Below are 72,089 nucleotides of genomic sequence, written 5' to 3'. Positions count from 1 at the left end.
CAACTTCGCTCCAATGGAGCTTTTGCTGCGGGAGGGAAAGAGAGAAATAGAAAGAAAGAAGAGGGGGAGGGGTGGAGAAGCAGATGGGCGCTTCTCCTGTGTACCCTGGCCTGAAATCAAACCCGGGGCTTCCATACTCTGGCTGACGCTCTGCCACTGAGCCAGCCGGCCAGTAAACTTAAAATAATTTGTATATTTGGTTCACAGTCAGGATCAACATGATTCTCATCTTTGTTGGATGGTGAGTAAGATCTAAGAGGACTTTAATGTAGAGATAAATTTAAATTTTGCAGCTGGATCAAACACAGTATAAAATTGGTCAGGGATATTTTAGCAGCAGGGTAAGGGGAAAAGATGATCCTGCCTTTAACTCTATCTCTGTCTAAACCAACTGGGTGATTTACTTGCTGAAGGAAGACTAACATGATTGTGTTCATGTTATCTAATTGCTCCAAACGTGAGAGCTGATTGTGTCCTCTATTCTGTGTGGTTTGACCTGCATGGAGCACCGTATTTTATTGGAAGCACCAAATGGAGAAAATAAAATATTAATAGAAGGGTAGAAGACTTGGGCAGGTGTAGAAACCAAGATTGATAGAAAAGTGTTGAGGACTGCAGGCAATGGTCAAATTAAAGATTGAGATATAGTGTGTTACTGATCCTGGAAGAGTTATTAGACTCTTGAAGAGGTTTAAGCACGAGGTGAAAGTTCTAGGTAGACAATTTCACTGGCCATTTCATCTTTCTCTTTAATTTCCCCAAAGCCAAGGCCATAATGCTTCTGAGGAGGCCTTGATAAAGTCAAATAATAAATTTCAATTTAGAAAACAGAAGGAAAAGTGTCTAATACAAGTCTAACGTTAGACTCTGATATTCCTAGAATCAGAAAATTTTTTAAAAAGTAAAGTATGAGTAGATTTCTGAGCATTTGTATATCAATCCACATATTCTAAGTGGGTATGAATTTTCAGAGATCAAAGACAATAGTTTTAGTTACAATAAATGGATAAAACATTTAAGTTTAGAGAGGTCAGCTGACTTAACCAAGGTCACCGTTATAATGGGTGACATAAGAATCTATAGAAAATACAGAGATGAGAGAATTTAGCCTCTTTCCCAAATTTCTTCCCTGTACTGTTTCCATAAAGATGATCATTAAACTCAACACTTTCTATTCTTTAAGGGGCTTCCCACTAATGCCCACTGGCTGTAACTTCAACACCAGAGACAGGGAACCAGAAATACATTATCTTGTGTTCATATTGGAATGGATTTTAAGTCTTTTTGAACTGAGAGGAATTGTAAAGACAAACATTTTGCAGTGTGAAAAAGGAAAGAGCAGACCATTTTAACAAATGTTTCAAAGCCTACCTCTGCCTGTCACTAGCATTGTGAACATGGATTGTGCTTCAACCTCCCTCTTATATAAAATGAAATAATACTTAGCTTGCAGTCTCTTTAAAAAGAGATAGGTAAGGCAGAAATGCTAATATTTATTGTGCACTTATTTAGGTGTTCAAGAAGATTCTTCTAAATGATATGGATGGGTTAACTAACGTAATCCTCACAAAATTTTATAAGGTTGGTATTATTATTCTTGTTTCACAGGTGAAGTAAAGTAACTTTCCTGGAGTGACAGGAGGTAGATGCCAGAGCAATTGGATAACGTGCATTTAGTCTTAGGTTATAATCATAAGACACAAAGAAAATGACCTAGAAAATGAGTGTCTACTCATTTCTTCTTCTGCTTGCCTCACTTCCTCTCTCCTGTGTCATTTCACCATGTATATGGCCACCTGAGGAACTCAGGTAAAGTCCACTAAAGAGAGAGTTTACTCTGGAGCCACCATGCTCCGTTGGTCAGCCGAGAGGACCTTGAGCAAGCTGTTCCTCTTTTCCAGGCTTCCATTTTGTTCATCTATGTACTGATAGAGTCTATGGAGTCTTAAATACTGTAGCTGTGGGTCTGATCTTTTGCACCGGTCTATATTTTACTTTGTATTCCCAGCTGCAGTAGGTAACTAACTCCTATTATTCCTAACACTGTTTCAGTTTCTAGTGTATTTCTGCTGGGTCCCAGTTTGGAAAATATATTTCCAAAATCTGCTGAGATTCTTCTGCTCTTCTAGTGGAAACCACAACCAGTCAATGGCCAATGAAAACTGCACAGGGGTCATCGAGTTCATTTTCACAGGTTTGGATTACAACCCTCAACTGCAGGTCTTTCTCTTCCTGCTCTTTCTGAGCTTCTATGTCATCAACCTAACAGGAAACCTGAGTATGATTATTCTGATACGGGTCGATTCCCGCCTTCACACACCTATGTATTTTTTCCTCAGCCACTTGTCCTTTGTGGACATCTGCTTCTCCTCAGTCATGGGTCCCAAGATGCTCACTGACTTCTTTGTGAAGAGGAAAGTCATCTCGTTCTGGGGCTGTGCTTTACAGCTGTGGTTCTTTGGGTTCTTTGTGGCATCAGAGTGTTCCCTCTTGGCATCCATGGCCTACGACCGCTATGTAGCCATCTGCAACCCATTACTGTACTCAGCTGCCATGTCTCAGAGACTCTGTATCCAGCTGGCGGTTGTTCCCTATATCATCGGCTTCATGAACACCACGACTCATACAGCAAATGCATTTCGCCTCCCTTTCTGTGGCCCCAATGTCATCAATGATTTCTTTTGTGATATATTCCCCCTGCTTGCCCTTGTATGTGCGGACACCAGACTCAATAAATTGGTTATTTTCATGATGGCTGGAGTTGTGGGAGTCTTCAGTGGTCTGATTATTCTGGTCTCTTATTTTTATATCCTCCTTGCCATCCTGAAGATCCACTCTGTGGAAGGGAGGCGCAAAGCCTTTTCTACCTGTTCTTCTCACCTGACGGTCATCTCCATCCTATATGGTACTCTCTTCTTCATTTATGTGCGACCTGAGACAAGTTTCTCCCTGGACATCAATAAAGTGGTGTCTGTGTTTTACACAGCTGTGATTCCCATGTTGAACCCACTTATCTACAGCTTGAGGAACAAGGAAGTCAAAGATGCCATCCACAGGACTATTGCTAGGAGTAAGTTTTGTCAGGCCTAAAGTCTTATCTAGAAAGGAAATTGTGAGAGGAATCAAAATGGACAAATTCATTGTGTGAATTCCTAATATTCTAGGCCAATTGCAAGTGTTTGGGGGCTGATTAATGTTTCTTTCTCCATTTATCTATCCTATGATGTATTCATGTAGTCAGTTAGTGTAGATTCATTAGCCCTGTATGTGATATTTTCTCTGCAATATACCCATATTGAAACTCACAATTCATTTAATTTTGCCTCTCTCAGATACCTCTTTATCTAATTGCTTAAAAAACCTTTATTTAACTTGTTATTAATTTTGTTATCATTCTGATAATATGTTTGCTCTTCCTGCTGACTTCTTTATATTGCAAATTTAAAAGAGAGTACTTAAAGTTTTGTACTCACATATAGCCCCCATCAATAGGAATCTGTATAAAAATGTAAGGTGGGAGCTCATGTTTAACCTTATCTATGGAATAAAATTTTTGGCTATAAACACCTTTTCTGGAGATGCCCTTAACACAAAGAACTACATACATCTCAGGGACTGAAGATGGAGCTGTGTTCCACTCTGACAGATAGGCTGGTCTATAGGGTTTGTTTTCAGTAATAAGGAGACTTGTGCTCATTTAATGCATTTCACTCCTGAAAGAGCTTCTGATAAAATGGGTAAAGCTTATATTTTCTTAGGATTCAACATTTCTGATAGATGCTTAGAGGGTTACCTAAACTTCTCTAGGTGGGAACTTGGTTGTGCATGATAGTGCCTTCCAAGCCTTGTTAATAATGAAGGTCATTACTCAGTCAGTGCAGAGAAATGTGAGCATATGTAGGCTCTTCATCCAGATCTACCTGTTCCTAGGAAGGTCAGTAGATTTGTAGCATCACACAGGAGTACATACATGCAGCTCAACTTGATGTCTATGACTCCTGGGCATGGCAAGCGCCGGGCAGCTCTGGTCTGAGCTCCTCTAGGAAACCCAGGAATGCTTCCTAATTCCATATTACCTTCCTTGACCTATCCTTATTTCTTGATGTTGGAATGAAGACATGAAGAGAAGTTTTCGCTGATGAAGGGATTATCTTTCTTAGATGACACTATCATGCCATGGCTAAATTGTTATTCTAATGTCCTCAGAGCTTTAGGAACTCTCCTAAAGGCAGAATAGGTGGGAAAATAGGTCCACCTATTCTGCTCAAATGAATTTTGCAAATTTGATGAAGAAGTTTTCTTTGAAAGTCACAGTCTGTCTACTGGTTAGACAGAGAAATAAATTTTCTAAACTTTTGAGTGGTTTTCTACATAATGAGCTGTTCTCTATTTTTATATAATGCACAATCTCTGAAAATAGACAATTGGTCAGTGAGTACTTGCACTATCATAGCATGCTTTGTACCTGTAAGGGCCTTAGAAACCACTTCATCCTAACAAGATGACTGGCTAATTATGGAGGGAGAATGTCTTTTATTATCTCATGCACAATAAAGCTCCAAATATGACTTCCCATCAAATATGTTTACAGCAGAGTCATTTAAACTTCAGGAGCCTTGTTTTAGCGGGGGTTTCCTAGATGGGATAAAATTTCTCCCTGGATATTTATTGGAAATGGTAGAAAAGCAAAATGATATAACAAAAAGAAACAAAATGTATTGTAGAATTGGAAGACCTCATGCATTCATATATTAAACAGATAATTATTAAACTTCTTTTGTGTGCCAGGCACTGAGTCTGGTGTTGCAAACAACGGTGATGAAAATGAACATTATTCTTGCATCCCCAGAGTTGAGAAGATCTAAAATGCACTTCTATTCATTACTCTTTTGGTGTAGCAGTCAAGTCCCTAATGAGACAAATGGGAGTAATGATAGTCTCCACCATATCATAGGATTATCATAAAGATTATACTAGAGATGCACGTGGAATCACTTTGTATATTATGAACGTATTTTGTTGCTTCCTAGTAAAAACTATATATTGAAAACAACACCACTTTGGAGGTAGAATGTTATCCTTAGTATACCAGACTCCCCTTGGCAGGATCTTAGATGCAATAATGGGAGAGAGTGTGGAGACAGCATGGTACAGGGGACAGCCACCTGAATTCTAATCCTAGATCCATCCCTAGAGTTTTGTGATTTTAGGGTTCTTCTTTAACCCCACCTATAAACCAGTAATAACAATGTCTAATTTACTGAAGATTTGTCACCTGTTTTTGAAGGAGATCAAGATCACAGGGTAACATAGGGGACATTTTCATTATTTTTTGTCACTGCTCCTTCAAGATGCTGACGTATCATCTCAAACTTCCTGACCAGTCACTAACATTGACAGATCGAAATAGTTTTTCCTTTCACTTGGAAGTAAGGAACAAGTTATTTTTATTTCCAACTGTTAAAAAGTCAAGTCCATTGTAATGTTGAACTACATACCTCTTTCCAAATTAAAATGTCCTAACCTCCCCCATCTCAGGCTCTGGAGCCTGTAGTGAGGAAAGAGGCAGATATGATTCTTTATGATCGCCTCCCCTCTTTTCTCACTCTTCAGCTGCTTGGCTGGAAAGAAGAGGGGACAGAGAGCAGAAAGAAGTTGACTAGGATAGTTGGAATCTGATGTCAACATCTTTTAATGACAGATGCATAATTACTGGCTCTTCCTCTTGAAAGACTGCCCTCAGGTAATAATCTGAAATGGAAGGTTGGGTGGTGGTGGTTCCATTTATTCTAAGATGTCTTTGTCATGGTGTATAAATATAACCCAAGTATCCCCTGGTTTCATTAGCTAGGAGGTAAAAATGGCATTCTTTTTTCTTTAATGCCAAATTATGATGGGTTCAATTTCCCATTCTTACTGATGCAAGAAATGCAGAGTTCTAGGAATGTCTCTTCTCCATGTTGTTCAGAGCATCCCCAGGGGAGAGAATTCATTCTGTTGCTCTCCTGACTTCCCAGCTGCCTCTGGCTGTCTCTGCTCTGCCCAAAGATTCTTATTCCCATCGATCCAAATCTTCTCTCTGCTTCCCGGTTATGACTACTCTTTGAAGATTGTGCTATTTTCTCCAAAACTTGCCAATAGACCCACTTTATTCTAACTCACCCACAGCATAGCTGAGGACAGGCTGACACTTTTAATGAGACTTTATTACAGGTTGGAATAATGAGAGAGATGTGCAATTCAGAGAATAACTTGGAGCTGCCACAGAGCTTTCCCTGTGTTCATGAGTAGCTTACTTTGTGGACTCCAGCAGGATGGTCCCATCAGGACCAAGTGTCCATCCATAGACCATTTTCCTATGGTTTGGACTTATCATGGAACCACACTATAGGAAAGTCCTCACACTTGATTCCTGGTTGAATTCAGCCAAAGTGAGTTCAGTTCTTTGTATAGTTTTGTCTTCATCTAAAGGTACTTCTTGTAGAGTCTCAACCCACAATTCCTTATGAGAATCTAATTAAGGAGAACATATTGAATCAGTCACAATTCAGAGGGATTTCAGAACCTAAATTCATGCTTAGAAAAGAATCCTATGTTTCAAACATATCCTACAGGGAAAAAGTATATTTTACAGAGAGATAATCAGTAGAGACACACAGGGGCATCACTGGAAAGAAAAGTCCCACAAAAATATACCTAGTTTGACTGCCTGCAATATATGTTGATTACTATATTATAAGGATTGGCAGACTACTTCCTGTGTGCTAAACCCAGCCTGGCACCTGTTTGGACAGTTTGCAAACTAAGAATGATTATTACATTTTTAAATGGTTAAAAAACAACTAAAGAGCAGAATAATATTGCAGCACCCATGAAAATTATTTGGAGTTCGAATGTCAGTGTCTGTAAATAAAGTTTTATTGGCATACAGCCATTGTTACTTCAGAGCTCCTCAACAGCAGCATTATGGACAGTGTGGACGGGATAACATTGTTGTGGGCACTGTCCTTTGTGTGTAGTATGCTTAGTCACATCCTAGCCTCTACTCATTAGATGCTTATAGCATCCCCACCCCAGTCATTACAGCAAAGTGTGTCCAGGTCGCTGTGGGACAGACATGTGTAAACCAGAGCACTGCTTCATGGCTTGTCCATAGCTGCTCTTGGGCTACAAGAGCAGGGTTGAGTAGTTGTCACAAAGCCAGTATGCCTGCAAATCCTAAAATATTTACTATATACCCCTTTATAGATAAAGTTTGATGACTCCTGCTTTATTCTATTGTTTATTTACACAATGCTGGTCATGACCTATTTACTGAACTGATTTAATTTCCCACTAATAAGACTCAAACTGCAGTTAGAGAAACCCTATCTCTGTAGCTCCAGAGAGGCAGTATATTGAATACTGGATAAAAACATATAACTTAGATCCAAACATGGTTTCATATTCTGACTCTATTATTTAATAGTTGTATAAGCCTGAGCAAGTTACATAACCTCTCTGAGCTTTTATAATCACATATAATACATAGAGTGGAGGTGATAACAATAGCAGTTAACGCAGTTGTTTGCTACTGTTATTGGTGTTTGTATTAGTCAGGGTCCTCAGAGAAACAAAACCAAGAGGATGTGTGTGTGCCCCATCTTGGTCTCCGTATCTCCTGGCACACCAATACTTTTCATACTGATTAAAAAAGCTCTTCTTATTCACTACTGTTCTAACAAAATGCCTGCTACAGAGTAGATGCTTAGGAACATTTTTTGATTATAAACTGGTCAATAATATATATAATCACATACATCTTTATCTCAGCAGAAAATCTTTGCTTTGTGCTTGCATCCCTAAAAAGTTGACTGACACTCATAGCAGCACTAGTACCACAGCCAAAAGGTGAAAACAACCTACATGACCATTGGCAGATAAGTGGATAATCAAATGTGGAATAGCCATGCAATAGGATATTGTTCAACCCTGCATGGTGGGCTCAGCAGGCCCAGTGTGAACTATATTCGATTTCTGGTCAGAGAACATAGGAGAAGTGACCTATGTCTGCCTCCCCCCCTTTTTCTCTTCCTCCTTTTCAGCCATGGCTCGAATGGTTTGAGCAAGTTGGCCCCGGGCCCTGAGGATGGCTCCATGGTCTCACCTCAGTGCTAAAATAGCTCAGTTGCTGAGCAATGGAGTAGCAGCCCTAGTTGGATAGAGCATTGCCTGGTAAGGGGCTTGCAAGGTAGATCCTGATTGGAGTACTTGCCAGAGTCTGTCTCTCTGCCTCTCCACTTCTCACTTAATAAGAATATTGTTCAACCTTGAAAAGGAATAAAATTGTGATACATGCTACAACATGGATAAACCTTAATGAGATTAAGTGAAGTAATCTAAACAGGAAAGGACAAATATTGTATGATTCCCCTTATATGAGGTATTAAGAATAGTCAAATTCATAGAGACAGAAAGTAGAATCGTGGCTACCAGGGGTTGGGGAAGGAGTTAATAGAGTTCTTGTTTGATGGGTACAGAGTTTCAGTTTTGGACGATGAAACAGTAATTCTGGAGATGCTTTGTGGTGATGGTTGGGCAACAATGTGAACGTATTTAATGCTGTTGAAATGTGAACTTGGAAATTATTAAAACGGTAAACTTTAACATGTAGGGCTACCCAAATAAAAGGATGCCTTTGTGTACGTGGTCAGGAGTGAAGAGTGACTGGAGGTGAGGGGACCTGGCAGGGGCTGGTGCAATGAGAGTGACAATGGTCATGATGGCAAAACAATAGTGACAGTATGTGTTGAGCTCTTATGTTTCAGGCACAGTGTGTGCACTGTACAATTAAATTCTCCATTGCAGCTACTATCACTTAACCTGCTGTTATAATTGAAGAAACTGAAACTTAGGAAATTTAAATAACTTGCTCAAGATCAAGAACTGGCATTCAAAACAAGAGGTGTCTTCCCACAAGGCTCTGCTCTTCAACATGATGAAGACTTGGATTATATCCTTTCCTACATATTCACAAATTAATTTAATCTCCTGGGGTTGCCAGTTTTTTCTGAACTGGAATGCATTTTTGTTTTGTTTTGTTTTGTTTCATATGGCAAGGAATCAAACCCCAAGAAGACAGGTTAGCGATCAATGAACCCACAGTGCTGGAAAGTGGTCCTCCTGCCTTAAATCAATTGACAGATATTGCCCATCCCCAGGGTCAGGCCTTCTTTGCTGCCTAACCCATGTCAGGCCCCAGGAACTACCTCTCAGAACTGCACAGCAATTATAACCCAGGAAATTTTCCTATTTAAAATTGCCTTGATTAATTAGTTCCCCTGACGCTTGTTTAGGAATGAGGCAAATAATTTCTTTCAAGTTCAGTAATTCCTGGAATCTGAGCGTGCAATCAATCTTAATGATGCCTAAGGCATCTTGTTAGAAAGAGTATCTATCAGTAATGATGTTGGGCCTTGCAGCCTCTGCCTCACACTGGCGAATGCAGTTTGTTAGCATTTGGCAGTAATAGTTTTTCTTAAGAGTTAACTGCTGATTCCCCAGGCTTCAAACTCATATATATATGAGTACTTGCCAGAGTCTGTCTCTCTGCCTCTCCAATATATATATATATAAAAAATATATATATATATTTTTAATTTTTTTATTTTTTGTCACAGAAATGTTAAAAGCAAAAACTACCTCAGGGATGATCTGGGTTGAACCTTTTCTTTGCCAAGTGAGGGAACAAAGATGTGGAGTGGAGAATTGACCTGCTAAAGGTTATGAAGTGAGAGGCACAACCCTGGCAAGAACCTGGCCCTCTGGATATTTAGTACAGTTGAGCCTGGCAGGGACACCTGCTCATAAACAAAAGGAAAGAAATTAAGGAAGGAAAAAAAAAGCTCAAATAGCTATCACATTGAAGGGGAATATTAAACATCTTATGATTAACTGATGGCTATTCCCAAAGGATCGTCCATTAAAAAGAAAAGGACAATTATGTTCTTCTGGAATTTTAGAAATTTGTAATAGAGCAGTGAGGAGAAATTTTTGCAGAGGGAGTCAGTGCTTCCTGGTGCTCCCTGGTGACGTCAGTAAAGGGAAGGCGATAGTTTTGAGCACTCAGGGAAATGAGACACTTGCTCTCTCTCTACTTTGTTCTTTTTTTCTTCCTCAATTTTAAACACTGGATTTTATTTTTGGGAAAATATCTGACTTACATAACCTTCTGAATGCATATAGTTATATATGTTTGTATGTATTTTCTTTTGCATATTAGCTGTGTGTACACACATATAACAGCAAGTAGATGACAGAAAACTTTGCACTGGCTTGGGGAGAGATTCTAAAGTGAAATGGTAAGTTTAAGAGTTACATATCCACGTGCTAAGGATTAAGATAAAAATAAGGGGGTTGTAATGAAAATGCATGTAAAATTATACAAAGGAGTGATAGGACCTCTTGGGGAAAAAAACTGAAACAAGACTTCCTGTGTACATTTTCAGGGGGGATCTCTAAGCCCTGGAAATCCACCTATGTTCTTTCTAGTGCACAGTAGACTTAGCAGAGGGAGAGCTGCTCGTTCAGGTGAAAAGCGGGTTAGAGAGCTCAGTGCCAGAACACCTGAGACTAAACAAGTACATTTTTGAAGAGTTCTGATTATACTAACTTTGTCATTAACTCTCTTCGTGATCTTGGGTGAGTCATGTTAACCTCTCACAATCACACTAAGCCAGGGGTGGGGAACCTTTTTGGCTGAGAGAGCCATGAACGCCACATATTTTAAAATGTAATTCTGTGAGAGACACATAATGACCCGTGTACGTTAAGCATTATCCAATAAAAATTTGGTGTTGTCCCGGAGGACAGCTGTGATTGACTCCAGCCACCCGCAACCATGAACATGAGCGGTAGGAAATGAATGGATTGTAATACATGAGAATGTTTTATATTTTTAATGTTATTATTATTTTTTTATTAAAGATTTGTCTGCGAGCCAGATGCAGCCATCAAAAGAGCCACATCTGGCTCGCGAGCCATAGGTTCCTGACCCCTGCACTAGGCAATTGCTTCACTCTGTAGTTGTGACAATCTGAACGATAATCCCCTCAAAGGCAAGGACTCTTTCTACTCTGCTCATGGTTGCACCTGTGGAGATGAGCACATAGTGTGTTCCGGAGTCCAGAAGACCTACATTTGACATTTGTCTGCATCTGCACATCACTAGCTGTATGACCTAGCATGATTTACGCTTCACCACTTCTAGTCTTGTTACCTCATTTGAAAGTATTCCTGTGGCTTTATTACAGCAGCTGTACCCAATGTATTTGTGATAATGTTATGCTTTCTCTTAGCTGAAATTCTTCAGGATTTTATTATTCTGCTTGAAATGAAGAAGCTTGATTTTGTAACAGCATGTCTTGCTGTCATTTCCAGCCTACTGAGGACAGTGCCAGAGATTTTCGATGATCTTGCTAATGCATTTTCTTATGCTTGATTAAAAATGTTCTTTGGGTGTTTTCAAGGTATATGTTCAGAGCAGTGGTTCTCAGGGTTCAGTCTAGGGAACTTTGGGAGTTCTTGAGATACTTTCATGGGGTCCATAATCTCAATATTTTATAACAGTTCAAGATATTACAGGTATTGGTTTTATAATTCACCTTGAACTTAACTTAAAAATACTAGTGTTTTGTTGTATTATCAAAGAAGGGTATCACAATTATCTGAAGACTAACTATATATTGTTTGAGGACAAATTTTTTTCATATATTATACTTCAACCCAAGCAAGATATCTCAGAAATTCAAAATGAATTCAGAAATACATGTAAGAATTCAACTCTTATATAAGTCAGACATTTAAAAAAACTACAAAAATATAAAACTGTCACTATATTTTTTAGAATTAAAACAAATTTATCTGTATTTATTAATCTAGTACTGAGGTTAAAAATGTAACGGGCTTATTATTTTAAATGCAGTAATAAAAATATTTTAAATACCACGGTTTTTATTTCTGAAATGGTAAATATGGATAAGTCTAACCCATATGAAGAAAATCTCTGCACAGTGGCAGGATAGCTCAGTTGGTTAGAGCATCATCTTGATGCTAACTAAACTTGTGGGTTCAATCCCCAATCAGGGCACATAGAAGAATCCACCAATGAACATATAAATAAGTGGAACAACAAATCAATGTTTCTCTCTCTCTCTTTTCCTCTCTAAAAATCAATCAATAAAAAAATGTTAAAAGTCTTTAATATTTTTTTTTTTTCTGTTTAGCCATTTCATATAGGAGGAGGACACAGAAAAATCCTCCCTTTTCAGATCATGGCCGCATTAATCTATCCCCAAAAGTCCTTAATATTTTTAAAGAATACAACAGGTTGCTGAGATCAAAGATTTGAAAACCTTACCTTAGTTGATCACTGAGTCAGTTGTACACTCACACCTCATCCACACCAGCATTTCTACTTCTCTATCTCTTTTGATTCTTTCCTTTGCAGTACGTAAACGATGGTCTTATGTTTCAATTGCACTGTCTATAGGCCTCAGTTGATATTATTTTGTGGTTTATCTATTTCTTAAAACTCTCTTACTATCCTTTCCTGACACTCTCCATAGAGGTTGCTTATGACAATTAGCACAGTCTCACCACTCATTGGGTGTGGACACATGTGACTTCCTAGAGCGGTCCCTGCACTCCTTGTCTAAGTTTCACATGGATGTAACTCTGCCCTTCCTAGAACCTGCAAGATTGTTCTTTTCACCCTCCCAGGAACCTGCCACTTCCAACTTTATCACCACTTTGACTAGTGAAATTTTATTTTTTTCCTTCAATTTATAGGTCTAATATAACCTCTCAGATAAATATTCCAGAATGTCCCACACTATGTCAGGTGTTGCATATGACCGCATGACACCTTGTTATTCTGACTCTACACACCAGTCATAATTTGTAAGCATGAATTTGCGTCGTTATTTGATTACCTCTCCTCTGAGGCTGTAAGTCCCACAAGTGTGGGCATTATGGATTTCTCACTATTTTACTTTTATTTTTGTTCTTGCTTTTTAAAAATTTTATTTTTCATTATTATACATTATCTCATGTAATCTTCATAACAACTCTATGAAGAAGACAAGTTATTTCCATTTTTTAGATAGGAAAACTGAAGCTTCGTGAGTTTAAGTGACTTGCTCTTGGTCACATAACCTGTGAGCTGTAGATTTGGGATTCATTCTTAGGCAGTCTCTGTCCTGGGCTTGCGTCTTAATTATTACAGAGCTCGGCTAATACCTTCTAATACCTTACCTTGCATCCTAGTTGTATCTCCCTCAGCAGCCAACTCAATGATGGGTACCTAAAAATATATATTTTGAAAGAATAATCATGGTCTGATATAGCGACAGAGTTTGCTCTAACCATACGACTTTGATTCTGTCTCTCAATTTCAATATCTCAAATTCTGTCTCTCAACTTTATTGTTTGTAAATGGTCTCATTTTATTGTGATAGTCAATACATTACAGAACAAAAATTTTATGGTCTTTTCATTATTGTTGTTATTGTCATTATTATTACGGACTGCAAATAATCCTTGAGCTTCTATCATATGAAGATTTCTCTGTTGGTTATTCCCTTCTGTGAAATTCTTTTTATCTCAAATGTGTGAATGAAACTCACAAAGCAAAGCAGCTTTGCAGGTTAATTGGATCAATTAGATTAATGATGAATGATCTCTCCCTACTTCATTCCAGAAAGATAACTGAGCTTTATAATTTGTCACTTGGCACCAGAATAGCGAAGGTGCTCTTTGCTTTTTACTGCATGTCCCAAAGGGATGCTCAGGATTATATTTCCTCGCAGAATTGCTAGAAAAGGAGAGGGGATTTCTTTGGGTGAGGAGAAGGCACTTTTTATTCTGAAGTAATATGAGAAATCCTGGACTTGAGTTGAAATTCAAATGAAGTGTCAATGTATGTTCATGAAGTAAGTAATTAACCAGGGGGAAAAGGTTAGTGAATCACAATATATATTAAAAATGAAAATGATTCTTAATATAGTGAAACCATGCTACAATTCAACTTTGTGGAGTAGAATCAAGTTTTATTTTCTATAATTATATTTGATGAAGGAAACAGAAATGTCTTTTCTTTAGGCATTACTTTCTTTTTCAGTGAGTCAGGCAATTAGATGTGTCCTTGATAGCCACTTTTATTCCCATAAATTCTCTGGAGCTGTGCATGACCCACCTTTATCTCTTATGTTATCCCACAAGAAATTTATTGCCCTTATGGTAGGTCAATATATAGAAAAATTAAAATGTTAATATTTTCATTATTTAAAAATGTTTCTTTTCCTCTGTTAGGCAGTGCTACAGGCAGGAGTTCCTTAAGAGAAGTGCAATTATATATATATCATAGAGATAAAGCTGTATCTTTGAGATTGCATTGTACATTTGTAATTAATGTGTAACTTAAGTATCTGATTAATGTCTCAAACTGAATGATAGGGATGGCAGGTGCTTTAAGCCTAGAGATGACTGAAAGATCACTAAGGGATTAGTTCCTTTTGGGGAGACCATGTTAAGGAATCAGAAAGTATGATTGGAAACCCTTGCAAGGTAAAGCAAATTGCAGATCTGAAGGACAGATTACAGACATGAAGAGATCATAGAAAATGCACTACACAGTTTTAACTTTTAGTTTTTAAAGTGCTTTATCACATCTGTGAGTTTTAAAAGTCCCACTGAACTTAGAAAGGTAGATGAGGAAATAGAATTTGAAAGTTACAAGTTTATTTAAAATTGACAAGAGCCAACCAAGACCAGAACCCAGTTCTCTTGATTCTTACTCTGAAACTGATACCAGAAATAGGGTTTAGTGGTAGACAGACACAAAATAGCAAGGGAATCAAACTGTCATTTATTCCAACCCTCTTTGTCTTATTCTGAACAATGAATACTTTGACAATGGCTAACGCATTAGTATTTATTTTTAAAGTGAAAAAGTATAGAACCTTACCATCAAATAGATACAGTTTCAAGTGAGTAATTTTTTATTTTTCTAGTGCAATTTTAAGTACATAGCTGAGTATATGACCAACATTGGTTTTTTTCCCCTGACAGAAGAGATTTTTAAAGCCTTGGATTGAATAGCAGAGACATTACATCTCCTGCCAGTGGAGAGCCCTGAGAAGTCATAACTCAGCCATGTTTGACTGAGGTACGTTGTAGTGTGCACTGGACTGTAACATCGATGAGCAGAGATGGCACTTCTACTGTTGCTGGCAGTAGCCTGGCTACCTGCTTCTACCTCTAAAGACAAGGAGACTAGTAGAGGTCAAGTTCCAGAACTTCTTGTATTAATAGATTTCCACAAATTTGGTGGCTTAAAATGTATACTTTTATAGTGCTGGAGGTCAGAAGTTTATACTTAATGTTTTAAGACAAAAGCAAGATTTTGTATAAGGCTATATGTAGTTGAATTTAGGGCTCACCTTGATAATCTAACCATCTCAAGATTTTTTTTTTGACAGAGACAGAGAGAGAGAATCAGAGAGAGGGATAGGAACAGACAGACAGGAAGAGAGAGAGATGAGAAGCATCAATTTTTTCTTGCGACATTTTAGTTGTTTATTGATTGTATTCTCATATGTGCCTTGACCGGGGGACTACAGCAGACCGGGTGAACCCTTGCTCAAGCCAGCGGCCTTGGGCTCAAGCTGGTGAGCTTTGTTCAAACCAGATGAACTCGTGTTCAAGCTGGCGACCTTGGGGTTTCGAACCTGGGTCCAACGTGTCTCAGTCTGACTCTCAATCCACTACACCACTGCGTGGTCAGGCTCAAGATTCTTAACTTAATAACTCTTTACCCATAGAAAGTAACATTTACAGCTTTCAGAAATTAGAACCTGGATGTCTTTATAGACCATTATTTAGCCTACCATATTTCCTCAAATCATTCAATCTGGCCAACTTAGTTGTTTATTTGCTCATTTTTGTTTTGTTTTCCTTGATTCTATAAAACACCTATTTTCAACCTCTCATCTCATGGCACACATAAACTAAGTACTAAATTCTGTAGCACACCAAAAAATGTTACATTTTTTGCTGATCTGACAAAAAAATAGGTATAAATTTGATTCATTTTCCTAGTTGTCTATTGTTGTGTTGCTTGTTGTCATTTTCTTGATTTAAAAGTAAGAGAAAATAGGTCAGTCCTGGCCGGTTGGCTCAGTGGTAGAGCGTCGGCCTGGCGTATGGGAGTCCCAGGTTCGATTCCCGGCCAGGGCACACAGAAGAAGCGCCCATCTGCTTCTCCACCCCTCCCCCTCTCCTTCCTCTCTGTCTCTCTCTTCCCCTCCCACAGCTGAGGCTCCATTGGAGCAAAGTTGGCCCGGGCGCTGAGGATAGCTCTGTGGCCTCTGCCTCAGGTGCTAGAATGGCTCTGGATGCAACAGAGTAATGGATGGCTCTGGATGTAACAGATGGGCAGAGCATCACCCCTTGGTGAGCATGCTGGGTAGATCCCAGTCGGGCGCATGCGGGAGTCTGTCTGACTGCCTCCCCGTTTCCAACCTCAGAAAAATACAAAAAAAAAAAAAAAAAAAAAAAAGAGAGAGAGAGAGAGAGAAAAGAGGTCAGCGTTTCTGACTAAATAGTCAGGTGTTGCATAATTTAAAAATTCTTACAGCACATCTGTTAAAAATCTTTGCTATAGGGAATACAAATACATTGTGAACACACTTATCAACTGATTAATATTTTCACTTCTTTTCAAAGTATAGTTGAGGGTCAGACAGGTAACTATGCCTCAAATTCTATTATATATGGAAATCTATTCTTTTATCCAAATTACACATTTTCTACTTTATAAAAACCTGTGTTCTTGGTTGTGTGGATAAAAATAATCACATTCAAAGAATTCACAGTGAAATAAACTTCCAAGGATACTACTAAATACATTCAAATAATAAAAGTATTTTTCTTCATGGAATTATCCAGAAAAAAATGACAAAATATTTCAAAGACCTGAAGATAAATTAGCACACCCTTTCTAACTCCCTCTTTTTATGTCTTCCACATGTTCCTACTCACCTTAAGTGCAAACAGAAGACAAGCACCCTCTCCATCAAGCAGAAAAATTAAGTTAAAAAGATAAGGTGGCATATATTATGCTATTTTCATAATAACTTATCTCTCAAGCCAATGAAGAAAGATTGTTTTTCAGTTATTCAACAAGAATGATACCCAGTTCAGTGTAAACATAGCTCACAATGAACATTTATGCATCAGTTGGGTTTTTCCATGATCTCAAATGGGCAATGATGACCTTATATATATCTTAAATCATGCCATATTTATTCATCTTTTCACAGAATGGGACCACAGAAACTGAAAATCAATGGATAAGAAAAATTTCACTGAAGTGAAAGAGTTCATACTCTTAGGGTTCACAGCTGACTCCTGGTTACAGAGCATGCTCTTTTTTATCTTCCTCATCATTTATGTCATCAGTCTCGTAGGGAACATCACCCTGATTTCTCTGATCTGTGTTGATTCTCGACTCCACACACCCATGTATTTCTTCATTGGAAACCTTTCATTCCTGGATCTCTGGTATTCTTCTGTCTATGTTCCCAAAATCCTTATGACCTGCATCTCTGAAGACAAAAGCATCTCCTTTGCTGGTTGCTTGGCTCAGTTCTTCTTCTCCGCTGGACTGGCCTATAGTGAATGTTATCTGTTGGCAGCCATGGCTTATGACCGCTATGTGGCCATCTCCAACCCCCTGCTTTATTCCCAGGTGATATCCTCAACGTTATGTACCAGTCTTGTTGTGGCTTCTTATCTTGGTGGTTTTCTTAACTCAACCATCATAACCAGTGAGACATTCACCCTGAGCTTCTGTGGAAACAATATCATTGATGATTTCTTCTGTGATCTGCCTCCCCTTGTAAAGCTGGCCTGTGATGTGAAGGAGAGCTACCAGGCTGTGCTCTACTTCATACTTTCTTCCAATGTCATTACTCCCATTGCGCTCATTCTTGCCTCCTATCTCTTCATCATCGCCGCCATCTTGAGGATCCATTCTACCCAGCACCGTCTCAAGGCTTTCTCCACCTGTGCCTCTCACATGACAGCTGTCACCTTGTACTATGGTTCAATTCTCTTTATTTACTCCCGACCAAGTACTAGCTATGCCCTGGCAAGGGATAAAGTGGTGTCAGTATTCTATACTGTGGTGATTCCAATGTTGAATCCTTTGATCTATAGCTTTAGAAATAAAGATGTGAAAGATGCTCTGAGGAAAATGGTAGACAGAGCAAAATGATCTTAAGTGAAAATATTTGGTAAACAATGGCTTTTTTCTTTTCTTTTATAGGTTATCTCCATGTCATTATCGGTTATACTCTCAAAAATTAGACAATACAACAAACATAATCATCGTATAATGTAGAAACACCCATCTATATTTTGTCTTTTGAATGTATTTTTAAAATAAGTGAGGCTGTTGCATTTGGAAAAACTGCTAAGCTTGTTGGCATGGAAGAGAGTCCATGAAATTATTGTGATTCTGTGAAGGTTAAAAGAAAAAATTTTTTTAAACTTTCACTTCAGAGTTTATAAATTGCTTGTATGTAAATATTTTAATCTATGCATGGGAATAATAAAATTGGTTATGGAATCATTACCAGGATTAAATGGGGTAAATTACTTGCTTCAAATGAAACAAAACAGGAATGCAAACCCAGACCTTCTGACTTCAGAGATTCTTCTTACTCCATTTTTTTGGCAGAGTTAGGAGTTTGTAAGTAAATTTTCTACTGTGAAATGCTTTTATAAACAAGTTAATTTTTTTCTTTTCTGATTTTCATTTCGTTGCTTGCCATGATACAAAATTTCTTTGCTGATAGATCTAGGAAAGAACAGATATTTTTAAAGTCACTGAACTTCTAATAAAAGAATTTACCTCAACAATGAAAAAAATCAAGGGCTAAAGTATACCACCTGTATGAGATAGCCAGAAATGGAAATGCAGAGAGAAATAGAGAGATGAGTAGAAAGATAGAAACATTTTAAAAAACTTTACGTCTAAGATTCAGAGTGACAATCTCCATTAGTTAAAGCAATGATTGATAACAATGAAGGTTCCCTGTATGTGCGTATTTCTTTGCTTGTTTGGTTTTATGCATAAATTAATAAAAATTAAAATATATTTAATTGTGATGGATTGCATTTCCTAATTTTAGCAGTCATTTTACGTATAAAACATGAAGTTGTGCCAGCATTAGAATTCCTAGTATTGACAACGTTTGCTAGAGATGTCATAACAAAATACCACAAACTGAATGAGAGAAACAAAATTTATTTTTTTTACAGTTCTGAAGGCTAAAAAGCCAATATCAAGGTGCTACAGGAGTTGATTTTTTCTGAGGCCTCTTATCTTTGTTTGCAGATGGCTACATTTTTGCTTTATCCTTATATGGTCTTTTCTCTGTGTACAAACATCCCTAGTATCTCTTGTGTGTCTTAATTTCCATGTCTCCTCTTTAAAAACATGTCAATCAAATTGGATTAGAGTTCACCCTAACTAACTTATTTTAACTTAATCACATCTATGAAGGTTCTAACTCCAAGTACAATCACACTGCAAGATACGGGGAGGGGGGGATTTTCAACATATGAGTGGAGTGTGGTTATGATTCAACCCTTATAATCAGGGATTTATAGGAGTTTCCTGATGAATAAGACCAGGAAGAGTAACCTGGACAGATAGAAAAGCATATGGCAAGAAAAAAATTAATGAACACATGGTAATTTCTAGAACTCATTAGTATAATTTAGGGAGTTTTGTCTGACCAAGTGGTGGAGCAGCGGATAGATTGTTGACCTGGAATGCTGAGGACGTAGGTTCTAAATGCCAAGGTTGCTAGTTTAAACAGTTTGAGTGTGGGGTCTTCAGCTTGAACTTGGGATCATAGACATGACCCCATGGTCAATGGATTGAAACCCAAGGTCATTGGTTTGAGCCTAAGCTCACTGACTGATCAAAGGGTCACTGGCTAACTGAAGCCCCCCTGTCAAGGCACATATAAGAAAGCAATCAATGAACAACTAAAGTGCTACAACAAGTTGATGATTCTTACCTCTTTCCCTTCCAGTCTGTCCACCTGTCTCTCTCTCTCTTGCTTAAAAAATAAAATTAGACAGTTTTTATTATCAGGCACATAAATATTATATTGTGACTTAAAGCCATTAGAAGAGTCAACTTTTAATCAAATACTTCTCATCTCATTATATCTAAATTAGTATGTCATCCTCATATGCCAAATAACTTTGATTGAGTCTTTGGAGACTGAGGTACTTATTTCTTATGTACTGAATAAGAGTCCCATAAAACTGTTGAGGAAATACACAGATCAAGTACAAAAAAGCATGTGAGAAGATCAGAGGAGAGGTGAAAGAGTCCTTTCAAGAGCAGCCTCCTTGTTTGAGGGTAAGCAGCTGGTTTCAGAGGCAGCTAAGTGGTTTGTCCTCTCTGTGACTTCAGCTGTAATTAGGGAACGGAATACAGAGTTTAGCATGACTCTCAATAAATCATTGTTGTGCCATGCAAAAACACGACATAGACACACAATCTCTAAATAGGATTCCACCAGGAATTTGTGTAGCTCTAATCTAGAATTTAAAATTTAGTCTAGCAGTTATGCTGGATTATTGTATATTTTTGTGGGGAGAAAACTGACAATCACCTTAATAAACAGGAATTAAAAGATGACAATAGGTCTTGTGGAAAATAGAGCAGAAGCATAACAGAATAAGAAGGATGAGACTGTTGGTGGGAAGAGGGCATAGAATTTAACATAGAGTGAATCTTAGCAGAAAAAGACTGGTAGGTAATGGTGTACCTTTAGGCCATTGTATGGAATTTGACTCTAACAGAATAAATTGGTTGCATGTTAGGGTTGTTTTAAGTACTGAAGTGTCACAAGTTGCCACTTAAAAAAATCATACTGACTAATATATTAAATATAAACTATAGAAGAATCAGTGTGTAGACATTAGACAGACATTGTGATATCCTTAGTGTATGGCCAGTATCCACGGCCACCATTACAGCCACCTGGCCCGTGCAGGTTTGCATTTGATTCGGATAGATGGCAATAAAACAATGGAGCCAAGAACTGGTGGGCCATTACCTTTAATCCTAGCTTGAACCCAGCAGGTGAGAAATACACACAGTGAGAAAACACTTCTCTTTCCATTCAGGGCTCCCAAAACCACTGACTTATCCGAGTTTCCTAGAATCAAAGGTTTCTACATCACCAGCCTTATTCACCTCTCTTCCCCATCTCCTTCTCTCTGCACAAACTGGCTTTTCCTTCAGCACACCGCCATCTTGGCTGCCTGTCCTCTGCAATACTAATTTCAGAAACCTAGAGCGAGTGAGACCCTGGTCTGCTCCATTTGATAGTGAAGAAATCAAAACCTTTAAGCCAATATACAAATAAGAAAGTCTCTGATACAAATCACTTATCTTAGGCATAAATGGGATTCCTTGTAAGAGTGTACCACCCCACATCATGCAACAGTTAAGGGTGTGGGGAAAAGATCTTAGTATTAAAAGGGAGGAAAAGGCTTAGTCTTAAAACTAAGCCTTAGGCTATAATGATTTTGCTGGCTTACAGCCTGTCTCCCACACCTAATGCAAACTATAAGCAAACAAACATATATATCATATTTACAAACTTATTTGACCAACACTTGGCAAACATGATGGTGGTCTGGACTAAGGTGGTAGCAGTAGAGGTAATAAGAAATGCTAAGATTCAGGGTATGCTTTGAAGGTGACACCAGGATTTTCTAGAAGACTGAGATGAAGTAAGAGAGAGAGTAAGCTAATTCTTAATCTGTGGTTAGAGATGGAGGATGAGTAGAATTTGACACCAGGATTTTCTAAAAGACTGAGATGAAGTAAGAGAGAGAGTAAGCTAATTCCTAATCTGTGGTTAGAGATGGAGGATGAGTAGAATTTATTGAACGATATGAGAAATAAGCAGATAGGTAAACTTGGAGGAGTAAGGATGTAAAGCCAGTATCCACAGCCAGGGCCACTATCACAGCAGCCCGGCTCATGCAGGTTCGCATTGGATTCGGACAGTCGGTAAAGAAACAACGGAGCCAAGAACTGATGGGCTGTCATCTTTAATTCTAGCTTGCACCCGGCGGGCAAGTAAAAATACACACTGGGCTCCAAACCCCACTCACATTCAGTGCTCACAAAGCTACTAACTTATCCGAGTTTCCTAGAATCAAAGGTTTCTAGCTCACCAGACTTATTCACCTCTGTTCCCCAACTCCTTCCTTCTCCCCGCACAAACTCTGTATAAACTGGCTTCTCACTCAACACTCCGCCATCTTGGCCGCTTCTCCTGGCCTCCTCCACGTGGCCTTCCTCTGCTCTTCTACTCTGCTTTCTCCTCTAATGTTAATCTCAGGAACCAAGAGGGCAAGCTCCCGCTCCGTCCCCATTTTATAGTGTAGATTCAAAACCTTTAATCCAATTTACAAAATAGGGAAGTCTCTAATACAGTCACTTCTCTGAGGCATGATGGGATTGTACCACCCCACATCAAAAAGGGTAGGAAAGGCTTAATCCCAAAACCAAGCCCCAGGCTACAATGATCCTGCCTGCCCACAGAGACACACATTAATATCACCTGGGCAATGGCCTCCAAGTTGGCAGCGGTGCCATCTTTAACAAAGTGAGCATAATACATTTTATCTGCCCAACAAAGGATTAGAATACAGCTTTACACATGCAAAGTTTGAACCATTTATTACTCTTACAAGTATTAACTGTTAGCACTGAAAAAAAAAATGGAAACATCATTTAGTATAGAATTTTTAAATTAAGAATTATAACCACAAAACCCATAGGTAGATTTCTGGGGATTTGTGAACCCTCTCAAATTTTGTTTGTTTATCCATATAGACAGTTTTGGAAATTGAGTAAAAGCATCATTGCTTCTGTCAGGTCCTCAAAAAAAAAATACATGATGCAATTACAAAAATGTAAGAGCTGTTAAATTCCTAGATAAGAAAAGTAAAGAACACAGTAGTTAGAGAATGTAAACAAGCTAGCTCACAGGATTGATTTTTAGAAAAACAAGGAAGAGGATGCAAACCTTAAAGCAAAAAGACAAATGCTGTTGTCTTTGGTGAATTCCTTCTCTCACTTCAAACACCATAATGACAATGCCCCATGTATCCAAAGACATGGATATATAACGATTGTTAAGTGGTTCTACTACCCTGTATTGTTGCAGAGGAGGAGGTTATCTAGTCTTATTTTATGATGAATTCTAAAGAACATTAACACATTTGGAATCATAGAGTGGGTGCTTGAAGATAATCTACAAATTTTCCACATGGGTGCATCTGGGTTCCAGAGATGACAGGTAACTTAAAATCACACAGGTGATAGATAACAATAGGTTCTGTCCCTATCACAGGATTCCTTAATCTAAGCCTGCCACTCATTTGTCAAATGGCATTAGACTAGGTGACTGTTGGTCAGATAAGTTTATAAATATGATACATATGTGTTGGTCAAGCATGATATATATGTTTGCTCACTTATAGTTTGTATTGGGTGTGGGGGACAGGCTGTAAGCAGGCCAGGTTTTTATAACCTAAGGCTTAGTTTTAAGACTAAGCTTTTCCCCACACCCTTGACTGATCGCATGATGTGGGGTGGTGCACTCTCATGAGGAATCCCATTATGCCTCAGATAAGTGACTTTGTATCAGAGACTTCCTTGTTTGTATATTGGATTAAAGGTTTTGATTTCTACACTATAAAATGGGGCAGACCGGAAGCTTGCTCTCTCTCGGTTCCTGAGATTACATTACAGAGGAGAGTAGAGAAAGGCCACGTGGAGGATAGAAGAAGCAACCAAGATGGCAGAGTGCTGAAGGAGAAGCCAGTTAGTGTAGAGTTTGTGCAGAGGGAAAGAGATTGGAAACAGGTGAATAAGGCTGGTGAAGTAGAAACCTTTGATTCTAGAAAACTCGGATAAGTCAGTGGCTTTGGGAGTCCTGAATGGAAAAGGAAGTGTTTTCCCACTGTGTGTATTTCTCACCTGCCAGGTGCAAGCTAGGATTAAAGGTGATGGCCCACCAGTTTTTGGCTTCATTGTTTCATTACCGTCTGTCCAAATCCAGTGCAAACCTGCACGGGCCAGGCAGCTGTGATGGTGGCCGTGACTACTGGCTTTACAATATGTTTGCTCGCTTATAGTTTGCATTAGATGTGGGTACAGGCTGTAAGCAGGCAGAGTCATTATAGCCTAAGGCTTAGTTTTAAGACCAAGCCTTTCCTGCCCTTTTAATACTAAGATCTTTTCAAAACTAAGCTTTTCCCCACATCTTTGACTGTTGCATGATGTGGGGTGGTGAACTCTCATGAGGAATCTCATTATGCCTCAGCTAAGTGACTTTGTATCAGAGACTTTCTTGTTTTGTATATTGAATTAAAGGTTATGATTTCTTCACTATAAAACGGGGCAGAAAAGCCCATGCTGAAGGAGAGCAGAGAAAGGCCACGTGGAAGAGAGGAGAAGCAACCAAGATGGTGGAGTGCTGAAGGAGAAACCAGTTTGTTTAGAGTTTGAGCAGTAGATGGAGATGGAGAACAGAGGTTAATAAGGCTGGTGAGGTAGAAACCTTTGCTTCTAGGAAACTTGGATAAGTCAGTAGCTTTGGGAGCCCTGAATGGAAAGGGAAGTGTTTTCCCACTGTGTGTATTTCTTGCCCACTGGATGCAAGCTAGGATTAAAGCTAATGGCCCACTAGTTCTTGGCTTTGTTGTTTCATTACCATCTGTTCGAATCAACTGCAAAACTGCATGGGTCAGGCGGCTGTGATGGTGGCTGTGGCAACTGGCTTTACAGTGACAAAAATATTAACTTTCTGGATTTCAGAAAGGATCTGAAATACTGGAAGGACACCACCATCATGGAGTAAATTGTCTCCTTGTAGAAACTTAGCCATATTTATTTTTTTTCTCAAGCTCAAGTTTTATAAATAAGTCAAGCATTATTATTCTCATTCAGAAAAGAAAAAACTACCATTAGTTAAGTATGTTTCTGTCCACACACTGGGCTATGCATTTTATCTATAGCAGTGGCATTTTTTTCTTACCCTTCATAGGGGAAAAAAATGTGAGGTGGAGGTTGTCAAAGACTTTCTCAAGACTGCCGAGTTATGAAGTGTAGAATCAAAATTTAAATTCATTTCAATTGTACAGTCATGAAAGTCTGCCTACACCAGATGTGTCTGCTCTCAGCTAGTCTGCTCACATGGTTGTGGTTAGCTGTTATCTCATTTGGGTCTGGATACTGAAGACTAGACCCACTGACATGTCAAGGGACAAACTTGCTTTTACCTGTGATCACACAGGGAATGTAGATGTCTCATTATTCAGTACCCTAACCCAGGCTTATTTACATGGTGGTAGAAAGATTTTAGAAGTGAGAAGAGAAGCATGCAAACTCTTTTGTTACCAAGGCTTGGTGTCTGCATGGTGCTCCTTATGCTGCAAACCACTGCATAACAAACCCCAAGGTCATCCCAGTTCACATGGTAAAATAACAGAATCTGCTCTTTATCAGGAAGTCAATAACAAATTATGTGTGTGTGTTTTAATATATCACAACCATCACTGGTCTGTAGTTTAGTTTACACCTTTTTCTTTTACACTTGATCTTAGCCAAAAGGCCAAGAATTGATGCACATCATTTCTTTTACATATTAGAGTTGGAATGAAAATATCACGCAATGATTTTTTTGGCACAGTTATGTTTCACATAGAAGTCAGGAGGATGAGTATAAGAATGGGTCTTCTAGTGTCTAAGCTTTCATAAAATTGTATTTTTCCATTTTTATGAAGATTTTGTCATTTCTTATGTAAAAATAGAGAGAATGATATCATAACCAATGCATAATTTGAAAGGATCTTGTCTTTAAGACTTCTCTAGCATTTTCAAGTTAAATTACTATGTAAACATAAATTCCTGGCTAGAGAGAGACTGAGATTGACAGTCTTTGAGTGTTGTCTACCATAATAAGAAGATTATCCAGTCCCTACTGATTCTATCTACAGGTTGTTTTTTTTTTAATTTTTTTTTTCTGAAGCTGGAAACGGGGAGAGACAGTCAGACAGACTCCCGCATGCGCCCGACTAGGATCCACCCCGGCACGCCCACCAGGGGCAAAGCTCTGCCCACCAAGGGGCGATGCTCTGCCCCTCCGGGGCGTCGCTCTGCCGCGACCAGAGCCACTCTAGCGCCTGGGGCAGAGGCCAAGGAGCCATCCCCAGCACCTGGGCCATCTTTGCTCCAATAGAGCCTTGGCTGCGGGAGGGGAAGAGAGAGACAGAGAGGAAGGAGGGGGAGGTGGAGAAGCAAATGGGCGCTTCTCCTATGTGCCCTGGCCGGGAATCAAACCCGGGTCTCCTGCACACCAGGCCGATGCTCTACTGCTGAGCCAACCGGCCAGGTCCTATCTACAGGTTTTAATGCTGCTCATTTCTGCCCTTATCAGAAGAGTGGCCTTAACACGTAATAGAAGATTGAGGATTTTAGAGTTTCTATTTAAGAGGGAACTCTTGTTCCCTTTCAGTTTGTTCTCTGATCAGTAGTCAGGGAAAACTTTAAAAATGTAAATCTGATCATGTTACTTTCTCACCATGGCAACAGTTTCTACTTTTGTTGGCGTAAAGGCCAAAATCCTTAAAATGGCTCCTGATAAGCTTTGTGAGCTAATAACTCTTGCGGGTGATCCACTAGTTCAGGGGTCAGGAACCTATGGCTTGTGAGCCAGATGTGGCTCTTTTGATGGCTGCATCTGGCTCGCAGACAAATCTTTAATAAAAAGAATAATAACATTAAAAATATAAAACATTTTCACATATCACAATCCATTTATTTACTACCACTCATGTTCATGGTTGTGGGTGGCTGGAGTCAATCACAGCTGTCCTCCAGGACAACACCAAATTTTTATTGGATAATGCATAATGTACATGAGTCGTTGTGAGGTCAGGAAGTAAACTGCCCTCCTTTTAATCAAGTAGTCAGCTAGCTAATTGCAGAAACCCTTTTGACAAAGAAGATAGCAAAAGAAAAAAAGATGAGGAGTATCGTACTTTTCAGCAGGAATAAACAGAGGAATTCACCTTTGTGGAGAGAGCAGGTTCCGCCATGTGTCTAATATGCAATGATAAAATTGCATCAATGAAATGGTCAAATATAAAGCGGCACTTCGACACACGTCATACTACATTTGCATCGAAATATCCAGTGGGGGACAGCAGGAAGAAAGCATGTCAAGAGCTACTGTGCAGAATGCAAGCTAGTCAGCAGCAACTCCGTGTTTGGACCCAACAAGGTGACTGGATTTTGGCTAGCTTTGCTGGTGCTTTAGCAATTGTGAGAAATGGGAAGCCATTCATAGATGGGGAGTATGCCAAAACATTCATGCTTGATGTTGCCAATGAACTTTTTGATGAGTTTTGAGATAAAGATAAGATAATGAAACAAATAAAAGACATGCCTCTGTTGGCAAGAACTGTTCGCGATCGTACTATCATGATGGCAAATCAAATTGAGGCAACACAAGTAAAGGACATAAATGCAGCACCATTCTTTTCTCTCACTTTGGATGAGTCAACAGACGTAAGCCATTTATCCCAGTTCAGCATAATTGCAAGGTATGCTGTTGGTGACACACTATGTGATAAAAGTCTTGCTGTTTAGCTTATGAAAGAGACAACAAGAGGGGAGGAGTTATTCAAGTCTTTCACTGAGTTTGCTAAAGTAAAAAAATCTACCGATGGATAATCTTATTTCCGTGTGTACTGATGGTGTTCTGTGCATGGTGGGGAAAAACAGAGAATTCATAGCACTTCTTCATGAACATGAAAAGAGACCCATCCTAAGTTTTCACTGCATCTTACATCAGGAGGCACTTTGTGCTCAGATGTGTGGCAAACAGCTTGGTGAGGTGATGTCACTGGTCATTTGGGTGGTCAACTTTATTGTTGCCTGAGCTTTAAATTATTGCCAGTTTAAAACACTGCTGGATGAAGTTGGGAATAATTATCCTGGTCTGCTTCTACACAGCAATGTGCATTGGTTGTCAAGAAGGAAGGTGCTCAGCTCTTTCGCGGCTTGTCTGAGCAAAATCTGGACTTTTCTTGAAGTAAAAAAAAGTTGAGCATCCTGAGTTAGCTAACACTGAGTGGCTCCTGAAGTTCTACTATCTTGTGGACATGACTAAACATCTGAACCAGCTCAATGTAAAAATGCAAGGTGTTGGAAATACAGTCTTATCCCTTCAACAAACAGTGTTTGCATTTGAAAACAAGCTGGAACTCTTCATCGCTGACATTGAAACAGGTCATTTACTACACTTTGAAATACTGAGAAAGTTTAAAGATGCATGTACAGCAAGTGACCCTTCTCAACATCTTGATCTCCAGCAGCTAGCGGGCTTCACATCTAATCTCCTGCATTCAAAGCGTGCTTTGGAGAATTTCATGAGCGCACTCATCTTTTTCAGTTCATCACCCATCCACACGAGTGTGCAGTGGACAGTGCTGACCTGAGTTACATCCCCGGTGTCTCTGTCAGAGATTTTGAGCTACAAGTTGCTGACCTGAAAGCCTCAGACATGTGGGTGAATAAGTTCAAGTCACTGAATGAAGATTTGGAAAGACTTACATGACAGCAAGCAGAGTTGGCGAGCAAACACAAGTGGGGAGAGATGAAAAAACTTCAACCCGTGGACCAGCTGATTGTCAAAACTTGGAACGCACTTCCTGTCACATACCACACACTGCAGTGTGTAAGTATTGCTGTACTGACAATGTTTGGCTCTATGTATGCATGTGAGCAGTCTTTCTCACATCTAAAGAACGTTAAGACCAACCTACGATTACATTTAACGGATGGAAGTCTCAACGCCTGCATGAAGCTTAACCTCACCAAATATCAACCAGACTACAAAGCCATCAGCAAAACCATGCAGCACCAGAAGTCATATTAATGGTGAGAAGTACTTTATTCATCATTGGTTAGCAAAAGCATAACAACCTTATTAAAAAGAATTCAGAGGCTTATTGTACTTTAAAAGTGTTGGTCTTACATAAAATGCACACATTTACTTATATTTAGTGTTAAACATATTGTATGGTTCTCATGGAACTACATTTTAAAATATGTGGCATTCATGGCTCTCTCAGCCAAAAAGGTTCCCGACCCCTGCGCTAGCTCCTCTCTCCATCCCATCTGTATTTAAATTATCCCAGCTCTGTGAACTCACCATACTTGCATGTCAGCGTTCTACGTGTTCCTTCTTCCAATAGTACTGCTCTTCCTCTGTCCTTACCTACAATGGGCTGGAAATGGGCTCATTGTTTCAGGTCTCATTTTAATATTTCTTCTTAGGGGAAGACTTTGAGAAATTGACAAAACATGTTTGGATTTTTAGAGGGTAGTGTCAGAAGAGTGGTAATTGGTTTGTCCAGACAGTTCCGTGCTTTCCCCAAATTATATTGTATTAAAGATGAGCTTAATATTTTTCATTGTATAGAAAAGTGATAACACATCAGAGAAAGTTCATAGTAACTATTGAGATGGTGGCTATAACCTACCATTTTATATGTTATAAATGTAACTACCACAAATTCCTGCCAAGATAATTCTACTCAAGTTGAACAGATTAAGAAAAAATTTATAGTGTTCAAATGAATACCAATATAGTTCAAATGTGAAACTCTCAGGATGTGTAGGATTATTTTGAGAAAATCAATCATGTGAGCAATTGAGGAGCAATTTAGTTTGGTTGGAGTCTTAAATAGATGAAGACAAGTGGTGAGGGAGAGATTAATAAAGGTAAATTAAAGCCAGTTTATAAAACATTGAGTGTAGGACTAAAGCATCTGCATTTTGTGTGTTGAGATGAGATTCATTTAGACTAATAGTTAGAGAGATGAAGTGATTTATGATTCCAAGGTGGACCAGTGTCACCAATCAAGTCTTCTCTTAACATCATCAGCTGCTCCTGAAAGATTAAGATATCTAATATTAAAGATTAAGATATCTTGTATCCTAACAAGTGGGAATGGTAGAACTTCAGGTAAAAAATTTGCATTTGCATTCTACTTACAAACTGATCTGGTCTAGCTCAAAAGTAAGTGTTTTAAACAGCAAATAAATCACAACGCTCTGTTGGGTTTGCTTTCTCCCACTGTCATTTTTAGTTAGGAGAAAGTTAACCATCGACTGGAGCATCAGCCCTAATTCTGTATGTTTTAATTTAATATTTCCTTTTAGCATCTGTCTGACAGCTTTGGAGCTTCAAGAGGTGAACATCAAAGGACTCATGGCTTTTCAATGAATCCTTGACATCAAAAATTGGGTTCTTCTTAATGATCAACCTCCACTATGTTACAAAATGCCTCAAATGTGTATATAAATCTAACACCAAGAAGAGAATGTAAGGAAAAATCATTATTTAAAGAGGATTTTTTAAAGCTCTTATTAGTAAGTAAAGAAATTTAAGTTGTCTTAGGGTTATAGCATTGCCTTAGCCAAGAGAACAAGAGAGAAACAACTCACCTATTAAGGATATATTATAACTGGCTTAACATTGAGAGCATATACTCTTAATAAAGACAACTCTGGATTCAAATACTGCTCTGCTATTGACCAGGGCTGTTACCTCGAAATTGTTTCTTAAGCTACATGAGGATCATCATAATATTACCTTATAAAGTTGTGGAAAGGTTTAAGTGGGTTAAGATTAAGACTTAGAACAGTAACTAGTACACAGTGACATATATATATATATATATATATTATTGTAGCAGAAGTAGTATAGATACGTATTGGTATTTGTATAACTATCAGCACAACACATGACACATAAATCCAATGATATATAATGAATGCTGAATTTATTTTGAATGCTCCCTTTGTACCTAACATTGGATTGGGGTTTTCATGCATATTTTCTTTACCAATCAGAAAACCTGTCATAGGGATCTATTTTATTTGTCTGTTCGGTGATACTAAGGGACTTTCCTGCATTGAACAATTAATAGGGGGAAGCCTTGAGTTCAAAATATATTCTAAAACTAGTTCCTGTGGTTTTCCAAAGTCACATACAGAAGTTCTATTTTTCTAGCTAGAGTTTGGAAAAAAGTCCAAGGCTGGTACAACATTCGCAAATCAATCAATGTGATTCTTCACATAAACAAAAGGAAGGAGAAAAACCACATGATAATATCAATAGATGCAGAAAAAGCATTTGATAAAATCCAGCACCCATTCATGATCAAAACTCTCAGCAAATTGGGAATACAGGAAACATACCTCAACATGATAAAGGCCATCCATGACAGACCAACAGCGAACATCATACTCAATGGGCAAAAAATTTAAAGCAATCCCCTTAAGATCAGGAACAAGGCAGAAGTGCCCCCCTTTCACCACTCTTATTTAACATAGTTCTGGAAGTCCTAGCCACAGCAATCAGGCAAGAAGAAGAAATAAAAGGCATCCAAATTGGAAAAAAAGGAGTAAAATTATCATTATTTGCTGATGATATGATACTGTACATAGAAAACCCTAAAGTCACAGTCAAAAAACTACTGGACCTGATAAATGAATTTAGCAAGGTAGCAGAATATAAAATTAATACTCAGAAATCAGAGGCATTTTTATACACCAACGATAATCTGTCTGAAAGAGAAATTAAGAAAACAATCCTGTTCACTATTGCAACAACAAAAATGTACCTAGGAGTAAATTTAACCAAGGAGGTTAAAGACTTGTACTTGGAAAACTATAAAACATTGATAAAAGAAATCAAGGAAGATACAAACAAGTGGAAGCATATACCATGTTTATGGTTAGGAAGATTAAACATCATTAAAATGTCCATATTACCCAAAGCAATTTATAAATTCAGTGCAGTTCCTACTAAAATATCAATGATATACTTCAAAGATATAGAACAAATATTTCAAAAATTTATATGCAACCAAAAAAGAACACGAATAACCTCAGCAATCTTAAAAAAGAAGAATAAAGTGGGTGATATCACACTTCCTGATATCAAGTTTTACTACAAGACCATTGTACTCAAAACAGCTTGGTACTGTCATAAGAACAGGCATATAGATTAATGGAACAGAACAGAGTACCCAGAAATAAATCTACACCCTTATGGACAATTGATATTTGACAAAGGTGGTAATAGCATACAATGGAGTAAAGACAAACTCTTTAACAAATGGTGTTAGGAAAACTGAATAGCTACCTTCAAAAAAATGAAACTAGACCACCAATTTACACCATTCACAAAAATGAACTCAACATGGATAAAAGACTTAAATGTAAGTAGTGAAACCATAAGCATCCTAGAGGAAAACAGGCAATAAGCTTTCTGACATCATTTGCAGCAATATATTTGTTGAATTATCTCCATGGGCAAGGGAAATAAAGGACAGGATAAAACAAATGAGACTATATCAAACCCAAAAGCTTTTGCACAGCTAAAGACAGTATGAACAAAATAAAAAGTAAAACAACACAATGGAAAAACATATTCGACAATACTTCTGATAAGGGGTTAATAACCAAAATTTTAAATAACTTGTAAAACTCAACATCAGGAAGATAAACAATCCAATCAAAAAATAGGCAAAAGAAATGAATAGACACTTTTCCAAAGAGGACATACAGATGGCCAATAGGCATATGGAAAAATGCTCAACATCACTAATCATTAGAGAAATGCAAATTAAAACCACATTGTGATATCACCTCACACCAGTCAGAATGGTGCTCATTAACAAAACAACATATAATAAGTGCTGGTGAGGATGTGAAGAAAAGAGAACCCTCTTGCATTTCTGGTGGGAATGCAGACTGGTGCAACTACTGTGGAATAAAGTATGAAGATTCCTCAAAAAATTAAAAATCAAACTGCCTTTGACCCAGCCATCCCACTTTTAGGAATATATCCCAAGAACACCACATCAATGATTCAAAATGAGAAATGCACCTCCATGTATATGGCAGCATTTTTTACAACAGTGAAGATCTGGAAACAGCCCAAGTGTCCGTCAATGAATGAGTGGATTAAAAAGCAGTGGTACATATATACAAAGGAATACTATGGTGCCATGGAAAAGGAAATCTTACTTTTTGCGACAACATGGATGGACCTGAAAACTATTATGTTAAGTGAAATAAGCCAAGTAGAGAAAGAAAAATACCATACGACTTCACTCATTTGAGGAATTTAATGAACAATATGAAGTGAGGAGCAAAATAGAGATAGAGGCGGGATCCAAGGGTCCAGAGGGAAAGCGGACAGAAGGAAAAGGGATGATAGGATGGAATGAGAGCAGAAAAGCAAAACCAGGGGGAGGGCGTTACAGGAAGGAGGTCAAGGGGGATGTGGTGGGGAACCAGGGGGAGGGGGAAGTATTTGGCAGAACTCCAGAATCTATGTACACCCAATAAATTTAAAAAAGTCCATATGTCTTCTAGTCATTGTTGACTTGATTGATACTTTTATTTCTTTCAATAGAAAAATAAATAAATAATTTTTCCCCAAGTCTTCATCAAAAGTTCTTCTTTGTGAACATGGATGTGGGAAACAGCACTGTCCTGACTGAATTTATCTTGGTGGGCATCTCAGCAACCCCCTGGTGACAGCCGCGACTGTTTGTAGTATTTCTGACACTCTATTTGAGAACCTTATCAGGAAAAATGACCCTAGTTATCTTAATTCGTATTGACTCCCACCTGTCTACTCCTATGTACTTTTTCATCAGCAATCTGTCTTTTTTGTATTTTTGGTATACCTCTGTGTACACTCCCAAAATCCTGGCCAACTGTGTCTCAGAAGACAAATGCATTTCCTTGGCGGGACGTGGAGTCCAGCTGTTCTTTTTCTGCATCGTAGCCTACACTGAGTGCAGTCTCTTAGCAGCCATGCGTATGACCACCACGTGGCTATCTGTAACCCGTTACTTTACTCAGATACTATATCCAACTCTGTGTACTGGACTTGTTGCTGTATTTTACATCGGAGGGTTCTTGAATGCCATAGCCCACACTGCCAACATCTTCTGCCTGCATTTTTGTGGTAAAAATTTCATTGACCACTTCTGTGACGCACCACCATTGGTAAAAATGTCTTACAGACACCAAGGTCTATGATAAAGTCCTTCTGGGCATGGTGGGCATCATGGTCCTCTCTAGCATTCTTCCCATCATAATGTCCTATTTCAACATTCAGCAGGCGATTCTGAGAATCTGCTTGGTGCCTCTGGAAGGCACAAGGCCTTCTCCACCTGTGCTTCTCACCTCATCTCAATCACATTCTTCTATGGATTCTTGCTCTTTATGTACTCAAGGCCAAGCTCCACCTACTCCCTGGAGAAAGACAAACGCTTCCCTGTTCTACACTGTGGTCAGCTCATTGCTGAACCCTGTCATCTATAGCTTTAGAAACAAAGATGTCAAAGAGGCCTTCTAAAAAACAATACAGGCCATAAGGCCACAGAGATGAATGTTATCTTTTTGAAGAATGATCTCATTACATTTTCCAAATCACTGGCCTATAGGCAGACATGTTGGTATTCATTGCAGTATTGCAAGTAAATATAAGTTTTACTCAAAACAATGAAACATTGACCAAACTACTCTTTAATTGTTTATATTATCTTGATGTGATTAAACTGTTTTAAAACTATAATATTGGGTTGTTTGGTGTTCCAAAATACTGTATTTTTCTTCTTAGGAGTGCTAGATTTTCATAAAATTGACTCTTGATTATCTTTGTGAAAAATTGGGTAGTGTTCAGCACATAGTTTAACTTTGAGACTTGACAAACAAGCTTTATTGTGTGGGGGAAGAGATTTGGAATGGTTAAAGTGCTGGAAATTTACTTATGATTTTATAAATACTTATCTTCAGTTAAGCATTCCCTTTATATTCCTTCATAAAACTTTAGTTGAGTATATACAAAACAGTTTTTAATCTTTGTGCCTTGTACATCAATTTAATATCAGGCAAATGTTTAAGAGTGGTTTAGATTACAAACAGAAACCAAAACACTTTTCTAAATCCATGGAGAAATATGTCTGTAAGACTGGCATTAGGCATTGCCCTGAAAAAGTGTTCTCTCCACAGGGGGTGAAAACCCTGCCATACTCTTCCTTACTTCATACCAACTCATTTCCCATGAGGGAAAATAGCAAGTGGAACTGAACTGAAACCAACCAACAGATGACAGCCTACTATATTCTAAAGGACTTTTTATTTTACCAGAAGTTTTTAAGAACAAAAACATTACAGCTTCATAGTCACTACATGGAAGGTTTTACTGATATACTTTTTCTAATATAATTATACTATTTGTAACAACAACACGGCAAATTAAAGATCTTTAGTTAAACATGATAAATGAGCAGGTTGAGCCTCCAAAGTTAGAACTTTGTTATTGAAAGATTATACTTATTGTTGTAATAATGAGCACATGTATAAAATGTATTTAAAATACAACTTTAGAGCAGATAGTTGTAGCCATTTCACTATTCCTACTAGCACTGACATTTCTGATTTTTCTTTCAATCTGCATTCATTAAATAACATGTCACTGCCATCTCTTTTTATCAAATTATTTTTTAATATTCTTTATTCTTTATTTACACAGTTCTGAAAGAACTGGACAATGAGAATTAAGGGTGTATTCCACAAATCTCCAAAATCTGTATAACATCTTCATAATCTTATAAAGCCCATGATGTAAAGAAAAAAGTGGGTCAATCTAATGGGAGATACTAAAGTCAAATTGAATCCTTTGGGACCCTAGAAGTAATATATACTGTATTTTACATTAAACCATGATGCTACTTTAAAAAATATACTAATTGATTCTATATTTTACAGTATAGATTATAGTCTGATCATTAAAGCAAAACAAATACAAACAAAATCTTTTTCATTGCATTTATTTGAATATAAAAAAAGTATTTTTTAATCCAGCCCTCCAACCTTCCCTTAATGTAGTTCATTTGCTTTGAGCATTAATTTAAGAAATTATGTCAATTTAGACTTTGGATAATGTGAACTGGAAGAGTTTTTTATAGTTTCTCTTATATCTTTATTCCTCAAACTATAGATCATGGGGTTCAACATGGGGCACAGCACAGTATGAAATGTAGACACCATTTTGTCCCTCTCAAGGGAATAGCTGGAACTTGGGCGAGAGTAGTTGTAGAGAATAGAGCCATAGTATAAGGTAACAGAAACCAAGTGGGAGGAGCATGTGGAGAAGGCTTTGAGGCGGCCCTGGGTAGAGCGTATCCTCAAGATGGCAGCGATGATGAAGAGATAAGAGGCGAGTATAAGTACAGTGGGGGCAATGATGTTGGAGACCAAGAGGAAGTACAGCACAGCCTGGTAGCTCTCTTTCACATCACATGCCAAGTTCACCAAGGGTGGAACATCACAGAAAAAGTCATCAATAACATTGTCAGCACGAAAACCCAATGTGAATGTGTTGCTGCTGAGTATTATATTATTGAGTTGACAAAACCTCCAGTGTAGGAATATATAACCAAACAGAGGCACAATTTCCCTGACATGGCCTGAGCATAAAGAAGGGGTTTGGACATGGCCACATAGCGGTCATAAGCCATGGCAGCCAATAGGTAACACTCACTCTATGCCAGTGCAGCAGAGAAGAAGAGCTGGGCTACACAGCCAGCAGAAGAGATGCTTTTGTCTTCAGAGATGCAGGTCATTAAGATCTTTGGGGTGTAGACAGAGGAATACCAGAGATCCAGAACAGACAAATTCCCAGTGAAGAGATACATAGGCGTGGGCAGACTGGAGTCATTACTGATCAACATGATGAGGGTGGTATTTCCTACCACGGTCACAGAGTACAAGCCAAGGAACACTACAAACAGGACCAGTTGCATCACAGGATCTGTTGTGAAGCCCAGGAGGATGAACTCAGTCACAGTGTGATTGCTTCTTTCCATGGTTTAAAGTCCTCACCTTCAAGTGGAAGTCAAAAGTTTAATTCCCTCAGCAATACCAAAGGAGAGCATTCTCCGTGACCAGCTTACCAGATGTGGTCAAGGCTATGGGTGTTAGAGTAAGGGAGACCTGAGCCGAAATATTACCTGACTTAGGCAGGTGATGTGAGTTTTCTTGACCTCAACATAATCATTTCAATAGTCTGCATTTAATAATAAGAAAGCTTTAGTGCATTGGAGGTTTACTCATTTTTGTACCAATATTTCTTGAGCCTCCAGTGCTGTCTAGGCATTGGGATAGAGCAGTGAAATGTTTGGTCTCGCCCTTATCCTATGGAGTCTTCATTAAGGAGGGAGAGATTCATAGCAAGTAAGCAAATAAGTATGGAAATATTTCCAGTGAATGTTAAATGGTATTAATAAAATAAGACTGAGTGATGAGTAAAAATGAACTGGAGAGGAGCTAATTAAATTTAGACACAAAGAGAAAACTCCCCTCTCCTATTTCACAGTGGAAATTGACAAGTTGTTCGAAGCCCATGAGAAATAAAAAAGTCCCTGTGGTTTAAAATTTGATGACACGTGAAGGGAGGTAGAATATTCTACTTCAAAACATACCACTTTGTACAGTTTTGAGCTAAAGACATTTTAAAAGCAGCAGATACAGAAGGAATATTCTGACTCCTCTTTTCTTCCTGAGGAAAGGAAGAAATGTGAGAACTGTTGTATTCAATATATGAAGGGAAAAGACACATTCTTATTAAGGAAGGGAGCTGAGACAAAAAAAAATTCTGCACAAAAAAACTTTGTTAAAGTAATTCTTTTCCTTTTTCATCATGTCATAGCATGTATTGTTATTTTATTTTCTTATTGCTGAATAATATTTGTTAATGTGGATATATCATATTTTTCTTACCCATTCACGAATTAATGAACACTTCATTATTTCTCATTTTTGGTAATTGTGAACAATGCAGCCATGGATATTCTTGTACAAGTTTTATATGGACAGATGTTTTCATTTTGTTGAGTAGATAGATACCTAAGAGTAGAATTATTTTATCACATGGTAAATTTATATTTAACATTTTGAGGAACTACCAAACTGTTTTCTAAATTAGCTGAATCATTTTTCAATCCAAGCTGCAAGGCAAGAAAGTTCCAATTTTTATTTATTTTCACCAATACAAGTTATTGTCTGTCTTTTTTACTTTAGCAATGCTGGTTGTATGATATTTTGGTTTTGATTCACATTTTCCTATTGACTAATGATGTTGAGAATCTTTTCATGTGCTTGTTAGTTACTTGTTTATCTTCTTTGGAGAAATATTTATTCAAATCTTTGGCTCATTTTAAATTATTTTTGTTTTTTGTCTTATATTTGAAGTTTAAGATTTTTTATGTATTCTGCAAAGAAATCTCTTATCAGATACATGACTTGCAAATATTTCTCCCATTATCTGGGTTATCATTTTACTTTCAGAAAAAGTAATGGCTTCCTTTAATATAGAAATGTTTTCAATTTGATAAAGTCTAAATTATTTTTTACTTTCTGTCTTGCTTTTGGTGTCTTATTTTTTTAAAAAATTGCTTAATCCAATGTCACAATGATTTGAACTTTTTATTTAAAACTGTTGTTTTAGTTCTTACATTTATTTATGTCTATGATCCATTTTGAGTTAATTTTTGTATGTGGTAAAAGGTAAGGGTCTGACTTTATTCTTTTGCATGTAAATATCTAGATATGTCAACACCACTTATTGAAAGAACTATTCTTTTCTTACTGAATTGTCTTGTCAAAAATCAATTGATGAGGCGGAACTGTGGTGGCACAGTGGACAGAACATTTACCTGGAACACTGAGGTCACTGGTTGAAAACCCTGGGCTTGCTGGGTCAAGGCACATGTGGGTGTTGATGCTTCCTGCTCCTCCCTCCATTCTTTCTTTCTCTTTCATTCTCTCTCTCTCTCTGTCTTTTCTCTAAAATAAATAAATAAAAATACCTTTAAGAAAGTCAGCTGACCATTGTTTTAGTTTTCTATTGCTCCTGTAACAAATTACCTAATACTTTGTGGCTTAAAATCAATGCAAATATATTATCTTACAGTTCCGCACATTAGAAGTACAACATGGGACCAACTGGGCTGAAATCAAGATATTGGCAGAATTGTGTTTCTTTTCATTTTTTTTTGTATTTTTCTGAAGTTGGAAATGGGGAGGCAGTCAGACAGACTCCCGCATGCGCCTGACCAAGATCCAACCAGCATGCCCACCAGGGGGCGATGCTCTGCCCATCTGGGGTGTTGCTCTGCTGCAACCAGAGCCATTCTAGTACCTGAGGCAGAGGCCACAGTGCCATCCTCAGCGCCCGAGCCAACTTTGCTCCAGTGGAGCCTTGGCTGCGGGAGGGGAAGAGAGAGACAGAGAGGAAGGGGGGGTGGAGAAGCAGATGAGCGCTTCTCCTGTGTGCCCTGGCCGGGAATCAAACCCGGACTCCCGCACGCAGGGCCAACACTCTACCACTGAGCCAACCAGCCAGGGCCAGAACTGTGTTTCTTTCTGGAGGCTCTAAGGGGGAATCCATTTCTTTGCCTCATTCATCTTCTAGAGCAGGGGTCCCCAAACTTTTTACAGAGGGGGCCAGTTCACTGTCCCTCAGACCGTTGGAGGGCCGGACTATAAAAAAACTATGAACAAATCCCTATGCACACTGCACATATCTTATTTTAAAGTAAAAAAACAAAATGGGAACAAATACAGTATTTAAAATAAAGAACAAGTAAATTTAAATCAACAAACTGACCAGTATTTCAATGGGAACTATGCTCCTCTCACTGACCACCAATGAAAGAAGTGCCCCTTCTGGAAGTGCAGTGGGGGCTGGATAAATGGCCTCAGGGGGCCGCATGTGGCCCACGGGCCGTAGTTTGGGGACCCCTGTTCTAGAGGTTGCCTGCATTCTTTGGTTCACGATCCCTCTCCTCCATCTTCTATGCCAACACCGCTGTATTTCTATGACCATTCTTCCATAGTTACATCACTCTCTGACCAAACTCTTCTGTTTCTCTTCCAAACTTTTTAAAAAAATCTCCTGCAGTGCTTTATTTTATTTTTTATTGAATTGGTTAATAAATTTATACAGGTTTCAGGTGCACAATACATCATCTGCATATTGCATTGTGTGTTCACTGTCCCAAGTCAAATCTACTTCTATCATCATCTCTCCCCCCAACCCTCCACCACCTCCCCTTACCCTACTTTCCCTTCTGCACTCCCCACACTACTGTCTGTGCCTAAAAGTTTTTTTGTCTTTGCTTAATCCCTTCACTTTTTTTTATTACCTTGGGCCGAGCAGATAATCCAGGATTATCTATTTAAAAGTCAGCTGATTAGCAACATTAATTCCCACTTCTTATAAAATCTAACATATTCACAGGTTCTAGGAATTTGAATATGAACATTTTGGGGAAGGCACTATCCTATCTACCCAAATCATACATGTATGGGTTTATTTTTTGGCTTTCCATTCTATTCCTTTGATCTTCATATCTATCCTTATGCCAGTATTTCAGTCTTAATTTTAAAGCTTTGTAGTAAGTTTGTGCATTAGGTATTCTTTTGCAGTAATATTAATTGTTATTTATTTATTTATTGGTATCTTATAGTAAGAAATGTTATTTTTCCTTGCGAACGCCTTGCAGCTGCAGAAACTTCAATGGGAAGATGGTGAAGATATTTAAAAAGAAGTCCTTTCTCTAGCCTTCATCATATCTGAGTATGCAAATGGCCTTTGGACTAGTAGTTAGGAACAAGCCAAATTTCCATCTACCAAGATCATCTGAATTAGACAACTTATCTAAAATTCTCAGCAACACTGTTATTTCAACAGAATTTAGGTGTACCTGCTTCAGCATCTCATATCAGTTTGTAGTTCCCAAGGGTTGTAGGGTCTTCGAACCTCTCAGAATTTCATAGCTTGGGAAATAACTAACAAGACAATTAAACAGAAGTGTTTGACAAATTGAATAGTATTAAATGATACAGAAAAAAAAAGTGAGACTATTATTCCTTAGTGAAAATGTAATCACTTATAATTTTCATTTTCTCAGGTTGTATAGAAACAAGGAAATGAAGTGTAAGGATTAATCAAGCCAATTTTACCAGCACAAGTGCACCCACATAGGATTCATGAAGTCACTGTGTTTTCTCAAGATCCTTAGGAATTTATACTGTAATTAAACATTCAATCTAATTGATTCTTTTCAACTGTTTAAATATCTACTGACAAGATATTTCCAGTGTAATGATAACAAAACATGTTAACATTAAAACCATAAGCTTAAATAATTTTCTAATATGGCTATATTTAGGGTTGTAACTTCTTAAAATTATTTAAGTTTCTTTTGTAATCTTTCTTGTTTGTTTGTTTTTTTCTTTAGTAATATTATTTGGGCCTTTCTGGGAGTTGAGGCAAAATTACAAGAGAAAAATAAATAAAAATATCTTAGCCCAGCAATGGTTTCTTATTTGGAAAATAGAATAGTTTTCCTAAAGTAAGTGAAATATAAACAATGTTTCAAATGGTTAATTTTTCTTTTTGGTAGTCAAACTTTTAATGACAATTTAACTCTTTATATCTACATTTAAAACAAAAGTTTGATTTTTTTGGTCAAATAAATATCCCTCCAAAATACTTTTTTTAAATAAAATAAATAAAATCCACATTATACACTCATTTTATATCACTCTTTTATATCAATTTAATACATTGGAATAGTTCAAGGATGATGTAATCATAATAACTCTATTTGAATTAAGTATACTCAATCTTTATTATGTCAAAGATTGAGTCTGCATAATTAGCCTTTTTTTTTTTTGTATTTTTTTTTTTCTGAGATTGGAAACGGGGAGGCAGTCAGACAGACTCCCGCATGCGCCCGACCGGGATCCACCTGGCATGCCCATCTGGGGCGTTGCTCTGCTGCAATCAGAGCCATTCTAGCGCCTGAGGCAGAGGCCATAGACCCACCTCCAGCACTCGGGCCAACTTTGCTCCAATGGAACCTTGGCTGTGGGAGCGGAAGAGAGAGACAGAGAGGAAGGAGAGGGGGAGGGGTGGAGAAGCAGATGGGCGCTTCTCCCGTGTGCCCTGGCTGGGAATCAAACCCAGGACTCCTACATGCCAGGCTGATGCTCTACCACTGAGCCAACCAGCCAGGGCCTGCATAATTAGCTTTTTTAAAATTAGAAATGGTTAGCTACTTCAGAATATTGGAATTACCCTGTTTCAACATGGTTGCTTTGTGTGACAATTGTTACTGATTTTTGTTTGCAATAATATTCATTAATGCTGATTTTTCTTTTCTGATCTTTGTAATTCTCCTAATTTCAGCAGAACTACTTGTAAAAATAGTTCTTTACACTTATTTGCTCCTTATACCAATAACACATGAGAATAACAATATTTATTTGAATTTTTATGTACTATATAGTTATTTAATCATATCATTATCTTTAAAATTCAATCAAAATGAAATAATCTATTATAATCACATTTTTTATTTTACATTTTATCTTTACTTTTCTTTTATGACTCTCTTCCTGTATTCTATATAAACACTTTCTTTCTTTCTTTCTTTCTTTCTTTCTTTCTTTCTTTCTTTCTTTCTTCTTTCTTTCTTTCTTTCTTTTTTTTCTTTTTTTGAGTATTTTGGATGCCTTGGCTTTCACTTGTTCAATATAGTGCCATAACAATATATTATTTTGGCTATTATCATAATTTTTTTATACAGTGTGTCCGTAAAGTCATGATGCACTTTTGACTGGTCTCAGGAAAGCAACAAAAGATGATAGAAATGTGAAATCTGCACCAAATAAAAGGAAAACCCTCCCAGTTTCTGTAGGATGATGTGGCAGCACGTGCACATGCGCAGATGATGACATAACACTGTGTATACAGCGGAGCAGCCCATGGCCATGCCAGTGGAGATGTGGATGATACAGAGGAAAGTTCAGTGTGTTCTGTGGCTCGCTAAATTCGAATCTGTGACCAAAGTGCAATGTGAATATTGGCGCGTTTATAATGAAGTGCCACCACATAGGAATAACATTACTCGGTGGGATAAGCAGTTGAAAGAAACCGGCAGTTTGGTGGAGAAACCCTGTTCTGGTAGGCCATCAGTCAGTGACGAGTCTGTAGAGGCTGTATGGGATAGCTACCTAAGGAGCCCTAAAAAATCTGTGTGTGAGCCCACATTGAACTGCACTGAATAGGTATGAAACTGGGAGAGTTTTCTTTTTATTTGATGCAGACTTCACATTTCTATCGTCTTTTGTTGCTTTCCTGTGACCGGTCAAAAGTGCACCATGACTTTATGGACACACTGTACTTAGAATGTCACTACTTCACCAACATAAGACTCTTTTGTATTATTATTATGTATTGGTTTTGAATGCACAGCTTAGTGGTCAAACACCCTATTCTATACATAGTGTTCCCCTTGATATTTCCAGTACCCCAGCTGGCACCATACATAGTCATCACAACATTGTAGACTGTATTTCCTATGCTCTATTTACTTCTCCTTGATTATATTTCAACTACCAATTTGTGCTTCTTACTACTTTTACCTTTTGTCCAGTGCCCCAACTGCCCTCCCCTTGGCAACCATTAGTTTTTTTCTCTGTATCTCTGAGTCTACTTTAATTTTGCTTATTTCATTCTTTAGACTTTACAGGTAAGTGAAATCATATGGTATTTGTCTTTCTCCTACTGACTTACTTCCATGTTGTCACAAAGGATAAGATTTCATTTTTTTTATGGTCAAGTAATATCCCATTGTTTATATATGTATCACTTTTTTTTATCCACTTATCTACTGACAGGCACTTGGGTTGCTTTCATAGCTTCGTCTCCTGATGTAATGAGGCTCAAAGGAAAAAATATGTGTTAAAATGTGCTTGTCTGCCTTCTATTTCTTTTTCTTTGCATTCAAGTACCTTCCATTGCAATCCAGAGTCAATGTACATTAAAGGGACAACAGCTGGGTGCATCTAATTCTGGTAGATGCCAGCTTTATCGACGCAAAGGAGAACTGGACATGCCAGAGTCCCAGATAGATGTGATCTGTTTTAGATTGTTTTCACGCACAGTTATCAAAATTTGGATCATAGTTGGGGGAAAAAATGTAACAACATAGAACTCTCTAAGAGGACAAATATTTTGGGCCTAACTATGTCTAAATCCACAAATGTATATACTTTTCCCAGTAAAAATACCAGAAAATCAGGCTGCAAGTTTCACCTGAGAAGCTTTTATTTTTTAAAGCTCTTTATTTTATTTTAAAAATTTACTTATTAATTTTAGAGAGAGAAGAAGGGAGAGAGAGAGAAAGAGAGAGAGAAGGATATATTGATGCATTCCTGTATGTGCTCTGAGCGGGGATCGAAACCACAACCTTTAAGTATCAGGAGGATACTCCACCCAACCAGGTTATCCTACCAAGCCTCACCTGAGGAGCTTTGAAAACTATCTATACCTGAGTTTTATCTGAATGATTCTGATTTAACTGATTCAGACTAGGGCCTGGGTATTGCTATTAAAACCAAACAACCTACGACAATCAACTATATAATAACTGAATCGCCAGATTAAGTGATTAAATGGTCATTGTATGGAGGCATTATTTGCCTTAGTGTGTCTCTTTGTACATTGAAGAGATTTAATTAATGTTAACTTCTTACATTTATTCCTTCTTCTTTTCCTACTTTCTTCCCCTTTACCTCCAAAACAAGGAAGTGTAGTGATCTAGATATTTTTGTGCCCATTTTAAAGGTGAGTGACTGAAGCTCACGAAGTGAAATGGTATGTTTGAGCTCAGAAGTTCCAAGGCCTTACTGTTTCTTTACAAACAGCTTGCATTTAGTTGCTATGCCATAGAAGGTGGTTCCAGAATCTACTATGACCAGAGAGAAGAGAACCTAGGGTTCAAATCTGCTATGTGGGTAATTAAGAGCATACTAAGATCATAACCAGCTCTAGAATCCAACTGATTCTAGGAAATGACTCTCTGTCTGGATTTGAAATTTGCATTTTGGGTTTTGCTGTTCTTGTGATGAATGCACTCATTTTTAGGATTACCAGTTATAGGCAATATAGAAGGAAGAGGACAACTGAAACACTTGGAAGTCCCTAATTTATGACCATGCTAGGGGTTCATGTACAAGGTAGAGAGAAGAGAGGAGCAACAGCCAATCCATGTGTCAACCAGGAATCCCTCAGAACAAATAATTAAATTTTAATTACTAGTCTGGGACATTATCCCTCAAGAATCTAAAATTCAGCCTAAGGTTCTAAAATTAGGAGACTCAGATGACTTAAGGATTTTACTGTGTATACATCCATTATCTTTATTTTTAATCTATATAAAGGCTGAATTGGATTATAGCAATATTTTATTTGTGGTTATCATAACTGAATATTTATTTCCATGGGATTGTATTTTCTGCACATTGATATCGTGTGCAAAATTGGTCATTGTTTGCATGAGTGTGTGGTGAGGACAGATATGAAGCAGATTATTTCTACACATCACTTATGGTCTTAGGGTATGTTTTTTCTGCTATGCCTGTGTTTACAATTGCTTATTGAGACATAAATAATATAATAGTAATAGTAAAATGAAATCAGCTATTAAATTTAAGGACATTTTGGAATAAGGCAAACTGTAGTACAAATTATGGCTCTGCCAAATAATCTGGCTTTGAGAAAGTTGTATAACCTCCCTGATCATCAATTTTATTATCTTTAAAATAAAAATAAATATGGTTTGGAGTTATTGTAAAGATACAACTTATTATCAGCAAAGTACCTAAAAATGTTTGTCATGCAATGAAGGATAATAGGTAACATTTAAGGTCTTTCTTTTCTTTTGTGTGTGTGTGTGTGTGTGTGTGTGTGTGTGTGTGTGTGATTTTTTACTTTACTATAGGTAAAGTTTTTTTTGGGGGGGGAGACTGTAGGGTTCAAACTTTGTTAACTTCTGTTATGATATGTTTCAACACAGCATTCTGGCTGCTGTTCAGGATTGTCCCGTTCTTAGAGCATGGCCGTCCAGGAGCCCCTGCTTTTGTGTTTTTCTCTTTCTCCTCCAAGCTTTTTCACAACCAGATCCCAATTTTTTGTTCAAGAGGGTTTGTAAAAGTATTATAATTCATTCTAAGGGGTAAATCATCACCTAGTATAATTTGTGAACACTGTGAGAGACATTTTTATTTTAAAAATGATCATTCTTTTTCTAGAATAATTTTCACAACCCAGTGAGGCGTTCATTAGAAAAATGTTTATAGGCTTCCTGGTAGCCTTTCCTAATGTTCTTCCTTAACTAAGTGTGGAACAGAATTTTGATCTATTTTCACTTTTCCTAGTCCTTGAACTTCTCAGCTCTTAAGTTGATTTTTCAACAATAAAATTTGGGAATTAATGAAATGATAACCAATAAAAAAGCACTGCAAATTTTGACAATAGTGAGTGCACATGGAATTGTACAAGTTCGTGTAGTTTCTAAAAATCTTTGTAGTGATATGTCTTGTAATTGCAATATGGTTATGTCTAATAGTTCTTTACTCTTAGAACACAAGTAAATCAAGTGAACCTGAAGTTTATATAATATTGTTAGTTAGACTGCATGTCAGATACTGTGCTAAAACTTCTAGGTGTACTTTTTAATGTAATCATCAAGATAACCTATGCATTAATACTTATATAGTTACCACCTAATATAAGAGAAATATGAGATTTAGTAAAGTTAAAAAAATTACTCAAGTGGCCAAGCAGAAAATGGTGGGTCAGAATTTATGTTCAGATTGTCCTTGTTCAGAGTTCATGCTTTTACCACTCTACTATAGTACTTTGCAAAATTATTCCTGGGAAATGAGATTTACCAAAGACCAATAACATTATTGTAATCCACCAAATCTGCCTACCAACTTAATAAACAATTTAATTACCCATTGAAAAATAATGTATTCATTATACAAGTAGTTTAAATTACAAAGAACATTCTGAGTTTATTAAGAACATCAGCCTTTTCTAGTTTGGTGTGAAATATATTTTAGATTTCTTCCTGTGATTTGTAGAACAGAAAGATGAACAAGTCATTCATTTAAGACATAAAATGCCTCATATGCTGTATCCATATGATGCCAAAATAACTAGACTGTGAGTAAAGTATAAGTTAGCACGTTGGCCCTTGTTGGTGTCACTTTGTATCAACTGTTTTCTTTCTTTCCTTTTTTAAAACAAAATTAGATGTGTTTATTATTATTATTATTTCTTCTAGCATTAGTGTTGTTCAAAAAAACTATTATAGAGTAAATGAATTTGCTTGACTAATACTTTAATTAAAGTCATAACTACCATGAGGCTAATTTTATTTATTTATTTATTTTTAATTTTTATTTTATTATGTTGATATGGTTTCAAGTTAGGACAAATTTATTTTTAATCTGAGTTCAAGAATTAAGAAAAAAAGAAATAGGAAGGGTTTATTTGAATATTATCACCACTGAACAGTGTTAATTATGTTCTTTGAATAGGAGGAACTTGAGCAAGCATGACAGGGTTACTAGAAACCCAAAGTCGGTTGAAGAGATAGACCAATATATTTGATAAGATAATAGAGTATGTTCAAAGAATAGAAATGGCTCAGCAAAGAAGACTCTAACTTACTGTTTCCGAGGTAATGAAATCGGGGAGAGTTTTAAAGAAGATGTCATGCATGTCTAGTATTTAAAAGGTTGAGTAGGAGTTTTCTGAGCAGACAAGTCGTAAGAAGGCATTTACTAATCGTAGCCTTTGCTTGTGAGGTAAAATGGAGAGTGTACAGTTAACCAGTGATTGCTTGTTTGATTGAGGTGCCAGTAGAGAATCCACAAGTAGTTACAAAACATCTAAGGCTTTTGCAACCCCATATTTAATTAGATGAGTTTACTTCATACTATGGGCATTATATTTATATACAAAAGTGTCTTTATTCCTTTTATCCTTATGATGGAAATACAACTCTGTGTGCTCTGCCAGGAACAGAATGTTTTATGTCTTGAAAAACTCTCAACAAATGGGTCCTACCTGGTTTTCAGTAGTTACAGGCATTAAGGGATCAAGAATGCTCTCTGAGGGAATTGTGTATTAAGACTGAATAAGGGATCATCTCTTTTTATTGAATTTTCAAAATATAGGCAGTATTTCGATGCTGAACCAAAATATTTATGTTTCTTTATGTAACACAATTCTACATCTACATGCGTGCCTATGAAACCAAGACTATTATTTTTGGTGTAGTTTATTATTATAGATATAGATATAAACATATACATGTGTGTTCTGAGGGCTTATATATTCAGTAAATACTTATGTGATTTTGTACAAGTTGTTTCAGTCTTAAAGACTTAGCCTCTGTCACTGGGGAGCTGGAGGAGCGCCAATAATTCTTGTTCTGCACTTAACAAAGATCCTCTAATGAGGGTCATGTGGATGATCAGAATGATCATAGTTAACATATATTAAGCCCTTACTACATATGCCTAACTCTGTTTTAGATGTTTTACATGCATTATGGCATTTATCTCATCCACCATCTCTATGAAGATGCTACTCTTGTCTCCATTCTACAGATGAGGAAATTTAGGTAGAGGTTGATAGTGTGAATTGTGCACGCCTCTCATCTGGTGAGTGATCGAGCCAGGCATGTAATTGGTACCCTTTAATGGTAGATCCCATGCATTTCACTACTAGTTGTGTGATCTGATTATGTCATCTAAAACTCACTGCAGATGTCATTATAATCACTCCTAAAAAAAATCACCAAAACATTTCTTTTTCATAGCAGAACTTCCTAAATGCTGTTTAGAAGGCCTGGAAGGTAACTCGGTAACCTATTCTCTTCCCTTTTTACCTCCTCATAATTTGATGAAAGCAGGACTGTGACTCATTTTCTCTTTTCTTTTTCCAGGCTTCTTCATCCCTGGACTTCATACTTTACATGATTTAGCTTGCCAGTTCACTGAAGTATTTGATTAGAAAATCCATGATTTAAATGAAACTGTAAGAAAGCCCTCTAAAGTGTATTATAAATGAATCAAAACTATTTGAAAAAGGATGTTTTGCATAACGTAATCTTTTTCATGACATGCACCTACTTGGTTCTTAAATGTCCTCTTGAGAAGAGTCCTCATGCTCTCGGGTATCAATTTGTTCATCACAACTTTCAACTGGACTATAAGCTCTATGAAAGTATTGACAATATCTGTTGTGCTTACTAGCAGATGCTAAGCATCTGGTACGTACTAGATTATCAGAAAGACATTTCTGAGAGAAAGAAAGGAAGAAAAAATAAAAAGAAAGAAAGAACTGAATGAGTGGATAAATGGTTTGGCAGCTTCTCTTGCTATTGTGTGTGCCTCCCTCTAGGACTTTTTGTTACCCCAGATCTTCCTAAATCATTGGTTTTAATCTAGTTCAGACTGGAAGTCAGTTAATCAAACATACTAACTCTGCGTAAACTAAGAGTAAAAATGCACAGGATGAAGCTAAGGACCTCTCAGTGAATAAACCTACTAACTTTAATTTGTCTGAATTTAACATATTAATTATAATTTACTAATATATAATATGTTAATATTATGTAGTATTATTTAATTAATGTATAATATTAATTTAATTAATGTATAATATTAATTAGTGAGTATAATATTATTACTCACTAATTTCTGAAATGGTTATTATTAATGAATTTCAGATAAATGTGTTGCATAACTCTGTTATTAGGGTTATTAATAATAGATAATTTTTATTTGTAGATTGCTTTCTACAGGTAAGCATCATCTTCTTTATAAACATTATTTAATATAATCCTCAAAATCCTCACAAAATTGATTCTAGCATTATTCTTATCTATACATAATGAAACTATGCAAGACCTCAAAGTACAGAAGTGGTGATGAGGAGAGAATTGACAATGAGCTTTCTCCGTGACTGGTTTTGTTGTTGGTGTGTGCAGTCTTGGTTCTTTGGCATATCAGGCTGTCTAAGCACTAGAAGGTGGCATCAGGTGATCCAGAAGAAGCCAGGCTGCTGTTGCTACACTGACATATAGGTTAGTGAACAGTACACAAAGCAAAGGCATTCACTGCTTTTTACCTGAGTGCTGCATCATGCTGCTTTATTGTTTGGTGTAAAACAAAGACATGATGAGGTCTTTCTGGAAAGGTAAGGCTTGAGGAAGGCTTTGAGGAATAAATAGGGTTTGGAAAGATTATAAAGTGACAAAGCAGTGTTTCCTTAAAAAAAAAAAAGGCAAGAATACCAGCTTAACTATACTCTGTATGAGTTTAAAATTCATCAGAAGACTATTTCATCTAAAAGCAGAAGCAAAGCTTTCCAGTTGTAGTAAACTCAGATACTCAAGATATAACCTCAGACCAAACCTTCTTCTTGCTTTTATTTGTGTCTTAAATTTCTAACAGTATGACATGCAGGGCATATAATGTTTTCTTCAGGTGTTGTGGATGGCTTTGTAAGAAGCAGGAGACTTGAAAAACGGATATGATCAAAACAAACTCCACTGTGGCTGAATTTGTGTTCCTGGGGCTCTCAATGCAGCCAGAGGTGCTTCTCATTCTTTTTATTATCTTCTTGTTCTTCTATTTATTAACGGTGGCTGGGAATATTATTATCATCACTATCATCCATATAGAACCTCGTCTCCAAACTCCTATGTACTTTTTTCTCACTAATTTATCCTTTCTGGATATCTGCTACACATCCACCAATGTCCCACAAATGCTGTCTAACATGGTGGGAAAAAAGAAGACCATCCCATTCTCCAGCTGTGCTGCTCAGATGTACTTCTCCCTGTCCTTTGGAATGACTGAATGCATTCTCCTTGGTGTCATGGCTTATGACAGATACGCAGCCATTTGTCATCCTCTTCATTATACCGTCATTATGGATCGAAACACCTGTGTCCAACTGGCAGCTATTTCTTGGTCCAGTAGTTTTCTGAGTTCCATGATTATCAATGTGCTCACTCTGAGTTTGCCTTACTGTGGCCCTAATGTCTTGAATCACTTTTTTTGTGAGGTACCCTCTGTCCTGAGGTTGGCTTGCACTGACACCTCATTTACTGAGATGGTTGTTTTTATCTTCAGTATCATCATTGTCTTCATTCCTTTTCTCCTCATTGTTGTTTCCTATGCCCAAATCCTTCTGTCGGTTCTCAGGATGCAGTCAGCCTCTGGGAGGCACAAGGCATTGTCTACCTGTGCTTCCCATCTGACAGTGGTGGCCTTATTCTATGGAACTGCCATCTTCATGTACATGAGACCCCAGTCGAAGTCCTCCAGGGCTGGGGGAAAGATCATTGCAGTGTTCTATACAGTGATCACACCCATGCTCAATCCCTTGATCTATAGCCTAAGAAACCAGGATGTGAAAGGTGCTTTAAGAAGAGCTATTGAGAGACAAAAGACAGGAAAGCTTTGAGTAAGGCATTAAGATTAACTGTTCACCTAAAATAATTGATTTCTGATTATAAAATGACAGAGTAAAAAGTAGTTTGGACAGTCAATATCTTCTTTGTCATTCACAAAATGCACATAATTTCAGCTACAAACTCAACAGAATTTCTCCAAGAACTAATCACAGCTTTAATGTGTCAGAGCAATTCCCTTCATCATGTGACTACTATTTCCTTATTTTTATAAAATCTTAGTTCTCCAAATCATAGACTATCTGAAATTAACTACTTAAAATTGCATCAATCAGGTGAAAGATCTTACTTCTGTCTGGAAGATCAAAAGCACTTTGATCTATAAACTCAGGTACAGAACTTCCGATAAAGTTTTTGGAAACATCTCACATTTGTCCTAATTTTGTAGTTTTCAAGGAAACAAGACCATGAATCGACTTTGTCCTTTATACCTTTACAAAAAATTGCTTCATTTAACTTTCAACTGAACTCTACCCTTTCTGTAAATTCTGGTGTATGGTATTCCTTTTTAAAATGGGCAAATAAATCTGACTTTATTTGACTACAGTTTTTTTCCTGGTGGTCTTAGATTAATTGTATGGAGGGAGGACAATAATGATCAGGAGCAAAAGATTTGATGAAATGTCAATGTATGTATCTATCATTTATCTATTTCTTTCTATCATCTCTCTATCTCTATCTAGCTACCACTGTTATCTCTAGGGTAGATGTATTATAAATTTATTATGAAATTGATATATTATAAATCTCTCAAAATTTCTTGTATAATGGCTTTATATTTTCACTCTTTTTTTTGTTTTGGCTGGTTATTTTAAAAACAATAATGCAATTTTGAAAGGTTTTAATGTCATCCCTGTAGGTATAGGGACCACTACTATCATAAGTCATATTACCAGCTTTCTTAATAGGTGTATTTCTTTTTAAAGTAAAAAAAAAATAATAATTTAGTGTCCAGTTAGTAGTATGAGGATTGTAAAATACTGTAAGGGAAGAAAGTCATGGTGAAACAAAATTATTCTTCATTGATATCACTCTATTAGCATAATTTGAAAGCTAAACTACTTCTTTGATATCATCTCCTCTTTTGACCCTTTCATTTACTTATTCATGTTATAGTTACTTCTATAGCCTATTTGACCTTGCAAAGATTCAGCTCACCAGAGTCATAGGCAAATGTGAAGTTTTCAACAAGTGCTTCATAATATAGTCTTGTCTAAATATTAACTGAGCAATCTAATCAAAACACCAGACTGAATGTAGACATGAATACAACCCTTTATAGAGGTTCTCTACACCTCTGCCTAAGTTATGATCACACATGTAATTTTCTACAATACTGTACATTTCTCTGTTGATGTAGAAAAGTGAGCTGCATAGAAAATATAGATGTAGAAAAATGAGAGGGTCATTAAATGAATACTTTTTACAGGAGAATCTCTTGAACAAAGAGAATAGGGTGGTATAATATAAATAAATACTAGAGGTGATTTGAGGAAAAGGACCTGGAATGTCAAAAAAAGTACTCTGGCAATTTTATAATTTCTGACTTATGAAAGAGGGATAACTATGGAACTGATAAGGAACCTGCGATGTTAATTATTCCAAGTATCTTCTCCAAGGCAGAGACCGAAGGCAGAACCTTCAGTTTAAATTCCTCCCCTGGAAGAATACTAGACCTAGACCTAATGTAAGAGTTTTATACAAACCCCATTTAAAAAAGCAACTATCTGAAACCTTCCTGAACTAACTGAAGTGTACTCAGATATACCAGCCTAAGGGCGATGGTGCTATATTGGTTTTCCCAAAGGTTGACCTGCTGATGGATATGTGACAGAATTTTAGGATGCAAAGAGGAATCTTCTCCATAATTCAGAAACCATAAACTCACTATTCTCCAGTCAGTAAACTCCTATGTCCTTAAACTGGTGCCAGATCTTGAACTACCATCACCAAACCTTTCCACTGGTCACCCAGCCAAAATGGCCCATGTGCATGTCCCATTATTTCAGCCTCTTTGCCTATGTTTACTATGTTCCCTTCTTCTGGCATCCCCGACCTCATTTGCCTCCCTCTTCCGTTTCTAAGCTATGTTTCAAAAACAACTTTGATGTTTCCTCCTCCACAAAGATACCCTGATCTCCCAAGAGGAAATGCTGTCTTTCTAGTGCAAGCCTCTAAAGCATCTCATTAGCAATTTTCTTTCCCCATTTATTACTACTTCTTCTGTGATACAAGATATTTGCATTTAGCTTATCTTCCTATTAGTATAAATTATATAAAGTCAGGAAACACACACATACACACACAGTCATATTGTCCACCACGTCACAAAACGTATTGTTTTAAAAAAAAACTTCACCTGAGGTTACATAACTTGATCATGGAGGACTCAAAATTGAATCTAAACTTTAGCTTACTCTGAGATCTCCCTTTTTAACCACTTTTGCATCAAATTTTGTTTTTCACATTAACAACTCTTTGTTGACTAAAAAAAAACCCCTTATATAATTTTTACAGTTTATAATACAGAACATGATTTTTTAAAAAATTTTATTTATTTTTTAAACATCTTTATTATTTTATTCCCCACCCCCCTCATGAGCTTGTTAATTATACAATCTCTTCCAGAACATGATTAACACAATTAGTTACCTTTGCTATGATTTTATTGCTGGACATGAATTTTAATGCATAAAAAAGAATTCAGTCCTTTTCAAATTTAAGGCATTTGTTGATCTATTATTTGAGTAAACTAATAAGATAGATAAGAGGTGAATATATAGCCACTATTTTATTGATAAAGAGACTAAAGTACATAGATATTAAGGTACTTATCAGAAATAATTGTTGGTGGGGTTAGGCTAAGACCAAAGTAATTTATCCATTTTTCTCTTGCCATTTTAAGTTGATATATATGCTTCTACCACCAACTATGTGGAAAAACGATTAACTTCCTCACTTTGTTGCATCATATTGATAGCATAATTGAACATGTTTAAAATATAAATGAAGAAAAATAGAAGCAACTAATGTTTATGTAGGGCCAGTGGCTGCCACTGTCATGCAGGATCACGTTGAATTCAGACAGATGGTAAAGAAACAATGGAGCCAAAAAATGGTGAGCTATTTGTTTATTAAAGTCTCACACCAGCCAACGAGCAAAAACAGAAAGGGAAAACAGTTTCCTTTCATTCAGGGCTCCCAAAGCCCTGATGAATTCTCCGGATTCACAACCAGGAGAATCTTCTCTGGTTTCTCCTAAAATCAAAGGCCCCATAAATTTCAGCAGAACTCGCAAAGCCCCTCAGCTCTGGTTGCCCATCTGCACACCTTCTCCTCCTCTGCAGAAGGTGGCTTCTTCTTCAGCACTCTTCATTCTCTCTGCTTTCCCTGCAAAACTGGCTGGGCCTACAAAGACCCTTCTTCAAGAAAATATTAGCAAAACAATAGCCCCTCCCAAGCAGAAATGCAATTGACAATTTGTAATCAAATGCCCTGCACTGAAGGCAAGCACATACCTGGCTGCACAGCGCCATTTTTTAACAATAAAAGTGAGCAAATTAAAAAAACACAAATTTTATAAATTCATTGGTCCAACAGTTTATCAAGTATTTTTATATGACAGATTACTTACAGAGATTTTTGCATATCCTTTGAAAAATGCCAAATGATAAGTACAATTCTACAGAGACAAGTAACTTACTCAAAATCACATAGTTAGAAAATAGCACAGCTTAGGTAAGGGCTTCTTTCTGCATAATCCAAAGCATGAATGTTGGCTCTTGGATCAATTTTTGGTTTTATCACTTTGATAAGTTTGTTGATTTATCTGAGCTTTATTTTTTAATATCTTTAAAATGAATTAATGCCTATCTCTAATAATTGTTTTAAGAACTTAAGATTTTAAGTGCTTTGGTCATTGACTAGGTACAATGATCAATTAAGAATTAAAGGTAGCCTGACCAGGTGGTGGCGCAGTGGATAGAGCGTTGGACTGGGATGCAGAGGACCCAGGTTCGAGACCCCGAGGTTGCCAGCTTGAGTGCTGGCTCATCTGGCTTGAGCAAAGCTCACCAGCTTGGACCCAATGTTGCTGGTTTGAGCAAGGGGTTACTCGGTCTGCTGTAGCCTCACAGTCAAGGTACATATGAGATATGAGAAAGCAATCAATGAACAACTAAGGTGTTGCAATGAAAAGCTAATGATTGATGCTTCTCATCTCTCTCTGTTCCTATCTGACTCTCTCTGTCTCTGTAAAAAAAAAAAAAGAGAAAAAAAACAATTCAACAAGGTCACTGATTGAGATGTAAAAATGAGATTCAAAGATTGTATGGCCAGTTGTTGCAGCTGTCTCAGCCATCCAGATGCAGGTTCTCCTTGGATTTGGACAGAAAGTAAATAAATAATGGAACTAGAAAATGGTAGGTGTAAGGCCAGGAGCCACCATTGTGGCCATTCACATGCAGGTGCGCATTGGATTCGGACAGTCGGTAAAGAAACAACGGAGCCAAAAACTGGTGGGCCATAGTCTTTAATCCTAGCTTGCACCCGGCGGGCAAGTAAAAATACACACTGGGCTCCAAAACCCAGTAATTCAGTGCTCACAAAGCTACTGACTTATCCGAGTTTCCTAGAATTAAAGGTTTCTAGCTCACCAGACTTATTCACCTCTGTTCCCCATCTCCTTCCTTCTCCCTGCACAAACTCTGCCCAAACTGGCTTTACATTTATGTTGGGCAGATAAAAAGTATTATGCTCACTTTGTTAAAGATGATGCTGCCCACGTGGAGGCCATTGCCCAGGTGATATTAATGTGTGTTGGGGGCGGGCTGTGGGCAGGCAGAATCCTTGTAGCCTGGGCTTGGTTTTGGGATTAAGCCTTTCCCACCCTTTTTGATGTGGGTTGGTACAATCCCATCATGCCCCAGATAAGTGACTTTGTATTAGAGACTTCCCTATTTTGTATATTGGATTTCTACACTATAAAGTGGGGGCAGAACAGGAGTTTGCGCTCTTGGTTCCTGAGATTATCATTAGAGGAGAGAGCAGAGAGGAGCGCAAAAAGAGGCCATGTGGCCAGGAGAAGCAGCCAAGATGGTGGAGTGTTGAGTGAGAAGCCAGTTAGTGCAGAGTTTGTGTAGAGAGAAGGAAGGAGATGGGGAACAGAGGTGAATAAGTCTGGTGAGCTAGAAACCTTTGATTCTAGGAAGCTTGGATAAGTCAGTAGCTTTGTGAGCACTGAATGTGAGTGGGTTTTGGAGCCTAGTGTGTGTTTTTACTTGCCCACCAGGTGCAAGCTAGAATTAAAGATGACAGCCCATCAGTTTTTGGCTCCATTGTTTCTTTACCGACTGTCCCAATCCAATGTGAACCTGCATGGGCCGGGCTGCTGTGATAGTGGCCCTGGCTTCTGGCTTTACAGCAAGTAATAGAGTGAACACAGAGGTTGTACAAAATGGAAAATTTTTATAGGAAGAAGGGTGGGGGGTAAGGGAACTATTAACACAAGATTAGAGTTATTTTTAGACCAAGCCATCTTTCTTTGGGGGTAAAGAGAATTGCAAAGGGTTTTATTGTGCAGATGCCTTTTCTTTTTATGGGGGATGGCTTGGCCAGAGTGAGATTACCTCATCGGTGTTGACTTAAAAATTCCAGATTTGTTTTTCAAGATTATATTTTTGGGAGAGGTTAAAACAGCAACCAAGTCAAGCATTAAGTCTTGGTTTTGTAACGAATTTCCAAACCTGTAAGAAATTTTTTATGAGTTTATTTGAGCCAAACAGTCTATAATTTCTGGGAAGCAAAATCTTAACACATTGAGAAAATGCTTTGGAAAGTGGCAGTTTTACCATTTATTTTATATATTAGTGAGGAGCCACTGAGCCACTTCACCTGCAGGTGTTGTAAAGTACCAAAAGCTACAGAATTAATATTAATATTTTGGAGGGCTTGAAGAACATTTTATTAATTTGGGTTAAGGTGTGCAGAGAAATTGTGAGAATAGTCTCTGTACTGTGTGATTGGCATTGTATTGTAAATGCAAAGGGGAGGAAAACATGGATCCCCAGACATTCCACCACACCTGTGGGGAAAGGGGTGAATGGCTAACCAGGTGCAAGGAGAGAAAAGCCAAAATAAACCTTTCTTATAACTATGAGCCATTTGCAGGCATTTGTCCCCATGGAAACTACCTCTCCTATGTAAATGCGTGTGGTTAAAACGTGTGACTCTGGACAGAGATGGCAGATGAACACTAGATAATATGGGAATGCCTTTTTAATATGTAAAAATATATCTTTCTGCCATTGTGTTGACTTGTAAATTTTGTTTTCTCCAAAAGGATGTATGGCTTGCAAATTGAACATGGTCCTATCATGTTAAAGGACATATAACTATAACCAATAGTGGTAAAGGGCTCCTAATTAAAATTTTTGCTTCTGTATTTCCCACTTACAAAACTATAAAAACCAAGTAGAACAAAGGGCCGGCGCACTCTCCCTCAGATTTCTGTTTGGAGTTGCCGCCGCTTGGCCAAGCTAGATAATAAAGCTTTGTTCGTGTCTTCAATGTTTCGGGTCCCTCCGGATTAGGTTTAACATTTAGAATCAAAGGGAAAGACATAAAGGGGTTACATGACATTAATTAGTATTAGATTAGGGAGGAAAGAGAAAGTCAAGTGAGGAAATCTCTGGGATTGGATAAAATGTAAAATTGTATATACTAAAACTTCTTTTATATAGGCAGGAACAAGATAGTTCATAGTTAATTAACATGATAATAACAACAATGAAGGGGTTTGTTGGTTCCTGCTCGGGTGGAATGCCCACTCTGAGGGAGGGCAGGGAAAGAAGATGACCCTTATACTTCAAAGACATATTATCAGTTTTGTTATTGTAGATGCGGAAGACAATAAACAGTCTCCATGAAGGTAAGCATTGACCTTTGTTTACAGAAAAGTACCACCTTCGCACATGATAGCCACCATGAATTGCTTTTAGTTAGAAAGTTTTAACTTTAGACCATCCTGTGTGGTTACTTTACAAGGCCATCCTGCAGGGCTCACCGGAGCTTGTCAAGTTTAGTCTGTGGCCCCATCTTTCTTTCTTTTTTTTTTCACCCACAGGGCTTTACCACAAGTTATGACATTTTTAGCCTGTGATTTTCTCTTTAACATAGTTTAGTTAATGGAATTAGAGCACCTTTATTCTTATTTTTCACAGAGCATCTAGATTTATACTTTGGATTATAAAAAAGGGATCTGAAGGCTGAATCTCTTGATTGCCAACCTTACATATGTCTATTAGCTTCTGTACTTTTCCCATAAAGTAGCACCAGGGATGTGTTTTTGAAAATTCATGATATGATTGGATGATTTTGAAACTGGCATTTGCCACTCTTTTTTTATTATTAATTTTAATGTGGTGACATTAATAAATCAGGGTACATATGTTCAGAGGAAACATCTCCAGGTTATTTTGACTTTTTTTTTTTTTTGTATTTTTCTGAAGCTGGAAAAGGGGAGAGACAGTCAGACAGACTCTCGCATGCGCCAGACAGGATCCACCCGGCACGCCCACCAGGGGGTGACGCTCTGCCCCTCTGGGGCGTTGCTCTGTTGCGACCAGAGTCACTCTAGCGCCTGGGGCAGAGGCCAAGGAGCCATCCCCAGCGCCCGGGCCATCTTTGCTCCAATGGAGCCTCGCTGCAGGAGGGGAAGAGAGAGACAGAGAGGAAGGAGAGGGGGAGGGGTGGAGAAGCAGATGGGCACTTCTCTTGTGTGCCCTGGCCGGGAATCAAACCCGGGACTTCTGCACACCAGGCCGACGCTCTACCACTGAGCCAACCGGCCAGGGCCTATTTTGACATTTAATTATGTTCCATACCCATCACCCAAAGTCAAATTGTCTTCCGTCACCTTCTATCTGGTTTTCTTTGTGCCCCTCCCCTCCCCCCACACCCTCCTTCTCCTCCTTCCTCTTCCCCGTAACCACCACACTCTTGTCCATGTCTCTTAGTCTCATTTTTATGTCTCACTTATGTATGGAATCATACAGTTCTTAGTTTTTTCTGATTTACTTATTTCACTCATTATAATGTTATCAAGGTACATCCATATTGTTGTAAAATGATCTGATGTTCATCATTTCTTTGGCTGAGTAGTATTCCATAGTATATATGTACCACATCTTTATCTAGTCATACACAATAGAGAAAAAAAAAGCCTCTTCAACAAATGGTGCTGGGAAAACTGGAAAGCCACATGCAAAAGAATGAAACTTGACTACAGTTTGTCCCCTTGTACTAAAATTGATTCAAAATGGATCAAAGACCTAAATATAAGACCTGAAACAATAAAGTACATAGTACTAAACTCATGGACCTTGATTATAAAGAGAACTTTATGAATTTGACTCCAAAGGTAAGGGAAGTGAAGGCAAAGATAAATGAATGGGACCACATCAGACTGCGAAGTTTTTGCACAGCAAGAGAAACTGACAATAAAACAAACAGACAGCCAACTAAATGGGACCTTTGCCACTCTTATAGAATGACACCCATCAAAAAGCTTGGTAACTACTGGGTCTTTTATCTCTATAACTCTTTGGTATCTTTTATAATGAATGGGTTTGCTCTACATTTTTGGGCAAGCATTGTGTTCCACTGATATTTGAATACATTGCACTGGAGGAAGATTGCAGTAGAAAGATTACTGATTGTAAATATTCAAAACTGATGATGTGATGGAGTTTCAGCATATTTGAGAAAAATTTAGGTCTCTCCAGATATGTCTTTTACCTTAACTTATTATTGATAGCAGACATTCCTATTTCTTCATTAGAAATTTGTAGCTTTGAGACAATGAAAAAAAGATTTATTGATACATCAGAGTTAATAAGACTATTCTCTAATAAGGACCTGGGTATGATGACAGAGGAATGGAGACCACTGGCTCCCAAGGAAAAAACAAAGGTCTAATTAAGATCAGAAGAGAAGGAGAAGAAGGCGTAAGAAAAATTTTAGGGAAACAAATCCTGTAGACATTATCATCTTTCACAGGGTCCTAGAGTCCAATGGATTCCCTGAGGCCTGAAAGGATAACAGTATGTGAAGTTGACAAAATTTACACATTACACCTTTAAAGATTAGGCAGAGATCAAAGGGATCCAGGGATTATCTGGTAAAACCAATCACTTGCCAGACTGAAGATAGAAAGGAAAAAGGTCTTGATGATTGGTGGCAGCAGTTTCAGAGAATTAATGCAGTAACTGGAAGTACAGCAAAATCCTTGAAAAAAAAATGTACTTACAGTCGCAGTCTCCAGAACCTGGCTTGTACCTAGCACTTCCTAGTTTTTGCTAAATATGTGTGCATGGGTGCTGGGTTGAGTAAAGTTATTTCTCACAGCAGCCCCATTCCCCATGTATTTAACTAAATTTTCTCTGACTTCCTTTCAAAGTAGAGAAATATTCAACATTCAGACCTGTCATTTCTTGTGGCCTTGAAAAAAATATGCTTACGAGTGATTGGCTATTTATTTCCCCTATCAAATTCTATCTCCATTTTTTTAATTAAAAAAATAAATTTTGCTCAGTATGTCTTTCAAAAATATTAATTTCAATTTCCTTCAGATAATAGAGTTAAAGGTTGTAGAACAAGCTACTAAAATTAAGATTCACTCAACAAATACATGGTAACTTGGATAGTGTTTATTGAAGTTATTTCATTTTTTATCTTCTAACACCATTTTCTTACTATTGTACTATCATTTATCTTGATAATAACACATTTTTATTTTTTTTGAGTTTTCCTTCCGATTAGTTTTTTAAAAGCAGCTTTCACATCCTTGTTCCGTAAACTGTAGATCAAGGGATTTAACATGGGTATAATGATAGTGTAGAACACAGAGGCCCACTTGTCTTGATCCAGGGAGTAGCTGGATGTTGGCCTCAGATACATAAACATGACTGTGCCATAGAAAAGTGTGACACCAGTGAGGTGAGACCCACAGGTTGAGAAAGCCTTCAGGCGGCCCTCAGCTGAGTGCATTCTGATGATGGCAATAAGGATGAAAGCATAGGAGATGAAGATGATGAGAATGGTGCTGAATTCAATGAAGCCACACAGACTAAAAAGCAAGATCTCACTGATGTAGGTGTCTGAGCAAGAGAGGGCCAAGAGTGGTGGGATTTCACAGAAGAAGTGGTTGATGATATTGGAACCACAATAACTCAAACTGAAGGTGAGAGAAGTGTGAGCTACTAAACTCACCAGACCAGCCAGATAAGAGCCCAGCATCAGAACCACGCAGACTCGCTTAGACATGAGAGTGTTATAGTGAAGGGGTCGACAGATGGCCACATAACGGTCATAGGCCATGGCAGCCAGGACATAGCATTCAGCATCCACAAAACCCACAAAGAAAGCAAACTGGGTGGCACAGCTGGAGAAGGAGATAACTTTGCGCTTTGTTAGGAAGTCAGCCAGCATCCTGGGAGCAATGGCTGAGGAGTAGCCCAGGTCAACAAAGGAGAGATTGCAGAGGAAAAAATACATGGGTGTGTGAAGCTGAGCGTCTGTTATGATCAGGATAATCATACCAACATTCCCCACTACATTGACCAGGTAGACCAAGAGGAAGACCACAAAGAAGATAATCTGTAGCTGAGGATCCTGCGTGATGCCCATAAAGATAAACTCAGTCACCATTGAGTGGTTTTCTTTATCCATCTTTCCAATTTTAGTTGTGCCTGGTTTTGGTTTAGTGTTTGGAGTGATCCTTAAAAGCCTTCTCTGTGATTAGATTCTGTGACTCATAGGGTAACTCATAGGTGATGGTTGCTTGTCCTCCTTGGGTATCCAGTCAAAATAGAAGATGTTAGTGTCCTCAGGATGGCAAATTCTGCTTCTCCATAGACCTTGGTGCTCTGAGCTCATTTGTCATATGGGACCTATGCATGACCTGGTCTATACATTTATCTATCTTACTACTCAGTAAGAAGACCAGTTATGAGTGTCCCTTTTTTCTTTCTAAAACAAAGCAAATATGAACACAGATATGAATAAATATTAACTCTCATTGCATATAGGCACAAAAATTAAAAAATTAGCCAACCAGGAATCTCAAAGTATAACACATCATATCCACTCATACACATGTTTATAGAAAGTGTAATACTTGGAGCAAAATGTGAACAATATTAGAAAGGGTAGTGGTAATAATAACTTTGAAAAAGCAAGAGTTACTGAGTATTAATTATAGGCCAAAACTTTGAGTGCTTTACACGTATTATCTAATTTCATCCTCTCAACAACCCTGTGAAGTAGGTACCACCAAGAACAAGCTGGATATTAAGTAACTTTAACAAAGTAAACAACCATTAAGTCACAGAGCTGGTTCTGTCTGACTTGAGACTCGACTTCACTTTATTCTCTCCTGTCTCTATGTGATTTAATGAAGGTGAAATTTATTTTTGTGCCTGCCTTTTTCCCCCTGTCTTGCCTATGGGCATGAACAAAGACTTAGTCCTTTGGTTTTCCTGATCTTTAGAAGCATCCAGGGCTTTGGCATGGGGTATAATTCGGGTGAAGACCAGCTGTGTCTTTGGACAGTTCTATTGCCTAGCCAACAGGTTGTTGCACAGCCCAGTTCAAAGTTACAATTCAAAAATCCCTCACTTGGGAATAAAGAAAGCATTATCTAACTCTGTAGTCACGCAGGTGCATAGATTTGTCAAACTATTTTCTCTTTAGCTGTATCTGGTCCATTGAAGAATTCTAAAAAGGAAGTGGGAAAAACCAAACCACACTAAAACAAGTGATGTAATTAAGAAATAAGTAGCATCCTCTATCTAAGTCTGAAGGCAGAAGTCAGAGATATCTACTTTAATTGTTTTATTACTAAGAATAGACAAGAAAGCAGATGGTATAATGTGTCTTTCATGGGGGTGGATATTTATAATAGGCTATCTTAAATCCTAGCAATGATGAAATTAGTGATCCCCATCTTAAATATATGAAGGTAGTAGTGCATATTATATGTATATCTACATGAGACTAACATGTAACTAAAGTTTGACCAATCTGACATTAGAAGAAATGGTGGATTGATGAGTAAATAAGCATATTTCTTAGTTAACAATAAACTCAATTAAAAAATAACATCAAAATATTGTAAATAAAGACAAACAATATTATAGATTTTGATGTATCACCTGCTATTATATGTTTAAATGAAAAGAATACTGAAGCAAGAGTTTATAATCTTGATTATATACTGTTCTTTTTTTCCCCAGTAATTATAGTTTTGAACTTCATGAATTCTTGTACTAGATGCAGCTTCCTTAACTATGAAACGGATGGGGAAGCGAATGCAAACTCCATGGAGCTTTTCAGATTTAGAATTTTTATGATTCAGACTTATTACGAGATACCTAAAAGCCAAACCCACAGTCTGCATTTCCTTTTGAAAGTTTAAAACGGCATAGACCTTATACTAAACAAACCCATGCTCAAAGGATCACTGGGAGGTATAAAGCCCCATTCCCATAGGTTACATCACTTTCTCATTCTGTCCCAAATACTGACCTGTGACCTGACCTGATTTCTATCTGTTGGTAAGAGGTTGAATGTCTCTTCTTCTCTTGATGGGTTATACTGAACAAATACTCTGAGAAGTATCCAAAGACAGTGAGTCACTCTGGCAGTTGTCTCTGAACTGCTTACTCATACCATCTTTGCTCCTATGTACAGGAGGTATTTTAAGTCTCAACCACAAATAATCCTCAGAAGAAATATGATGAAATTCTTTCTGTATTCATAGGAGACCCAAAGATTTGATGAGTTGTCATCCCCTAAGGATTCACCTTCTCTTCCGTCAGCCCTAATAATAAAAGAAGGAAACACAAGGGAATTCTTATGAACCACTCTAGCTATGATTATTGAGTCAACCACAAGGGCTGCCTGAACTCCTTTACCAGCCCTAAGCTGCCTATCTGGTGTGATTTGATGGAAAGTTAGAAAGGTCTGTTTGCTGATGACTGCAACTTCTTTCAAAGAGGTTGATATGTTCCATGCTATATGGAGTGGTCGTATTTAAATGTACATATAGTAGCCAGCAGTATATGGGATAACCAATGGTGCTTACTCTTCATAAAGGATGACCAGCACTCCCACAAGTATTATAGAGACAATATTAAATTTGTGAATTAAAGAAGTAGAACTGCCACCTTTATGACATTAAGTCTGGCTATCAAAGAACATGTATGCCTTCATACTTCTTCAAGTCGGCTTTTGCATCTTCCTATAATTTTACTTTATTTTTTTATCACAGAGGTTGTGCATATATTTTTGTCTGGTTATGCTTAGATCTTTCATATTTGTTAATCATAAATGAGATCTTCTCTTCCACATAAATTCCCTAACAGAGATGTTTGTGCAGTTGAGGTTATTAGGTTAATTTTACATTTTGCTAATTCTTTTCTCTCCTTTCTTGATTTTGGCAGCTATAAAACCTATTTGAATGAAAATTTATTTATAGCTAGTGACTAGTATGTAAGTGTCTTCTAGAAGAGTAAAGCTGTACCCTTCCAGACTCAAAGGACATCTTTTTATAGCTAGTAGGTTATCTTGACCCTTCTGCTTCTGAAATGATTATTTAATTTAACTACACAAAAAATTTAAAGAAGAGAAAAAAATTAAATAATTTATAACAAAATAATACATATTTTAGTAACTAACTGGTGAGGCATCACTACATAATGAAAAAGAAAATGCTTGCATATATATTTAAAATCTCCATAACTGTGAGATTTAGATCACTCCCACCCACGTTGGTGAGGGTGGAAATTCTTTATTCAGTCTACCAATTCCATTGCTAATCTCATCCAGAGACATTCAAATAAAAAATTAGCAAAATGTAAAATTAACCTAACAACTTCAACTATACAAAAATCTCTGTTAGGGAATTTATGTGGAAAGGAAGAAACTCATTTATGACTAACAAATATGAAAGATCTAAGCATAACCAGACAAAAAAATATGCACTACCTCTGTGAAAAAAAAGTAAAATTTCAGAAAGATACAAAAGGAAACAGAAATAACGTGTTTTTATTAGCTAAGTATCCCTTAGCGTAGTCAAATTGTTCATAAAATTAACCATAACAACTATGATACACATAACTTCTGAATTAGTCAATCTTTTAAAAAATATTTTCTTCATTTATTCATTTTAGAGAGGAGATAAAGTGAAAAATAAAGAGATAGAAAAAAGGGGGGAGGAACATAAAGCATCAACTCCTGTATGTGCCTTGACCAAGAAAGCCAGGGTTTCAAACTGGCGACCTCAGTGTTTCAGGTCAATGCTTTATCCACTGTGCCACCACAGGTCAGGTTGAGTTAGTCAATCTTGCCCAGACAATATCTAAGCCATTAGTTATTATTGTAGTTTATGTGTTATCCATATTTAACATAGAAGTATATTTTTCACACACTCTGCTACTTAGGTGCTGTAGTAATACAAAATGGTTAGCAATGCATAATCTGTAGTAAAAAAAGAAAAACTGTGTTTGAATCTCAGTTCTGATCTCTATTAACTATTTGGATAAGTTATTTCTCAAGGCCCCAATTTACTTATCTGTGATGAAGGTGCTTAATAAAAATCAGAAAATGCATGTCTTTGGCAAATGATACATGGCTAGTTAATAGTAGTTGCTATTATTACTTGCCCCTAGTATTTTCTAATTATGATATAGGAAAGGACTTGCTGAACAGATTGTTACTGTAATTCATAACTCACATTAAAACATAAGCTAAAGGCATCTTAACTAGGCAACATTTCTACTATTAGTTGATCAATAAATGTTGCTTGCTTAATGGATTTTAGAGCCCGTGGTTCTCTATTGAAAGATCATTGTAACCTGCCAATGGTTTATACCTTACGTACCAAGCACAAATCTCTGGGTTCAGTATGAATTTTCAGAATGTTTCACAGAGATCACATTGTAGCCTAATTTCTGATGGTACTAATCCAGGTGGCAGAAAGATACTGCATCCTCTGGTATCTCTTTGAATGACATTTAAGCTAGGGTTAGAAATTTTCTTATTCTGAAGCCTTTGAGATTTCCTCCTTCATAGCCTGGGGCTGACTAGCACCTACCACAAAGCCTGTTCATGATTAATTACTGCTTTGGTACCCAGTGGTTTCATTCTACAGTGTTATCTGCTAGGGTCTGACATCTTGTGTCCCTCACCTCTTAGTTGTGTGTGTGCCATGTGATCTTTCTTCCAACCTACATCTATTCTTCAATTACACAAAACTTAATCTCACTTAATTTATCAGTTTGTTTTTATTTTTTTTTATTTTTTTATAGAGACAGAGAGAGAGTCAGAGAGAGGGATAGACAGGGACAGACAGACAGGAACGGAGAGAGATGAGAAGCATCAATCATCAGTTTTTCGTTGCGCGTTGTGACACCTTAGTTGTTCATTGATTGCTTTCTCATATGTGCCTTGACCGCGGGCCTTCAGTAGACCAAGTAACCCCTTGCTTGAGCCAGCAACCTTGGGTCCAAGCTGGTGAGCTTTTGCTCAAACCAGATGAGCCCACGCTCAAGCTGGTGACCTCTGGGTCTTGAACCTGGGTCCTTCCGCATCCCAGTCCAACGCTCTATCCACTGCGCCACTGCCTGGTCAGGCTCAGTTTGTTTTTATATAAAACTAATTCACACTCAATTGAGGAAAAGTTATTTATTTAATTATTAAATAACTTTTCATTGTTTGCCAATTATGTTTCAGACTCTGTGTTGGTCAAAGCTTACTGTATTTTTCCTCTAAGGTGCCAATAGAAAATAGGGGGGAGTTAAGACTTAACCAGAATAATTCAAATCTTGCCTGAATTACTAGAGATAAAGCAGCACATCTTTCTTTTTTAAATTTAATTTAATTTAATTTTTTTACAGAGACAGAGAGAGAGTCAGAGAGAGGGATAGATAGAGACAGACAGATAGGAACGGAGAGAGATGAGAAGCATCAATCATCAGTTTTTCATTGTGGCACCTTAGTTGTTCATTGATTGCCCTCTCATCACATGTGCCTTGACCATGGAGCTACAGAAGACAGAGTAACCCCTTGCTTGAGCCAGTGGCCTTGGGTCCAAGCTGGTGAGCATTTTGCTCAAACCAGATGAGCCCACGCTCAAGCTGGTGTCCTCGGAGTCTTGAACCTGGGTCTTCCACATCCCAGTCTGATGCTCTATCCACTGCGCCACCACCTGGTCAGGCAAGCAGCGCATCTTTTAAATCTTTGTATTCCCCAACATTTAGTGAAAATCACATTGATTAAACAGAATTGAGAGACACGTTAATTAGAATATCTTCTCAAAGTGGCAAAAATAATGTAAATCACCATCGGATACAGATCAACTTGTTTCAGACTTTGGGTCTTTTATATGAAAAATATAATGGGACAAATGGAAACCTGGTTAGTTTCCATCTAGGCTACATAGCTGATAACTATATATTTCTTACTCTGGACAATAGGGAATAGTGTCAAAGTAGGGGAAACTCTTTGTTAATCATATATCCCTATGCATTTGATGGGGCAACTCATATTCATTCATTTTATCAGAGTCATCCCAGTCATTAGCACTCTCAATCAGAAATGGAAATGCTAAGGCATTAAGAGATTTAGTAAAATATCCAAAGTCACACTGTCGGTGAGACACAGAGCCAGGATGGAAAGCCAAAGCGGCCCTTATTCTCGCTACCTGCCTGCACCTCTTCAGCCAGCTCCTCAGTGTGACTTGGGTAACATGACTTATATGCACACAAAGTCCTCACAGGAGGCAAGACCAGAGGTAGAAATAACCTGCCGTTTTGTGTATTCTTTCTATGCTTCCCGTAGGACCATACGCCAACTATCGGGGATACAGAAAAAGGATGCTTAATAGTTGTTTGAAAAATGAGACCGAAAATTCACTCTTTACTGGGCCCAGGTGTCCTGAGGGTAAAGTAGAAAAGTGTGGAAGGGACATCTGATTTTCTTAGTTTCAGAGAGGAAAAACAAGTAGATTAAAATGAGGTGACATGAGGGATACAGTCCCCGGAGACTGAAGAACAAAAGATACATCCTATTTAAAATGAGTCAGGATGCCTTTTCCACAGTCTGGTCTGGAGGCTCTGCCATTGTATGTACCTAACTTCAAATAATAGTAGAGCTCCTCTGCAGGGATATATTCTATATTTTAAAATGTATTTTACCATAATATAATAAACTGGGAGACCTATCTCTAAGGGAAAGTAAAAGAAGGAAGGACTCAACCTCTGCAAAACGCAGAGTAACTTTCTTAGGACAGAGAAGGTGTGAAGGATTTCAGTTTTCCTGTCTCTGTATTGGATGATGTCTAAAGTCCATTCCAGCTGCACCTACCATCTAACCTGGAGTGAGTGCTATCTCTAAAAAGAAGGCTATCTTTTTTTTCCTGTCTTTTTTTTTGTGTGTGTGAATTTAGGCATTGAATAGGAACAAGCAATGTGATCAAATAAAAGTCCAGGTGTTAAGAAAGGTAAGAAAAAATATTTCATTTATGTAACCCACTGAACTGAAGAAAAATGCACAATTCTTTTAATTGGTCCAATTGTTACAAGTCCAAAGTCCATGTGCCCAAAGCTTTAAAAGACTAAAACTCAAGATGTCAGAGTTTGGAATAAGGAAATGTTATTGATTGAGAAGGTACCAATCAAGATAATGGAAGACCTACTGGTTTCTCATCTTAAAAAGTACAGAGTTCAGGCTTCTTTTATGCCAAGGTGCAGAGGAAATCTGAAGGGGAAGAGGTGATTGACGGCCACAGATATCTGGGCACCAGCAGGGATCAGAGGAAGATTGTGTGCAGTCTGTTGATTCTGGTTGATGTGAGTCCCATCGCAAGGTTTCTGCAAAACTTTGCTAAATAATCATCATTTATGTACATATTTTCCTTATTTCCTCAGGAGAGGCAGCTTCTGGTAAGTGGCTGTTTTTGTAAAACATAAGGGGCAGACAGATTTCCTCTAATGATTAGCATGTCTACCTGCAAGACTACACAGAAGCTATTAGCCTGAAAACAGTGGGAACGAAGATGGAGCCAGAGAAACTTAGCATTTCACTCCATTACATGATCACCTAGAGACCCCAAAGTCCCAAGAGCGCTGAGTAGCTAAGAAAGTTTAATACAAGATTTTTAAGTCATTAAGAGAAGTATAAGCAGAAGTAAATATGATTTTAAGGCCTTTATGAATACAAACAATTCTCAGGAAATCTCATTATTATTTCCACAAACTCTTAGAAATTAAAAACACAGACCCAGAATCTCTGGACTAGATGGTTGATTATAGCACCTCAGCAGGAGGAGCAGGAATATTGCAGAGAAGCAGGAAGCATGTTTGCTAGGGTAGAGGAAAAACTAGAACATGTAATTCACAGCACCAGATATAAGACAAATGGCATTTTACTAATAATGAAAATTAATAGGTGTAAATTTGAAAAAAAAACAATCTTTAGCTACTGTAATTATATTTCCCCCTCATGAGATATATGGATTTTAAAAATGTAACTAAATGTATTCTAAGATATTAACAAAACTCTGAGAATTACAGAATTAATTGTTGTGTATATTAGTGCTTAAATCCATTATTATTATTATTATTATTATTATTAATGACCTCACATGTTAAGAGAATGAGAGTTGCACTGGGTGGGTATAAATTAGTCTCCATTAGGTTAACTCTGTGACATTGGGCAAGATTCACTAATCTTTTGTATCTCCTATTTCTCATGTACAAAAAGAGACTTATAATATTGCCTATTAGGATGTGAATAGTATAATGCAGGAAAAATATATACCACAGTGCTTGGAGAGCCTAGGAAACGATCACCATCATATAGTACTTCTTAGTACTTGTCATGTTTGCTCACCATTACCTTCCTTAGGTGTCTAGCACACACATAAAATGTCTGTGACATTTTTTTCCCCACTGTTTTTGTGAGAATAATACTCTGAGGAAACTTTTTGATTGAGGATCAAAGGAAAATATTTATTATTTTAAATTCCTTCTGGAGATGCTATTTTTTGATATTCATACAGCAAGATTATTTCAAGGGAGAGAATTTGGGCTGTATATATGTCCAGTGGAATACAAAGTGAGGCAATGTAGTGTTGAGGAGCAACAATAATCTGACTTCAAGACACCTATGTTCTATCCCAAGATTCATCAGTGAGTAGCTGAGGAAGCCCTGTACTTTACTGACCTCATCTGACAAAGGTAATCATATTAATACTCTTGTGAGAATACCTGCTTATCTCCCTCACTGATTTGTGGTGAGGTTCAGATAAAATCACGCATACAATGACACTATGATAGTTTTATAGCACTGAGTATAAATTATTGGTTGGGGTATTGAGCCCCTATCCCAGTGGAGACTAGGTGGAGCAGAGCATGAACAGACATTTCTGCCTATGGCAGTGTCTGTGAGAATGGAACCCAACTGTATTAAATAGATCCTTTGTCTCCAATGGTCGCACAGGTTTTGGATTACTCTGGTTTCATGTTTTAATTTTGGACAGGTATCAAATAACTTCTTGCTGTGAATGATAAAGAATGGAACATTCTGAGATATGATTCGACAGCTGGACTAGTGCAGTTTTATCTACTATTCAGTTATGTGAGTTTGAAGAGGGGTTTGGAGGGGAAGTTGAGTAGAATTGCACTGGAGTTGTTGCCTAAACTTTTACTTAGAAGATCTAGACTGGGTATCTATTTTAAGTTTTCTTTCCTCCCCCCTGCCCCATGCATTTGGGTTCATTTCACTTTGCATGAGGTTAATATTATTTCCATCAGATGACCTGCTGTTAAATTGTTCCCCAAATCTAGTATGGTGTCCAGAATATTCATCTGGTTCTGTTGGGATCCTGTGAATCTGAGTGTTAGGTAGAGGTTTACTCTGCTGTGGTTTGTTTTATTACTTTCATCGGAGATGTCTTCTCAGTTTTACAACCTGATTTTTTCAATATTAGAGGGTTTATTTAAAGTTCTCAATATTTACCTGCCTTTTTTTTTTCTTCTGTAGATGCTGGCACTAGGAAAGTCGGGTAGAGTTAAAACCATGCTACCTACTTGGAAATATCCTCTGTTTTTTTCCCTTGAAAATTACTTTTTAAAGTTTCCCACACACTCAGGAGATTCAATTATTTTATTTTTATTTTTTGGCACTGTTGACTATTTTTACTAATTTATGGTATTTTTTAATTCTTTCCATTAGTTCTGTGAAGGAATAGTTAATGGAAATTGGGAAATAAATTTTGTGGTTTTTCTCTAGAAGTTGTGTCTAGAGGAAGTTAATATGTAAATAAATGTATTTACTATAAACAATAAAGGAGATACATC

At 37.5% G+C, this 72,089-nt stretch overlaps 5 protein-coding genes and 2 pseudogenes across 5 annotated transcripts in view; 4 read left to right on the top strand and 3 right to left on the bottom strand.

Moving 5' to 3' along the window:
* LOC136320816 (olfactory receptor 5G9-like) overlaps positions 1 to 3,090 on the top strand; it is a 3,355-nt gene extending 265 nt beyond the window's left edge. The window contains exons 2-3 of the mRNA XM_066253965.1: positions 1,513 to 1,581; positions 2,053 to 3,090. Of these exons, the coding sequence (XP_066110062.1) occupies positions 1,540 to 1,581; positions 2,053 to 3,090 (1,080 nt within the window). The 5' untranslated portion in view covers positions 1,513 to 1,539. The remainder of the gene's footprint in view (positions 1 to 1,512; positions 1,582 to 2,052) is intronic.
* Positions 3,091 to 10,262: 7,172 nt separating this feature from the next.
* On the top strand, positions 10,263 to 18,727 carry LOC136320814 (olfactory receptor 9G19-like). The gene is made up of 3 exons (XM_066253963.1): positions 10,263 to 10,340; positions 15,109 to 15,205; positions 17,361 to 18,727. Exon 3 carries the CDS (start codon positions 17,387 to 17,389, stop codon positions 18,314 to 18,316), a length of 930 nt encoding a protein of 309 aa, XP_066110060.1. The 5' UTR covers positions 10,263 to 10,340; positions 15,109 to 15,205; positions 17,361 to 17,386; the 3' UTR covers positions 18,317 to 18,727.
* Positions 12,250 to 12,378, bottom strand: LOC136321260 (small nucleolar RNA SNORA29; annotated as a pseudogene).
* Positions 18,728 to 33,709: 14,982 nt separating the features above from the next.
* Positions 33,710 to 34,607, top strand: LOC136319699 (olfactory receptor 9G4-like; annotated as a pseudogene).
* A 1,565-nt stretch (positions 34,608 to 36,172) lies between these two features.
* LOC136319697 (olfactory receptor 9G19-like) lies at positions 36,173 to 37,122 on the bottom strand. The gene is given in 2 exon segments (XM_066252830.1): positions 36,173 to 36,655; positions 36,658 to 37,122. Coding segments are annotated over 2 exon segments (948 nt in total).
* A 13,601-nt stretch (positions 37,123 to 50,723) lies between these two features.
* Positions 50,724 to 51,662, top strand: LOC136319696 (putative olfactory receptor 2B8). The gene has a single exon (XM_066252829.1). It carries the CDS (start codon positions 50,724 to 50,726, stop codon positions 51,660 to 51,662), a length of 939 nt encoding a protein of 312 aa, XP_066108926.1.
* Positions 51,663 to 61,400: 9,738 nt separating this feature from the next.
* On the bottom strand, positions 61,401 to 62,623 carry LOC136320813 (olfactory receptor 5AR1). The gene has a single exon (XM_066253962.1). The coding sequence runs from the start codon at positions 62,395 to 62,397 to the stop codon at positions 61,459 to 61,461; it is 939 nt and encodes a 312-aa protein (XP_066110059.1). The 5' UTR covers positions 62,398 to 62,623; the 3' UTR covers positions 61,401 to 61,458.
* Between the last annotated feature and the right edge of the window lie 9,466 nt (positions 62,624 to 72,089).

Source organism: Saccopteryx bilineata, chromosome 1 (assembly GCF_036850765.1).
Source record: "Saccopteryx bilineata isolate mSacBil1 chromosome 1, mSacBil1_pri_phased_curated, whole genome shotgun sequence".
NCBI classification, from domain to species: Eukaryota; Metazoa; Chordata; class Mammalia; order Chiroptera; family Emballonuridae; genus Saccopteryx; species Saccopteryx bilineata.
This window is presented reverse-complemented; position numbering and strand designations above follow the sequence as displayed.

Coding starts and splice junctions, on each gene's coding strand:
- LOC136320813 (XM_066253962.1), bottom strand. CDS start 62,397: ATGGATAAAGAAAACCACTCAATGGTGACTGAGTTTATCTTTATGGGC.
- LOC136320814 (XM_066253963.1), top strand. CDS start 17,387: ATGGATAAGAAAAATTTCACTGAAGTGAAAGAGTTCATACTCTTAGGG.
- LOC136319696 (XM_066252829.1), top strand. CDS start 50,724: ATGATCAAAACAAACTCCACTGTGGCTGAATTTGTGTTCCTGGGGCTC.